The sequence below is a fragment of the Centroberyx affinis genome, unplaced genomic scaffold, assembly GCF_046629955.1.
Source record: "Centroberyx affinis isolate AG114_WGS23_722 - 3 ecotype Tasmania unplaced genomic scaffold, CSIRO-AGI_Caff_v1 ptg001590l_1, whole genome shotgun sequence".
Taxonomy (NCBI): domain Eukaryota; kingdom Metazoa; phylum Chordata; class Actinopteri; order Beryciformes; family Berycidae; genus Centroberyx; species Centroberyx affinis.
In genome coordinates, this window is record NW_027280039.1 from 1 (window position 1) to 72,089 (window position 72,089).

At 43.4% G+C, this 72,089-nt stretch overlaps 3 protein-coding genes across 3 annotated transcripts; all 3 read right to left on the minus strand.

Moving 5' to 3' along the window:
• Positions 1-2,546: 2,546 nt before the first annotated feature.
• Positions 2,547-23,803, minus strand: evlb (Enah/Vasp-like b; the record flags this gene model as incomplete). Its single annotated transcript, XM_071527927.1, has 3 exons — positions 23,709-23,803; positions 4,631-4,799; positions 2,547-2,724 (listed from the first exon to the last, which is right to left on the minus strand). Coding segments are annotated over exons 1-3 (442 nt in total), but the record flags the coding sequence as incomplete, so codon positions are not given.
• Positions 23,804-41,208: 17,405 nt separating this feature from the next.
• Positions 41,209-49,942, minus strand: LOC139651093 (echinoderm microtubule-associated protein-like 1). The gene is made up of 7 exons (XM_071527939.1): positions 49,783-49,942; positions 45,475-45,672; positions 44,408-44,540; positions 42,703-42,804; positions 42,154-42,182; positions 41,899-41,925; positions 41,209-41,490 (listed from the first exon to the last, which is right to left on the minus strand). The coding sequence occupies exons 1-7, from the start codon at positions 49,940-49,942 to the stop codon at positions 41,216-41,218; spliced, it is 924 nt and encodes a 307-aa protein (XP_071384040.1). The 3' UTR covers positions 41,209-41,215.
• Positions 49,943-57,095: 7,153 nt separating this feature from the next.
• Positions 57,096-68,516, minus strand: LOC139651090 (bromo adjacent homology domain-containing 1 protein). Its single transcript, XM_071527936.1, has 7 exons — positions 68,422-68,516; positions 60,793-62,568; positions 59,629-59,987; positions 59,118-59,277; positions 58,453-58,532; positions 57,717-57,808; positions 57,096-57,351 (listed from the first exon to the last, which is right to left on the minus strand). The coding sequence occupies exons 2-7, from the start codon at positions 62,546-62,548 to the stop codon at positions 57,162-57,164; spliced, it is 2,637 nt and encodes an 878-aa protein (XP_071384037.1). The 5' UTR covers positions 62,549-62,568; positions 68,422-68,516; the 3' UTR covers positions 57,096-57,161.
• Positions 68,517-72,089: the final 3,573 nt, after the last annotated feature.

A 72,089-nucleotide genomic window follows, 5' to 3' on the forward strand; every position in this document is an offset into this window, starting at 1 on the left:
AACCATTTAGATTTAAATGGCTAATCAGTGTAAAATTGCTCAGTGGGAGAGATCTTCCTTCGCCCACCGTGCTCATTGATAAATGTGGTGTCTGGCTTTTGGCCTCCGTACCACTAGAGGGGGTAGGCACACCTGCTTAGAGTGGAAGGAAAATCAGATGAGACTGTCTTCACTTTACAGGGCGTGAACATGCCTTATGTAATCATCTGGAGCACCAGGACGTGCTAAAGTCAGATCCTTTGCTTCTGTATGAGAGTCAAAAAGCGAGAGAGACAAGATACGTGCATTCGTTCCCTCTCTCTCTCTCTCTCTCTCTCACACACACACACACACACACACACACATACACTCAGGCACAAAAGCTGCTATTCATGTGTTTACTGCAGTGTGTGTGTATCTGTGCGCATGTGTATGTGATAGAATGCAGATTGCATCTATGTGTGAGGTTGGTGGGTGACACTGCTGTATTCTAGATAGGTGGGACCATTGTAGTGACAGGCTATCTATCTATCTGTATAGTGTATATTATCTCTCTCTCTTGTGTATTTGTGTGCTTGTGTTTGGCTGCTGTCACTCGAGCCTCTTTGTTCGCCGTCTTGTGTTATTAAGCAGATGAAAAGATCTGCTCTCAAGCACGGGGCCCATGGGAGCTCTTCTCAATGACTCATTCTAATTAAGAGACTGGAAGGGGCTGCAGGGGGGAACACACTGCTGCTGCTGCTGCTGCTGCTGGAGTAATGACTGGCAAGCTGAGAGGCTCTCTCTCTCTCTCTCTCTCTCTCTCTCTCTTTCAGTCTCTTATTCTCATCGCCGTCCACACATCCACCCCTCCATTTTTGTGTGTGCCTGTCCTAACGTGATAAAGCTGCACACAGGCTCAGCTCTAGAGACTATTTTGTTGCCCGTTTTGCTCGCGCACATTCACCTCTGAAGCAAGTCTTTAAATAGTAGGTTGGAAGATAATTCCTATTCTTTATTTAATTGCCAATTTAATTGGTTGTAGTAGAACCTCATCAATCTGTATTGTACTTTGCCACGCTTGAAAGACTTGCTGTCATAGATCAGCATTTGAAGAGTTTCATTCCAAAATTAAATAACCACCATTTGAGAACATTAACATCTCCTCTAACAACATGATGGCTGGTATTAAGTTAAATACCAGTAGGGCAACTATTACAGTGAGCAGTAAGACCTTTACTTACAAAACAGTTATGTTTTTGAGGATAGAATCATCTGTGAGGAAGTAAAATTTTCCCCAAATGGTTATATAGCATTTGGAATGAAACACTTCATTTGCACTCAGCAATCTTTGATTAATGCTGTGTCATTACTTCACTTGGGTAATTTTACAAAGTGCCCAGTAGAGGGGACTAGGTCTTACAATGAGGCTGCTCTAGCGCTAAGACAGATCCAAGGGATTTGTAGGTCTATAAGTGTTTCCATGGAGTGGAGAGTGGGGATTTTTCCAGATTTTGAAACCACATTTTACAAGGGAATCAGCAGCTCTGCCACTGATCAATTTGACTGTTTCAATGCCGCTCCTGCCTATCAATCTCAATCTGCAAGTTCAGTTTCTCCACAGCTTGGCAAAACACCTCACCAAGATGATGAAAAATCAATATTTACTTGAAGATGACTTTGATACGTGATGATGTGAACTTAAACCCGGTGCCCCACATCAAGGAGGGAATTAGGGAACTGGGTTTCTGCTGTCGGCTGACAATGTAAGAAAGAGGTGTGGCAGAGTGTCAAGCAGTCTAAATGAGGTTCAACAGAAAAATCCTGCTGCACTCTGAATCTGCAGTGCATTATTAATATGAAAACCCGCCGACGACAGTGTTTTTTTTCACTATCGTGGTACAGGCCAGCACACCTGCCCACAAAATCACCCTCATCAGGATGATGAAAAGGATTTTGCTGCTGTAAAACAGGGCTTTCCCAATCCGTGTTTGCCCTGTCCGGTCACGCGAGTTCAATCTGCTTTCTGAATTGGCCCTTCTGTCTCTCTGGGCCATATGTGAGCGCTGAGGGCCTATAAATACCCCCTCGTCCCCTGCAGGAGGGAGGCTACTGTGATGTGGTGTGAGTGAGACAGTGAGTGAGTGAGTGAGTGAGAGAGAGAGAGAGTGAGTGAGTGAGTGAGTGAGTGAGTGAGTGAGTGAGTGAGAGAGAGAGTGAGTGAGTGAGAGAGAAATACCAAGCATACATGTGTTACCTTGACCTATTTTTGTGCTTATGCATGTATGTGTATCTTATGTGTGTGTGTGTGTGTGTGTGTGTGAACCCCAGCACTTCATTAGTGGTGTTTAGTGTTGCTAATCCCTGACTGCTGTGACCTGAGATAGCCTCGCCGTCTGTCAGTGTCACAGTGGGTCACACCTCATTAGCATATTACCAAACCGCTCCCTTCAAAAATCAGAAATCATTGTCCAGATGCAAACCGTCTAATTCCTAAAATAACATTAAAAAAAACTGCTTCCTATCCATGTTCGGTTGTGTACCAAATGAGCCTGTTGTGTGCTGTTCTGCGCCGGGGGAGCACCCACCTCCGTCCTGGGTGCTGAGGACGTTGAGAGCAAACAGCATGGCGTTGGAGAAGGTGGTGGCCTCCTCCTTGCTGGCGAAGTTGAGGCCGTAGACCTGCCGGGCGTCCCGCCACTGGTGGAAGGTGGGGGTGGCCTGGTTGTACTTGAGCCCCTTCACTATGGAGTAGTTGATGACCACCTGTGAGAGAGGAGGAGCAGAGTGGGTGAGAGAAAGTTAGAGATCAGGATAGAGAGCCAGAGGGAGAGAGAGAGAGAGAGAGAGAGTGGGGAGAAACAAAACAGCAAACAGTCAATTTTTCACAGCGAAGCGCTGAATTTTAACACCCATTCTTCTTCCCCGAGTGAAAGAAGACGCACATCTATAGACGGCTGGGCGGAGAGATAAATGAAATCCAAGAGCTGCTCTCATTGTGTCTCTGGTTGTGTCCCTGCCAGAAAAAGTCCTTTAAGTGCCAACGACTTGATCACTCAATATTTGGGAGGATTTAGTGATTTGCGATTTGTCATAGGTCCCGCTGTAAAAAGGCTCTAATAATAGAGAAACATTCTGAGTCAATGTCCATGGGCAATATAGCTTGTAGCTTTGGATTCATCACCTGTCACAACTTCTATGTGGCTAACATTGCGAGCTATAATTTAGAACAAACTGCGTCATGAAAACCTAGCTGTTGGTCATCATTTTGGACAAAGATATCCTTCAACACAGTCAGAAGGTTGGCCTTTCAACAATCATACATGGGCACAATGATGCATGTGCACATGCAGCAAATACATGGGAAACTTTTAGAAGCAATGGGGCAGGACACAACTGCCTTCAGCAGGGTTGGAGACAAAACTGAATGAGGGTATTTAACACAGTGGGATGTAACATAAAGTATAGCTGCACAGAGAACATTTACTCTCTCCCTCCTCAGTTTTGAACAGTATGTTGTGCTATAAAATGATTTCAAAATGTATGGCATTTTTTGTCTGAGAACTTAATGTGAAGCTACAATGTTCAAATAACAAGTCTTTCTCCCCCTTTTTTTCTTTTTAGTTAAATTGCATCATGGGAAAGGGTGTTCAATATTTGTCATCTCATGTTAGTCCAGTTTCAGACTTGAGATTATGGTTATTTTAAGGAAGTTGGGGTTTGTTTTAACGGTATTTTCTTTTCAAAATGTTTCCAACTCTGTCTTGTTGAAAAATGGGTGAAAAATCTGCTTCCAAATATTTGAGCAGTTTGTGGAATGCAGCACTAGTTTAATTATTTTGATGATTTAATTTCCTTTGTCATTTTATGGACCTTATTGTTTTAAACGTTTGTTGTTTCCATTTAGATTCTATTTATCCAGTGCAGTTGTGTTTTAGCTTGTCATCTTTTTTACTGCTGTTTGTTTTCAGGTGAGATATTGTTAGAAGACCCTTTTTTTAATCTCACTTGCACAGATTACTGATTGCATCTCTCCTTTTCTATGTGTTTTTTTTTAAATCGTGTTTTATCACTGTGTGTGTTCTGCATCACTCTGCTTCTGTGTTTTATCACAGTGCAAATAAACAGAAACTTCGGGGAGCTGTGTGCTAATGAGATGTGGCCTACAGGGAGACTGACAGACGGGAAGGATATCTCAGGCCACAGCAGAGAGGGATTAGCACTGCTAAAGACCACTAATGAAACACTAAGGTTCACGCACGCACGCACACACACACACACACACACACACACACACACACACACTCTCTCTCTCTCTCTCACACACATACACACTCACACACAGACAATGACAGATAAAAGGTGTAAGGCCTGCTCACATTCACCAGTTTCTGTTTTAAACCACCACATTGTTTTCCACAGTAAAACTTTGATGTGATTTCCAGTGATGATAACAATAATTTCCTTTTCCCTCTGATAGAGAGTACTTTGCATAGAAAACACACAATCAAAACACAGAATAGCCTGAATGCACTGGATGTTGCAATCCCTTTGTAGCATAATGAAATCTCTCTTGAGCAACTGTATAATGAAAAGCAGATCAAATAAATTGCCCATCTGCTCTTCCTCAGACTGTCGCCTGTGTGCATCATATCTGTCTCCTGTCTGGTACCTGCTGGTCCTGCAGTTTGACGCCCACCACTCTGAAGGTGTTGTTGGCAGTGTTGTGGTAGATGTTGATGCGGCTGAAGCCCTGCTGCCCGGGCTTGATGGGCACCCACTTCTTACTGGTGTCATCGTAGACCATGACCGAGGCCCGCGCCTGGCAGATACTCTGCTCACTGCACATGAAGAGAAGGGATAGAGACAAGAGAGGGAGAGTTAATTATACTAAACACTATGTATTGTAGAATCAATCAGAATCAATCGACTAAACAATGAATCAATAGGCTGGCTGAATTGGCAGTTTGGTCATAAAAATCCACCCATTCTTACTGTTAGATAGCATCAATTTATAAAGTTCAACGCATTCCAGGAGTTGTTTACTTTTTGATGTATCCACTTTCCCTCAATCTGCCTCATCTTCCTCTCCTTGAGTTAGTGAATTCCTACAGTTCCCAGAATGCCTTTCTACATTTCCTAGAGAACGGGCCTGAACGTGTTGAATTCAGCTGTACATGTAGGTGGAGAGAGCAATTAGTGATAGTGATAGTGGACAATTGTTTTTTGAGTCAAAAAGTGAAATTTGCACCCTTTACGCTAAACACAGCATGGCTGCATTGCATTGTGGTCTATTGAGGCTTCTGTCAGTGTATGATTGATGAACATCATGGAAAAATGATGAAAGAAGCTCTTGCTCTTTGATTCCGAGGGACTGACACCAAAACCTGATGTTTAACGTTGATGTTTTATAGCTCAAAATTTTTCTTTCCTGTCAAACTCCATTATAACTGTGCTGGAAAAATCTCAATGTGACGTTATGTCGTCTACATTTGGCCAGTTATCCACAGAAATAAGAAAAATACACCACAACAAAATGTTCCCAGAAATGCAAAGTATATTGCCAATAGCTGTTTTTTAACAGTGTTAAAAGTCTCCTTTAAGAATAAAATCTAACATTATCTAACAGTATTTTTCTTAGGGCGTAAGTGAGATAAATGCAGTCAACAAGACAACAACCCAATCTTCTAATCCTGTGTTACACTAATAGTCTAATCCAAATGTAATCAAGCGCTTGTCCAGCATCTGCTGATGTTCTAAATGAGTGGCGATAGTAGTGTGTGTGTGTGTGTGTGTGTGTGTGTGTGTGTGTGTAGGCCTCCAGCGTTGGGTCTGCCTGCTCACCCATCTGACTGCATTTATCACAACCCTACTGAGGTACTCGCTCTCTCTCCACTGACCTTCACTGTGTCACACACACACGCACACACGCACGCGCACACACACACACACACACACACACACACACACACACACACACACTACAGTATACTGTAAACGGTAGTGCCCTTTATAAGAGGGATGTCGCATAGCCTTTCCAATGCATTTAACAGACGAGAATCAAATCAAAAGAGAAGGAGAAGAGAGAGAGGAGAAGGGTGGAAGTAACAGGAAAAGGAGGAAAAGGAGGAAAAGGACAGAGGAGGAATGGGGAAACTATTCTGGCTCGGAAATGAGAATAACAAGAAGAGTCCCATCTGTGTCTTTGCCTCCTTGCCAAGCTAAAATTAGTGGATCAACCCCTGAGGCCGAGTGAAAGAGCTGCGTCAGAGAAGAGAGAGTGAGAGAAAAAAAAATGTAGAGAGAGAGAGAGCGCTCAGGCCATAGAATATAGATAGTGAGAGGCATGAGGTGTAGTGAGAGAGACGGTACTAGAGCATCACATGAAAATGGGCCGTACAATGTCTGCTTTACTTTCATACATTAGCCTGCTCAAAATAGATTTCAAATAGATAGACTAACATTTTGAAGTTTGTCTGTTTCTTTCATCATCACATTGTGGGGAAAAAGATTTTATTCTGGCACAAAAAAGTGCCTTGTTAGCATTCCTCATCGAAACCTGTGAGTAATGCTAGCTTATTAGCTCATGCCTAACTTTCTTCTAAATCTTATGAGAAGCACCCAGTGCAAGGAAATAACAAACTCAAACTCTAATGCCAATGTTTCCCTTTGAACGAGGGCAAATAATATCGGCTTCCTTCCTCCTTTCCTTCCCTTACAGATCAAAGTAAAATGAAAGGAGAGCAGTGGAGGAAACTGCGGAAACTTTATACCCCAATCCATTCAAACAACACAACAAAAGAAAAAAAACTACACACACTATTCCACTGCATGCATACATACAGTGAAACATATTTCCATACAAGCACAACAACCCTCTTGTTACCTTGATAACACCCATATTAACACGAAAGAGCCTGCGGTATAAATAGCTATATCTTAGTCTGAGTGTTCGGCTGTACGCCCACGTATCGTGCATTAGCAGTTATGATGTGAACACATTTTAAATCAGCCAGAGCACCAGCAGAGCAGTGATGTGTTTAATTTATTTTCTTAAACTTGTCGACTCTGTTAATTTTTAAACGGACTTCTTGGCAACCAGCTGAAAATGGCATCAGAGGCCCAGCAGCATGAATAAATGAGATTCCTGTGCTAAAAGAGACTGGAGGTAGAAACCGGGAGACGGGGAGAGGGAGGATGGAGGATGGAGGGGAAAGGAGTTGAGAGTGGAGGAGAGGCTGGAGCTGTGAAGGAGCTGAGGCAACGAGAACACTGTTTTTCTGACTGACAGTTATGGGACACACACACACACACACACACACACACACACACACACATGCACACGCATCCGTACACAGGAACATACTGTAGCTCACTCCATGCCACACCCGTTGAAAAATTAACAATAGCTCCCCAGGACATGAATAAATCAGTTGCTTCTGAATTCACCTTGACAGCCCACGCACGCACACACACTCATACACGCACAAACACACACACACACACACACACACACACTCTAAATGCCATCCTCCTAGGTCTGCTCCCGACCAGTCCATGCTGCAGCAAATATGAGTTGACAGAGTTTCAGACGGAGACAGGCAGGGAAATCTCAGAGTGCTGTTCAGTCTCTCTGCCTGTCTGTCTCTGTCTTCCCTTGTGTCACTTCCTCTAAAACTGGCCAATCACAGCGCAGCCTTAAGGACAGACAAGTGCAAAAGGTCCTCACTCACTATTAGTATCACTTTGTAGGCCCTGCCACTCCATACTGTATACAAATTCAGCCAATTGTGATAAAGCAAAGCTGGACTCTGAAAAGGCTATTTTTCAATTCAGGAGCGACTGCTTGTACAATAACTTTAGTTTCTTCCCTCGATGACTTTCAACACCATAACAAAGGTTATGACAGTGCAGACACTGATAACTACACTCATAGGCAGCTGGATGCTACACACACAACATTGAGAGCCTCGCTAGAGAAATGCATGGTGGGCATTGTGCAAATTATGGCCATGTCCTCGCTCCCAAACAGAATATTTTCAGCTCTGCCGACTGCTGACTGTGATGAATCCGCTCTAGACTTGTTTCCAGTGAAAAACGGATCGTCAGCGCATTGCCCCAACTCAAACACATTCAGTAGAAACTCAGAGTCCAAACCCTTCAGGAATGGACATAGTTCAAAGTGGTTAGGTGTGCAGATGACTGAAACGCTGACAAATGAGCCTGCTGAAGTATAACACACACATACAGATGTATTCCAGAGCGCTCTGTATGGCCTGATTTGCAGCTGAAATGCCTCCAGCTGCAACCATCAACAGAAACACATGGAAATAATACTATACAATCAATAGAATACACTTTATTGGCTGTTCTACACTACGCCTGTTTAGTTAATCAGTCAGTTTGGTTGTTTAAGGTCAGATTAATGAGTTTCAGCTGTATATGTAATGATGAACTAATGAATTATTCATTGCCGCTGCTGAATGTTTGCTGATTCGAATAGAATAATTATTGCTCAAATGCACCCACATACCCATTTCTTCTTGTTTTTACTCTCCCTCTCTCTCTCTCTCTCTCTCTCTCTCTATATATATATATATATATATATCTCAAATGCACACACACACACACACACACAAACACACACACTGAAGAGCCATTAAGTTGTTCTCCTCAGGGATTCAGGTCATTGCAGGGTTAATGGAACGACTGCTTCACACTTAAAACTCTGTCCACCATCTTTGGCCCTCTCTACTCTTTTCTCCTCTCTCTCTCTCTCTCTCTTCTTCTTTTTCTCTCTTTCTTTCACACACAATCACACAAATTCTTGTTTTCCCCTCTCCATTCCCACCTAAAGTCTACCGCTAAGTTTGCATCAGTTTGCTGTTCCGCCCTCACATCACCCCCCCCGGCTGATGAGGAAGCAGAGTACGGGACGAGGCTGGACTCACACCTGGCTGAGCGGTCCAGTCACGCTGTTGGCTCATTCTAACCAGCAGCGTCACAGCTTTAGTTCCCCTCTCTATTTCTGGTACAACTTCCGCCTACCCGCACTAAATTTACCCCGTTTAGCTTCACTTCTCTGATGGGAGACGAGCAGCACAACCAGCAGCTGTCAAGAGGAGATGGATACACTTTTTTCGACTGGAAGCACAGGTAGAGGAAATGCAATTATTACACACACACACACACACGCATAAACTCACACACACAGACACAGACAAACCCACCCACACAGGAAATGAATGAAACCACACGCAGTCCCCGAAGCATGAAACATAATTAGCACTTTTATTATCCCTTCCGCTGATGAATTGTCAACACAGACAGAGGTAGAACTTAAATTTAGCACAATAACTCTGTCCTACAGGATGCAAAGGCATGGTAATGGCAATTTTGTATAGGATGTATACAAATTTGAGGCTGTATTGGCAGCCTCATTACAGCAGCTGTCCTGCATCGCAAGTTTATTGCTGTTGTGACAATTGAATTTCTCTCTCGGATAGATAAAGTTCCTATCTATCGAGAGTTTAAAGTGTAACTGAGAGTGGATATTTGACATCCTGGACTCCACAAGGTTTCATAAATTTTTCTATTTGTTCAAGTCAGTGAGTGAAAAACTCTGAGGCAGGGGAACCGAAAGCTAAATATCAGAAACTCTGGGTCAGTTACACATCTGCTCAAGTGCATCTAGATCAGCCATGAGCCTTGAGTAACTATATGTGTGAGTGTGTGTGTGTTTGTGTACATGTGGGCTTTTGTCAGTCTATGGGAATAGTTTTGTGTGTTGGTGCATATGTGAATGCATTCTTTCTGTGTGTGTGTGTGTGTGTGTGTGTTTGCATGTGTCAGTCCTAGCCCGGGTCTTACACTAATCTGCGTTGTCACAGGGCCTTGTGTTGAGCTCAGTCCGCCTCAGTCTGCATCCACACAGCAGGCAGGCTGCGGCACTTACACTAACCCTGCAGACACCACAACATCAAAGCTATTGTGCTGTTCCACTTTCTGGGGCTTCCGCGCTCACGGCAGTACACTACCAGCGAAGAAGAACTTGCCCGAAATAGAAACGCAGTCGCACATGTTGCCGCATGCAAATTTGGGTATGCTCACTCACTACGGCTTCGTATTGCTCTTTTATTTGCACTCCACTGCATTTGGGTGCATGTAGATTAAAGAGGTAACCATATTTTAGGGAAACCGGAAATAGCGCTGACACAAATTAAGAGAACAACAACAACAATGGCTGCAGTGAAAGAGCGACAAAGGCAGCTGGTGAGGATTTAGAAGCTGTTTGATCAGTCATTTAGGTTTAGATAAGCAGCAAGTCCAGCCTCATTTTGATAAAGTTGATCATGGGATGTTAGCACGGAGATCTAAACAAAGGCAATGAACTAGAAATGGAAATGGAGATGGTTTTCCACAAGGCAACACAACCGATCCCATAGCGGTGGCTGGGGTGCAAAGAATTTGAATAGTTCAGCCTGCAAGCCTGTGCAGACTGCAGAGCCGAATCCAATCGTTTTTCCACAAATGTGTTCTTTTGTCCGCATGAATTTGCAGAAATTTGTTTCCATAGCAAGTACATCATGGCCTTTAGCTGGTGATCAGACTTTTAAAAATGCAAAGTTCAGTGTGTTGTGCATTGAAGCCGGACTGAGTTCACGCACCACACAAGGAAACACACTCGGTGCCTGTAAAGCAGACTGTTGACACTTTGAAATCAAAGAAACCAGCGTGCACTCCTGCTTCTTATTTGGCATGTAAGAGACTGATTGATAATGTATAGGCCTTCCTCTCTTGGCAGTGCTAATTATGTGTGATGTTACATTTCTAAAAATGACACACAAACTAAACACCATGAAACTTAAATAAAAAAAAAGATGCTGTTTTGAACATTCAATTGATTTTGGGTGTGTGTGTTTTTTTTGCCTTTAGTTAGATGAAAGCTCAAAGCACGGTATCTGGCACAGAGATCAGTGAGATGCAGGCTTGCTGTAGCTTTTGTGTGTGTCTGATTTTAACAATGTGGACAAAAAACGTTGTTATAAGAGACAAAAAGTTCACTAATAGTGATGGTTAACCAGTTAGACAACCACAAGTTTCAAGCAGAGCAGCATTTTCTGCTAATGAAGTGGCTTCTGACCACATGATGGAGCATCATGGCCACACTGGTCAGTCAGTTCTGATATCAGGATCAATCTGGATGGAAAATAGGACAGAAATAATACACAGATTTTCTCTGTCATGTCTGGTAACATGCCTCTGTATAGTTTCCAAGTCATTACCAGTTTGTGCTGCCAAAGAAGGGCTTGATCAGAATCAGACTGACTAAAGACCTAAAAAATTGATATGAACAGTTCATAATACCAAAATTTCTACCCAAAGATACTGTAAGACAATATTCCACCAACCTTCTGCTCCAAACCACACTCATGCAAATTCTTAACAAATACATAATAGTTTCCTAAGTGACGCACCACTGTGTCTCCACAGTCACTGTGGGTTATAGAGGCAATACATGGCTCTTTTGTTTATGTTAACCTGAAAACAACCAAGCAAACAAACTAACAGACAATATTGTCCCAGACTGGAGTGGAGCCAGCGGGCAGCAGCGGCTGTCATTAGGAGATCAAAATGTCCTAAACTGATTTGATGGATTAGTGTGTCCAGTGATGCTGCTTTCCTGTGCTGTGCAGCCAGTACAGTAGGTTAATACACAGTAAACCTCCTGATGACTGCATCACCAGAGAGACAGACGGAGAGAAAAACTGAAAAAAAGAAAAGAAAATGAAAGCAAGATAGAGCTTTAGTTTAGCCCTTCCACCCACAATAAAGGTAATCCTAATAGTTTAGCCAACTGCAACTAATGTTCAAATGATACTGTGAGTACAGCAGAGTCATGCTTGTACATCAACAGTTACCAGATAATTTTCAACTAAATATATAGATAAAATAAAAGATATAAACAGATATAGATATAAACATACCATAATAAAGGCAGCACAACAAAGGCTAGATTTGAAATGTAGTGGAGAAAAAGTCTGAAATTCCAATGAAGTACCTATACACTGTATTTAAATACAACACCATGAATTAACTGAATGAACTTACTCTCCTCACTTGATACACTATTTGATATACACTTTAGGTAAGTGTCCATCTGATGGCACATACTGCATCGTCTCTGTTCACTCGCCAGTGAAAAGAAAGCAATTCTCAGTCTGCTATCAAATATCGTTCAGTTTGTCAGTCAGACAGTGAGAGAAATCATTGCTCTTATTCTAAAGAACAAAAATACAATTGTGTGTGTTTGTTTGTGAATGCGTGTGATCGTCAAGGGTGAGTTCTCTGATTTGATGTGGTTTCTGTCGGATGCAAGGTAGAGAGGTTGGCGTACCCACTCTTCCCCCCCCTCCCCCCCATACACACACACACACACACACACACACTCAGAATACTTGCAACCCAAAATACCGGATTCTCCTCTGAGACTTCTTGCATCTCATTTGCAAAAGCAAGTCCCGTTCACTTAGCCTCAATACAATCATTACACACTGTATAGCAGCAACCTTGAGACTAGATGAGCGGCTCCCATTGCTTCCAGACTAGCGCAGTACACTAAGATAAACCTCCAACATCTCTGGGAAACATTTCTGTGTGCTGCCCTGGAGGCTCCACAGGCTATAGCACCCTGTTATGGGTTTGAATCCAGCTCATGACCTTTGTTGCATGTAATCCCTCCCAATCTTTACAGTTGCTTTTCACTGTTTTAGATGTTAGATGTGTTTAGTTCACACAGTGCATACAGGTGAACAGCTACTGGGTCAAGACAATGACCGATCGATTATTTCTGCCCATTAATATTGCTGATTTACAACACTGTGTATTTTTTGAAGTAGTACTGATTAAAGATAAACAGATTTTTTGTGGTCGTGGTTCAATAGCGATGAAAGCGGAGGAGAGCCGATGACAAAATGTGTCTTTGTGTCCCAGAGCCAGCTGCTTAGAGGGAACAGCCAAAACCTCAGAGTTAGCTGGCAGAACAATCATCACCACAAATTGTTTTTTTTTTTCTTTCTCTTTTACAAAATGCTCTCTGTTTTCCTAGACAGGAGTCTCATGATGGAGAATCTTCTGCTTGCAAACTGGCCAAATTAGTGCACAATGAAATCGCTTGTATATGTATGTGTGTGTGTGTGTGTGTGTGTCTCTATTCCTACCATAGACTAAAAAATAGGGTTCCTACTTGAAGTGTGTGTATCTATGTGCGTGTGAGCAGCAACTGCATGAAACATCAAAGCTGCATAAAGCGGAAAGAAGAACAGCTGACAGCTTAAACATTTATAACTGTGCCAGAGCAGAGCTACATTAGCAATGAGCCTGAGCCTGAGCTAACAATCTGCTTTCATAGAAAATGGGATAAATTGTGCTAAACCGTCATTGCGATCCAACCGCTGGGGCCAGTCGGCATAATGATGAGCTACTTTAGTTAAATGACATTTATTTCTGCTCCCGCTGGAGTGTCTAAATACTCATCTACTGTCAGTCAGTAGATACCCAACTACTGACAGAAAGAGTTCGGCCCGGTTCGACACCATTGCTGCTGCAGCTTCCATAAAACTGAATAGAGCTTGCTGTTCATAAACCTGCTCATAAAGCCTGGCCTCCCGAAATTTTGTGATGTCAGCACTATATGTCTTAAAATGCAAATGCATGCACAAAAAGTGAGAGAAATACGCTTCCCCACCTCGAAAAGATTACATGGAGGAGACGCGACCAGAAGCAGACAGTAGTTTGACATGGAAATAGTGCAGTGGAAAGTACAGATGCAAAAAAGTTTTCTACTGAGTGAAGTTTTCATTTTTAGTTTACCAAAGTTTTAGTTAGTAGTGACCTAACCCTATTAAACCCAACCTTAACCAAAGTTGTTTTACTTGCCTAAACTTAACTGTTAACTAACCTTTTGACGTGCTGAACAGGTGAAAACTGCGTGTCCAATTCATGCTATTATCACATAACCTTGTTGTGGTGGAGGACTGTAATCTTCACATTATTCATATCCACAACATATAATCTTTGTTTCAAAGTTCATGCTAATTTCACGAAATTAGCCTACATGACAATGTGTTGACTGATGCGTGTTGCTAGGTAACTGGTGATACCATGCCAGGTAAGAAGGGGCAGCAAGATGGCGGTTATAGTAAACCTGCTCATCCTCACTATCAGTGGTCTTTGTTAGTGAACAGTGGCTTTGGAACTAAGAAGTGTTGGTTGCAAATATTTTCTAAAAAGCTCTAGATAACTTCACCATGGTGAGATGTCAGAATAATCTAATATCATCTGGTAGGTCTGGTGGTCAAACTTAACTAGCAGGGAGCAGGACTGTGGAGTTAACATGACTGCCGTTGACAATGTCAGTGTTTCAACTTTTTCCACCAGCAGTCTGGGTTCATGCCAGTATACAGAGTACACTCAACTCTTTACTGGGCAGAATAGAGAATACCAGGGTCATAAATCATCAGGGGCTTGGGAGCAAAAACACTGTAAGTGTATGTATTAAAATGCCAGTGAAATGAAATGAGGGGGCAAAAAATGCCCGTGATAATTAGGACTTCCTTTTTTTGCATTTCGTCCTGGTCACTTTTTTTTTTTTCGATGAGTCAAATATTCACAAGTAAATAAAATATATATATATGAAAAAAATAAGATATGACAACCAAGGACCAGAGGATTCTTTCCAGGGTGTTTTGGGTGAGAAAAATACATGTGTTGTTTGATCAGAAAACCAAGCATGCAGCCTGAGGCAATAGAAAATGTCACTGATTGTTACTCTGTTTATGTCATGGTATGATATGATTTAGAATAAAACAAATCTTAGTGGTACAATTTGAGTGTTTATCTGCCAATATGCAATGAAAATGTATATCATTGTTCAAGAAAATTCCCTTGAAAAGGACCAAAATACCACTAAAAATCAGATCAAGGGGCAAAAGATGGCCTCTGAAAAAATGTAATTAGGGTAATTTCTTACCCTGGAGTATACTGACCAATAACTGACACCAACACATTGAAAATAGTTCGGACACACACAGGATACAGGTCCCTCCCTCCTCAACAGCATCAGTAAGCTAAATGACAGCAGCTAAGTCTACAGTGTTCTGCAGTGAGACGCCACACCACTGATTCCAATAAAGGGAGCAAAATGAATGATGGCATTTAGAGTCTGTGTGTGTGTGTGTGTCTGTGTGAGTATGTGTATGCACATACGTGTGTGTATATGTGTGTGTGTGTGTGTGTGTGTGTGTGTGTGGCAAGCATATTTTTGCACACCAGTGAAATCACCACACTACATTATATCTGCGAAACATGGTCCAGCAAAAACAAAACTGTCAGGCTGGTTTTGCAGGCCAGTTACATAAGCAGCTTGCTTGCTTGCGTATTTGAGGTTTGGTGGTGAAGGGGGGAGGAGGTGGAAAAAAGTGAGGCAGAGAGTGAAAAGAAAAGGAGAGAGGGTAGAAAAATGGGTCTATTCTGACAGGAGACTTTCAAACACCCTGCCAGCCGTAATACAAACAGTTATAAAACAAGCCCAATTGCCCGACTTAAAAAGGCGAAGTCTAAAAATAACTGGCTTTGGCTGAATTAGGTTACCAGTTTTTTTCTTGTTTGGAAATCGTGCTTACTCACTCACTCACTCACTCGCTGTGTGTGGTTGGGGTAATGTTAGAAAAACACAACGGCCAATCACTGAAGTGTAAGGACAGGCTGTCTTCTAACATTACAAAGACGGTGGTCATCTCTCTTCAACTGAATATACTGCATATTAAGCAGGAGTTTATGGTAAATCTGCAGTGTGACTCAGTAAATGTGATTATTGTTATAGCCTACATGGACTGGCACTGCATACTGGAACCAAAATGTGTTTGTAGAACAGTGGGTTTTCTCTGGGGATGCAGACTTTTAAAAGATTTCTCTCTCTGACCCAAATTTTTGCCTGCTATTATTGCAAGGTAATCTAGCAAAATGTAGCCTGTTTTAGGACTAACAGGACTACAGGGACACAGAGAGGCTTTGTCGACATCATCTAGCCAGTAAATAGAAATTTAATACCAATTTGATACCAATATTTTGTGTCATATAACGTTTTTTTTTTAACCCACCATTGGGGCTCCAAGACTTTTGAGTTGTTGAATCTGAGGGAGTGTTTTTTTTTTTTTTGGTGTGACACTGTGCACCTTTATGCAATGTGAAGTCTGCTATGTGGGCTATTCAAAAGTATGCTAATCAAAGAGTGTGTGCCTGAGTGTGCGTGTGCATGCATTTGTGTGAGTTTATGTGTGTGTGTTTGCGTGTGCACGGGAGCCTGGAGACCCTGCAGAGTGGACAGAGCATGAGGAATACACACACACACGCACGCACACACACTCCTAGACTTGACTACAGACTGCTGAGACCACGCAAGAGCACGCTAATCTGTTGGCATGACAACTGGAGTGGAATATTCGCTTGGCCTAGAAAATATGGCTGTGAAGAAAAGATGAATGAGCAGTGGGATATAAATAAAAAAAAAAAGGAAAAAAAAAAAAAAACAGCGACATAAGCCTTCAGACAGTCTGCGCTTTAATTACAGGCCCGGCTGTAGCGCTGCCTTTGTAACAATACTACATGCATCCTGTCGCATCCTTTGCTCATCACCTCACCAGGCTGCACATGTGTGCGTGTGTGTGTGTGTGTGTGTGTGTATGCATGTGAACGTGTGGGTGTATGTGGAAGCGTATATGCTGCTGTGAAATATTGCATGAGTTCTAACCACTGCCCCATCGCCTGGAAGGCAGACGCTACAGACTCCACAGACCGTAAAGCACATTTATCCCTATTTGCTGTGTCTACTGTACATGTTTCTCCTTGCTTTGGGGCTTTTGTTGTTCTGCTTCAAACCGCTAATAAAGGCTTAAGAGTCTCTGACAGTCCATGGAGGTCAGCTGGGACGGCCAAAAGGAATAAAGCCACGTCCCGGTGTCATAAAACGGGTCTGAATTTATGGTTTAATTCAAGCTGAAAGCCTGTGAAGAGAGTGGAGGGATGAGGTCTCTTTTACTGCCGCCCCAGATGATCATATAAAGCATTTAAGAGTTACCGCTCTAATGCTGAGACTCCGAAAAGCAGTGGAGCAGAGGGGTTTCAGGGGAAATCCTGTTGGCGGGACGATCAAGAGGTTTAATGTACCGGCGATGTGGGATCAGGTACTCTCAACTTTTTAGCTTGGCCAACAACCACATACATTATTAAGTGTCTAGGCTGAGAAAAACCTCGCCTTGAGATTAAACGCAGCATTTAAGTGGCGTGTTGGTGGTTCGAAGGGAGGGCACTTTCATTTCTGACTGAGGTTTTGAGCGATTCCACATGCAGAAAATAAAAACAAGTTGTAAAAGGACATTGTCGCGTCAGCAGAACGGCTGCTACATGAGAACTAATGGAGCGCTGGCCAGGGTCCCAACAAAGAGCTCAACTCATCTGGATGGTCTTAAGTCCTCATACTCCCCCATACTCCGCCATCGCCCTTAACTCCTGTTAACTCCCACGCAACTCATCCTTGCACCGCTGAGAGAAAACGCAAAGCAGAACAACGGAAATTAAAGTACGGGACTGTCTGCGCTAACTCCGCTGGGCTTAATGTCAGAGAGTGAACAGAGGAGAGAGCGGAAAATAACTGAGAGAGAGAGAGAGAGAGAGAGAGAGAGAGACTCTGCAGTGGAGGATTTAGACTTCAGATGGTCCTTTGTGTCTCTTTAAAGACGGACAAATCCTCTGACATAAGAGAAGGGCTGGCAGACACAACACATGGTCAATATATTCCTGATGAATTGTCTGCAGCCCTAAACAAACAAGTTAATCTGCTGTGAACTCAGTGCAACCCAGCTGAGACCTGATGAAGTGCATGCGGATCGGACTTGAACCCTACAGTAAAACATAGCAGTTCATCTGCAGGTGCCTGACATGTAGGCAGGCCCGCTCCATGTGTGGCATTAAAGGCTCGAGGTCCAGTAAGAGCCAGACATTCCTGTCTTGTTTTTCGTGGGAATCCTGATCTCTGCCTAACGAGTGTTGGCTGGAATGTTTAATACTGAGTCTAGCGCCTCAGGCTCTCCATGTCCACCTCAGCCTGAAGTTGAGCACTAAACATATTAGGGAAACTTTTTGCGCTTCCAGTGGTGTGTGTGTGTGTGTGTGTGTGTGTGTGTGTGCTGCCTGTACGAGCGTGCGTGGATGCGTGCCGGGGGTCAATCATTCGACCAATCAAGCCCAGCATGGGCCGGCAAATCAAATGGTTGGGCAGAGGTAAGCGGACCCCATGCTGAGAGGGAGATAAAGAGAAAACGAGAGGAAGAATACGAAACGGAAAAATGGGGACAGAGAGAGAAAATGTAGAGGGAAGGAGAGAGAAAGAACAGGAATGAGGGGGGAGAAGAAGAAAAACTGAAGACAGAGAAAGACAGAAACAGAGAGAAATAGAAAGAGAGGGAGAATATAGTGAGAAGGAGAGTACAGCGAAAGCGGGGGCGGGTTTAAAAAATGCATGGGTCTCCATTTGGCGGAGGTAAAATTTCCCCGCAGAGAGAAAACTGAAGGTGAGAGCTTAGCTGGACCATTAACACTCGTATCGTCTCAGAGAAACACTTGCTCATCTCTGGAAGAGGAGAGGGAAAGGGGGAGAGAACGGTGAGAATGAGAAAAGAGGGCGGCTAAGAGGATGGCCTGAGGCTGCGCTCTCTGCCCCCATGATGCCATTTAACTGCTGCTAGTTACCGCGAAACCTCACACACACACACACACACACACACACACACACAGAGCAGACATATTTACATGTGATCCATTTTACAGCGGAACGTTTGTCTGAGGCCATTAGGTTAAGTGCTCTCCATAGCAGACTACAACAGGATCTGAAAGTCTGCATAACACACACACACACACACACACACAAATAGGCATCTGTTTGCCTGCCTGTCCAAGTCATGCATTTAACTGTCAAACTCTTTCTCCTTTGAAATATTTACGATGACATGGTGGACATTTTGGAGTGTGCAGTTTATATTTTTGCCACAAATCATCAGTCAGTGGATTAAATCACCCAAAATATTTCATGAATTTCTAACAACGGTTTCTCTGGCAGTCCTATGTTTGATATGGGTGCGTGCGGTGGACTCGGCCTTTATAATCTGTCAAACCACAGTACATTGAATAATAGAGACATTTGGCCTCCTCTGGGAATCCCGAAAAATGGAAAGCTTTTCTATCATTCCAAGATATAATCCTGAAGCAATAATTCACATTACAGTAGCTCTTGGATTTAAGTCAAAGGCTTTCGAGGTGAATGAGGAGTGAATGAGCTGTGTACGAATCGGCCAGCGCTACAATATGATGACCTAAATCCCATTTTGAGGGGGGTCAGAAAATCCAAGGACATCTTGATTTAAGCAGGGATTTAAAACTTGGACAGGGTCTGAGAAAAGAGCAACCATCCCCTGCCCTCTTCTTCCCTCTCTTTCCTCAGCTTTTGGAAGTAATGTGTGGTAAAGGTCCAGTGCAATGAGAATCGTATCTCCCAGTGTCATGGTATTGTTTAACAAAGGGCATGTTGATGTAAAGTTACCCGCAACATTATATCTGTCAGTGTTGTGGAAATTTGATGCCATTTGAGAAACTATATCCCTCTGGTTGTCAACAGAAACAAACTGTTTTAGATATCCAATCAACTTCACAGAAAGTCACACACAGCCTACCTAGCTAGCTGCTTGCCAAGGAGTCATTCCTATGTTCCCAGGGTCCTATGTTCCCCAGATTTATATGGCACATAATGGGAACATGACATGTTCCCAGGGTCCTATGTTCCCAAGGTCCTATGTTCCCAGGGTCCTATGTTCCCAGGGTCCTATGTTCCCAAGGTCCTATGTTACCAGGGTCCTATGTCCCCTAGCTCTATATAGCACATAATGGGAACCTGAAAAAGATGTTCCCCAGCTCTGTATTCACTTAATATGGTTAGTTAGGGTTAGGGTTAGGGTTAAACATAGGACTCTGGGAACATAGGACCCTGGGAGAGCACATATGTAGAACTGGGGAACATAGGTCCCTGGGAACATAGGACCCTGGGAACATAGATACGCTCCCCTTGCCGAACTAGCCATCATGGTTCGATGCATGCTGAATTTCCAGCACATGGTATTTGTTCATTAAAGATATACAGTATATATTTGTGGATGGCACAAGTCGAATGAAGGATCAGGATCTCACTCTTAGCTAAATGCTAGCAGTTAACACAACAGCATTATCCTGGCATTTGTTACTGTTGAAGGCCAATTTTCTCAGGAAACTTGTCTGCGTGTTTTGATAATTAGACCTATTCAGGGAGTAGAGTGTGTATAAGTGTTGAGAGTGTGAAAGAATGAAAGGGACAAAGGCAACTGAGAGACTGTCTTGGTAGTTGGTGGTGATAATTGACAATTCCTTACTCATTTTCCAATTTTGAACATGCATGTTATTTTCACACTACTTTACATGGATGTGCAGATGAAGATGGGCAAAAAGCCATGGAGCAGGTCTGTATGTGTGCAGGTGTGGAAAGAGACCTTGATGATGATAATCCTTGGCTTTTACTTTGTATTTGGCGTGGAATTTGACATTTGCTTTAAAAATGTCATGATTTTCACTGTTTTTTCCAATAAAAAATTTACTTTAGGCCAACAAAAAATGGGTAGCACTGAGCATGTGGACAGGGCCGCGCTCCATCAACCCACTGAGAATTGGCTGAGTGTAGAGAGAGAGGCAGTTATAACGAATTAGATGAACCATCAAAAACTGAACCATGACCTGCTTTTAAAATCCACAGAAAGGTTTTTCTGACTAAATTAATATCATTGCACTGGATCTTTAAGTTATGCAAAATGTTTGCTCTCTTAGCTTGAAGAGGTATTAGGGCATGATCTGTGTATGTGTGTGCATGTGTGTGTGCTCCCATGGCATTGGCCAGTGCTTGTTGTCATGGTTATCTGGCAATATTGTGGGGTAGACTACCTTGGTCACCATGGAGCCCAGGCAGGCGCCGATATCCCAGCATCCCTCACAAAGGTTTTTCCAAGGCGCGTGCCACACCAAAACCAGGTTCAAACCTATTTCTCTTTTTCTACATCACACCAGCTCCGCCTTTCTCCTCTAATTCCATTTTCATCCCTCCGTCTCTGTTTCCCCTTTCCCATTTGCAATCCTCTCTCGCTCTCTCTCTCTCTCTTTTGCTTAGCTTTGCTTTTCTCACCATCCCCCTCTCTCTCTCCTGGCCTCTTATGTTCACTCCCTCTCATCTCATTTCCCTCCTCTCCCTCTCTCTCTCTCTCTCTCTCTCTCTCTCCCCTTTTCCCTCTTGGTCTCTGTTTTCCCTCTGCCTCTCTCATTTTCCTATCTCTAATCTCTCGCTTTCTCTTCTTCCCTCTCTCTAATAACCTCACCTTCCCAATAACATCGTTATTGATCCTGCTGTGTGAAGCCGTGTCCATTTCCTGTTCAAAAAGAATCTGCTGAAGCTCAGATTTACTCAGATCTTTATGTACACTCTCTCTACTGTATACACACACACACACACACACACACACACACACAAACACACACACAGATAAGGAAAGCCCAATGAGTAATGAATCTACAGAGATAGAAATACAGCAGTCTGTTTATGTGTGTGCGTGTGTGTGTGTGTGTGTGTGTGTGTGTGTGTGTGCAGCCTGTTATTGTAAGTGAGTATTCATTGCATAAACCAGATTTATGAAACATTAATATTGCTTAAGGGCCTGAATTGGTTTTATGAAAACACATCGCACTTTAAACCTCTTTAATCTCCCCAAAAGCATGCAGGGTTTGTGTGTGTGTGTGTGTGTGTGTGTGTGTGTTTGCTTCCCTCATGTAGCTCTCTTGTAGCAGGGAAGAGTAGAGGTGTGAGGCACAGCCGGAAATGTGTGAGACCGTGTTTTCTTCAGACCATGGAAGAGTCTACTTGAACAAGACACATCAAACACTGATATTTGCTGAATTTTCCTGATGGAATTTGCCTGATGTTTGCTGAAGCTGACGTTCCACAGAAGGTCACTAAGGTGCGATCACAGTGGATCAAACCTGTTTTATAGTATATTAGTTCAGGATGTAACATTATGCATTTCTTCTGTGGCCACAAAGTGACATGCCAACCTCATTTACAGGGTTAAAATAAAAGCAAGTATGATGGATACAGTATCAAATACATTACAATACAGTAAATACATGCTGTCATTACACTTACCCAGTGTAATGACAACATAGTAGTAGTCTTTTCAGTTGGGAACCAGAAACAGGCCCACAACACAAATGCTTTCATGCTGGCATCACAGTATAATGGAACAGTGTCATACTTATCAGTGATAACACTCCATATTGCATGAAATTACTATTAAAACTCAAACGAATGGGGTGAAGGCGTAGCTCTATTCCTTATTCCAACCTTCCATTGCAACACAGACACTTAGGGAATTTGTCACACAGGTTATTGCTGGTGTGACACTGATTCATCTTTTGGTTGAAATACTTATATGCAATACTTAAACAATATGCTGCAGTGACTCTCTATGATGTCGCCTCCATCCCTCCCTTCCTTGTGTTTCTCCCGGTGGTGCAGCTCTCTGCTCTGAAACCCCTCGAACTCCCCAGCAGCCGGAGGGGAGCGCGGCCAGCGGCCAGGCCGTGATAGTGACACGCTGTAGCCCTGCAAAGCTGCTCCGGCCTGGAGTCCTGGCCAAGCTAAAAGCTGCTTAGCGGGGCAAAACTCTGGCTGAGTCCCTTAAAGCTGCACTAATCAGAGCTGTTAGGGGAGGAATCGTCAAACATATCGCACACCAGATTACCAGGACATCTGAAACCATGGACAGAAGGGTGGAGGATGGAGCCAAAATGATAGGTGAGTGTGTGCTTCATTTAAGTGAAAAGACAAATGATTTTCTTCTGTGGATGTGATGTAGCATCAGGTGTGAATTCTTGGGTGGGTGAATGCAACAGCTACACGCTATCATCTCCCAACAAGACAAAGAGCGGGGAAGCTGTTGCATATCTGAGCATGCGTCTTTGAGCGCTCTGCAACCATGATGGCAGGCGTCGGCTGTGGATGTTACGAGGCACCCTGGGCGCTCAGTGTCTATAGGAAGAGGGGGAGAGAGAGAGAGAGAGAGAGAGAGCAGAGAGAGAGAGAGAGCAGAGAGCACAGACACAGAGAACAAAAGAGCCACAGAGGCAGCCACAAGAGGGCTACAGCGGCCACGGGCCCTGGACGGCAAATATAACACAACTGCGGCACTGTCACCCCCTCTGTCCAAACTTGGCAAGCTCCTTCACAAGCCATCAATGCCCTCTCCTTCTCCCAGGAGCCTAACACTTTCTGCACAGCTAGCTAACACATTAGCATGCAGCCCCATCCCCCTGCAAGGGCAGCCGCTCACAGCAGCACTCATCATACACAGAAACGCTCCGTGTGCAGCGGCAGCAGCTGGTGATCTGTTACACTGTGAAAGACAATCATAATGTTCCAGTTATTTAATTTTTGGGTGTGGGCAAAGGCATCTGCTACTGACAAAAGAAGGGCAGCAGTCTTGTACGGTGAAACCAAACACGAGTGACTGTACCATTCAGCACTGATGGATCTCTCTATTGATCCATCCATCCCACACCGGGTAGCCTACCTGACTTTGAACTCAGTGAGCTGTGGCTGAGCCCCAGGTTCAGCACAGTAGATCTGGGGGAAGTAGAATCGGTGAGACTGGAGGTTGATGTCCATGGTGTCCACACACAGCAAGACACACAGGTCAGCGCTGCTCTGTGATTATGAAAGATGGAAAAAATGTCCTCCGTATTCACTGTCTCAATCGCTTTTTTTTTTTTTTTTTGGCTCCCCACTGGTCCGATGTCCCTTGTCTGTCCTGAAATTTGCCGCTGACAGTTTAGTTAAAGGTCGGAGTTCAGCGACGGCATCCCAATCACCCTCTCCGAACGGTCACAGGGCTACAGAGCGCTACCACCAGGAAGGCATCCCCCTCCTCTTCCTCTCCTCCGTGCACAGAGCATTCAATCACCTCTGCTGCCCGGCTCCGAACAGACACACTAACCTATTTCCCCACTAGCAGCCACTGTACATTCAGCAGCTGTAAGCACAGAACAAAGATGACTCCAGTAAAAATGATGCTGCCTCCTGGAAGAAACAGGCAAACAAAAATAATGCTATTTTTCTTTTTGCCACCAATGCATCCTTTAGCGGGCAGAGAGGAGAAGAGGCAAAATGAAGAAAAAATGGAGCAGAATGGGATTGGAGGGGAAAGAGAGACAATTAAAAATAGAGGAGCAGCCCTCAGCCACGTACAGAGGAGACTGAATGGGAGATGAGAGTCCTTTGGTTTTTTTTACGCTCCAGAGAGAGAGGAGGGGGGGAGAAAGAGAGATAGAGAGAGGGAGAGAGAGTGAGATAGAGAGGGAGAGAGAGAGAGAGAGAGATTCCCGGTGCTGTGAGGCGTTGCCCTCACACTGCCTCTCCTCTCTGTGTGTCTCATTGGATTACCTCCTCCCCCTCCATCCCCCTCTCCCCTCCCTTCCTCCTCCCCTCCCCTCCCCTCCTCTCCTCCCTCCCCTCCCAGCTGTGACAAGAGCGATGGGCCGCCAGCCCTGGAGGCTGCTGGTCCTGCCCCTCCTCCCCCTCCTCCTCTCATCCCCCTCTGCTCTCCTCTCTCAGCCACCGGATTGGCCGAGGCGAGGATGCGTAAGCCCGTGCGGAGAGAGGGAAGAGAGGCGAGGAGGGAGGAGGAGGAGCAACAGACGTTAATTCATCTGATGGCTCCCGTCTTTCTCGCATCTGATTTGAGGTGGTATGCCAGGCTAGGGTGGAGCTAAGGGTACAACACTCATACACACACACAAACACAAGCACATACACACACTGATTTGACAGTTTATAATGGCTGTTCATTAACTGTAAGGGATACAAGTGGCTAGGGAGCTCAAGCAGTAGATCTCTCATTTAAAACTTGGTCATATCAGCCTGAATTGGTAGCGAACATGATGAAAATGAACCACACTATTTGTAAAAGCTTCAATTGCAGTTACAGTTATAGCCTTTATTTCTAATTCATACCTTTTCTACACATAAAATATTTTTTTGAAGATGCAACATGCTATACATTTACATTTTAGGCATTTAGCTGGCAGTCGTATCCAGAGTGACAAAAAAAGAGTGCAACAGTAGAATAAGCATCAATTCCTAGATCCACAAAAATTACACGCACCAAATATAAGGAGTGCAACATCTAGGCCTTAGTGCTCTTTTAATATTCCTGTGACCATAGAGTGGTCATGCAGCAGTGTGTGCTAGAAAAATAAACACAGTAAGAGCTAGAAAGGTTTTTTTTGGAGAGGAGGTGGAGTGAGTAGAGGCAGAGACTGCTGTTCTGGCTGGAGCCATAAGAGTCATGTGGCATAGTAATCTATGAAAAAAACATTGAGACAATTTTCTATAGCTCCATCTATCCAGATGCATGTAGATTATATGTGATATTAGTGGATACTAATCTGCTGGGTGGGCCCACATCACATCACAGCAGAGTGCCAGTAACCAATAAATCCCTCCCATATTTACATCCTCTGACCTCCCAGCCACAGTCTCTTTCTAGTACAAACCACTCTGCTCCAAACATCGGCCCGCAACTGTCTGCCAACAGACAATTTCATTGATTGGGCTATACAATTACTGGATAACATGCTTCACTATATAATTGGTGTACACTGGCTGTGGAGATGTGTATCCAAATGGGAATACAATTGAATTTAATTGATGAGACTTTACACTGTTGCAATTTGATTTAGAAAGTTTACTCTCCCTGGCATCTGGCCATAAATCATTGTCCTTGCCTATTTATATCCATGTAATTTCACTTCACACTGATTTTATCATATTGACTGACCTGGGCAAAAACATATTTGAACATAGTTTCAAAGATTGCAGCTATAAGAAAACAGAGAGGGAAACTAATTGAGGTGCAAAAGGGAAAAAAAAATGTTTATCCAACCTTAAAGTTAGATGTAAATGTGTGCTTACCTTAAAGTGCATCATATAGCCATCTCTACTGAGCCACAGCTATTTAAACACAGATTTACATATGTGACTTAAACATTTGCCTTTAGCATTTTAACTGTTTTCTCTCTCCTTGTTTCCCTTAGTGTTTTCGCCAATTTGGGAACCCTTTAAACTTTTCCACACCTTTCATGTTCAACAGCACTATGCACGGCTAATTTATCTGCACAGACAAGACAAGATAAGTCCAACACTCTTTTTCTCAAGTACTCAAATGTATTCACCTGCTATTTTGACCTTTTCTCTTGTCTCTGTCTCAAGCAATAAGCAATAAACATATGCACTAAGCATCTTACTATATTTTACGTCACTCTGTACAGCAGCTGCTAAATACCTATAATGTAAATGTATTATGGAGATTCAGCTGGATTCACACTGTATATGAACCTCCATAGTAGCCTGTCTATAGAGAGCTGTATCACGTCTGTATAATAGGCTACATGACAGTTCGGTCAATAAACCTAGTACTCTCCAGATCAAACTGCGGCACTGACAGCATCCTTTTCTCTCAGATTCATCACTATGACTCACCCACTGACTACATTGACTTTGAAATGGACTGAAGCAGGACACTGGACTAGATTTATGGTACAACAACTGCATGAATCTTTTCTCTCTTTGAAGGGACAGCGAAAGTCTGCTCACTGGCTGGAGATTGACTCCCGTCCAAGTCATTCATCCTTTCTCTCTCTCTCTCTCTCTCTCTCTCTCTGTGTGTGTGTGTGATAGAGAAGAAGAGAAGGACTTGTTTACTATCACATCCAAATAAACACAATGACCGCTACTCTATCCTTTACCCTGGTGTGTGTGTGTGTGTTTCTGTGAGTGTGTGAGTCTTTGGAGATGGAGAGACTGTCTCTGTGAGCAGAAAACACGGGAGAATACAAGAAAGAAAAACAAAACGAAAGAAAAAAAAAACCCAAGCGGACTGACAGATAGGCCCACGGGGTCACAGATGGGAAACGGAGGAATGATTTAAGAACAAAAAGACAAGGGGGGGGTGGGGGGGGTGGAGGGCTGTTGAGATAAAGAGAGTGAAAAAAACAGGTGGAGCGAGGGAAGGGGATAGAGGAGGGGACAGATGGACAGACAGGTAGAGAGGGGCGAATGCTGGGGGGGTGGAGAGATAAGCTGGATGGAGAGAGATAGAGAGGGAGAGAGAGAGAGAGAGAGAGTCAGGCAAGAATGTGGGGGAGGGAAATGGGAGAGAGAGAGAGAGAGAGAGAAAGATGGCGAGAGGAAAGAGGAGACAGAACAGGAAGGACACCCTGCCTCCAGTTCCAGTATACCGCCCTTCCCCCATCTCTCCCTCTCCCTCTCCCTCTCTCAGGTTAGACCCTGACTGCAGATTGTATTCTAATCCTTAAAGCTACACACCTCTATTTCCACAGTGTGTGTGTGTGTGTGTGTGTGTGAGAGAGAGAGAGAGAGAGAGAGAGAGAGAGAACGAGAGTGTGTGTGTGTGAGAGAGAGAGAGAGAGAGAGAGAGAGAGAGAGAGAGAGAGAGAGAGAGAGATAGAGAGAGAGAGAGAGAGAGAGAGAAAGAGACCCAGAGAAAGAGTCCAGCCAAGTGCTACTGTAACAACCTGGCTATTAGCATACAGCAGGAGGGATGGCCTTCTGTCTGACACACAGCATGAGGGAGTGTGTGTGTGTGAGAGAGAGAGAGAGAGAGAGAGAGAGAGAGAGAGAGAGTGTGTGTGTGTGTGTGTGTGTGTGTGTGAAAGAGAGAGAGGCGTAGAGGACAGGAGGGGATGGGAGGAGTGGAGAGAGCATTAGGGTGAAAAGCGAGTGAATCACAGAGACACATGAAGGGAAAGGAGAAGGAAGATGGAGAGGAAAAGTGATTGTGCTGAGGAGAGACTGTGGGGAAGAGTGACATCGAAATTGAGGAAACGTGCATGTGCGTGTGTGTGTGCATGTGCGCGTGTGTGTGTGTGTGTGTGTGTGTGTGTGTGAAAGAGAGGCCGTGCTGTCAGACATCTCCAGGCTGAACTCTGGTAAGGTTCAACAGTTCTCTCCAAGGGCAGAAACCGGCAAGCCAAGGGATTGGCTGAGAGTAACAGCTGCTGCAGCCAATCAAATCCATCCCAGTTACCTTCGATCCACCAATAACCCCCCCCCCCGCTGTAATGACCAATTCATCAGTAGGTTCCACAAGGCTGAGTAACTTATAGAGCATTTATGAGGAACTTTGTCTGGGTGCATGCATGCTATTCATATTTCACTTTTACGCAGACTTCACGCAAAATGTAACACAAAAGTTTCCACAAACCACTGAATGAACAAATGCATGAACAGAAATGGAGGTGAGTAGCTTGGTTCAACTTTGGTTCTGTTTGGTTGGGTTCAGTCGTGTGAAAGAGATATATTCCTGTTCTTTATCCAGACAGAGACACATCTCTGACACCGAGATACAAGCTCTAACAGTCTGCAAGCAGTGACAGTGTTTTGCAGGGAACGGCATGTCAAGATAGCAATGTGTCTCTTAACTATGATTCACACACTGACTCACACTAACACACACCGCAGGAAGGCACCGTCACCGAGCAGACGAGTCACACACACGCATGGATGATGATACAGACACGTGCAAGCCGTGTCTGTGTACACGGTACGCATGCACACACAGACACACGCACGCTGAATCCTCACACACTTACAAATGCATACACACGGGATGCAAAATTAAAACCTGCCAAAATCTGGTAAAAAAGTAAATGAAGAACAAATAGTCACTGGCCAGTATGATAACATGCTTCAAACTGCTCGCTTGCTTCATGATGAAGCAGAAAGTTGATCTGTTGAATCTGAGCAAATACAGTACATGAAATAGCATTGAAAATAGGTAGAGTGAGATATTTCTATGAAAAATGTACATAAATGATTTTGGCTGGTAAAAAATATTCTTGGCAGGTCATTTTTTAGTTCACCAGCCCTTGGCAGGTGAGCCACACTGCACACACACACACACACACACACACACACACACACCCCTGCACACCACAGCAATCAACCAAAACTGACATCCAACCACCATAAATTCTAAAACCCGTCATTTTAAAGGTAAACAACAGGGAAATTCCACACCATCTATTCCTAACATGGCCCTATCTGTTTTCCCATCTTAGACCGCTACAGTCCCGTTTTACCTTCAGGTCCAATCAAACGCTTGCACCATAACCTATACAGAACAGAAAGGAGCAGAGCGTAGAAAAGGAGGAGAAATGTCAGCCTCACCCATAATCATCCAACCAGTACATGGCCCTGCAGGCTCCACCAGAGAGAACGAGGAAGGAGGAGAGGAGGAGGAGGAGGAGGAGAGGAAAGGAGATTCTTAATGATGAGGGGGGATGGAGGAGGATGGAGGAGGGGAGGTGAAGTGAACCTGAGGCAGGAGAGAAAAGGCAAAAGCTCTATTTCTCAGTCTCTCTCGCATCCCTATCTTTATCTTTCTATCTTCACTCAAACATACAGTCCAACTTGACCCCGCCTCCCCCCCCACCAACACACACACACGCTCAAACTATATATAGTCCCACTGCTTAAAGGTAAAACGAGGTGGGAGAGGGGGATTGAATGAGAGTGAGAGGTGCAACAGAGACAGGGTTAAAGATCTGTGACGTTCCCTGTCTTCTTGGCGAACTCACACTAGCTCATCCTCTCAAGGGGATTGAATTTCAGCTGTGAGCGAATGCACGCACACACACACACACACACACACACACAAACACACTCACACACACAAACGCACACACACACACACACACACACGCTGTCTGACTCACATGAGCTGATCTTTTTAATTACGCCGCACACCATAGGGAGCTGGCAGAGGGGCTATGGGGGGAACGGAGAGAGGGGGGGGGGGGGGGGGGGGGGAGCAGGGAGTGATTTCCCTCTCATTCACAAAGATTTGATTACCTTTCTCTCTCCCTCTCTGTCTCTCTCCCTCTCTCTCTCTCTCTCTCTCTCTCTCTCTCTATGTGTCTTTCTCAGTCCCTGTGGATCAGCTTCACAACATTGCTTTATGACGCCTGACTGTGCTTAATTATGACTCATAAACCACACCGTTGTCACCCGGAATGCACTGTGTTATAATACAGACACATTATGACCTCACACCTGACACTGGACATGTCATAGTTCACTACATCCTTCTCCATCCTGTGTCATGTACTGTATGTCAGACTGCATTGTGACAAGCCTGCTTGTTGTGACAACAACAAAGGGAGTTACAGCACAGTGCACAGGTGTCACAATAACCTCTTGTTTGTGAGCAACACAATCAAGTCACAGAAGTCCATTTGTTTCCTATAGAGCTGAGCGATCAGGGAAATGTGTGAACGGTCAACAGGCTTGTAGGCTGAGAAAAGTTGGCCACAGCTGAACTTTTTTTGCGGACATTACCGGTCATTGGTCTACCGACGTAATTTCGTTACATGAACAAAATATTGTTAATGAATACTGGTTTACAGAGTAGCTGTCAAGTGAAAAATAGACTGACAATCAATATGAATTCATTATGAATGATAGTTTATAAAATTCAACTTTCCATCGGGTCAGTCTCATCCATCGGGTCAGTAATACAAGGTAATACAAAATAAATAAAGTAACAGCATGGAATAGATGGAATATAATTTTTGCAGTCATTGGCCTACCAATGTAATTTCGTTCCATGAACAAAATATTGTTCTGAATACTGGTTTACTGAGTAGCTGTCAAGTGAAAATGGGCGACAAGTTGTTTACAGCCATTCAAAGCTTCCCAGTTCTCTACAACTCTTAAATGTCTCAAAAACGATTGGAGAACAGTTGCATCCATTGTTACAGTCTATAAGCTCTGAAGTAATGTTGAGGTTGTTTTTCTGTTTACTTTCAATTAATGCTAGCCTAGCTTATTAGGCTTGGTAATTAATTAATAATTGCTAACTCATCAAAACGATGTAACATTGTAAACGGCGATTCCAACATGTGAAATACTGTTTCCCATGCAACAGCTAATGTTATGTCAAATGATAATTGGCAAACTTAGCTAGCTGCTTAGCATACTGAAAGTCAAAATTAAGTGTATTTTGAGAATTATAAACATGTTAAAAGTAATGCTGTGCAGCGTTTACAGTGTATGCCTAACTGCATCTCAGATAACTCTTGTCCGAGTTTCCAACTTGAAGCGCCGTTCCATTGCATTTTTCCTGTCTGAATTCTCAACTTTCCAACATTTCTGGAACACAGCATGAAAACGCCTAAACTTTGGGATTGTAACTTTACAACAGTGGTGTAATTAAGACCACATACCTGTGCGACTTCAAAGCACACAGCTGTGCAATAAGAACAAAGCACTGAAGTGGGGGGGGTGGGGGGGGGGGTCTTTGAGAGAAAGCTGACCTCCGCTGGTAGTCATGACTCTCAGGTTACCGGTGCACCAGGGCATTACAGGCGTACAATAAACCATGACATTCACATGATTTATTTTAGGTCAGGCAGCACCATATGTACTGAATATTGGTTTACAGTGTAGGTGTATCAAGGCAATGTACAAGTCATCCCCACGCATCCACAGCCTCTCTGAAGCCTCTTTTCCTCTTGGAGAGCACCCACAATACACCATCATACATTCACATTCACACAGTTGTTCACCTAGTATGCCTTCCATTGTATAGCCTCTTGATGTGAATGAGTATGCAGGGTTAAAGTGAGTTTGTCTGCATTGTGTTCGCCCTTGTCCTGCATTAATTCAGCACACAGTTACTATGAATGCCGCTATTCATATGGGTCACACGCATACCACCAACCGATCAAGTCAATACGCATCAGGCAACATCGATGGCGCCGGATCGATAGAGGCCACGCTCTCAGAGCTTAATGAAACTCTCCGGTTCACGCAAATGGAGGTGGAGTTGGTGGGAGGCACTAAAGTGTCCGCTGTGTCATCACCAGAGGCAGGCCCAGGCCCCGAGGCAGGACCGCACATCAATCCACATGTCAGATTTCATGACCAGGGCGGGTCATTCACGACTAAATGTGCATAGCAGCAGTTTAGATATATGCCACTGGTTAACAGGAACACAAGACCTCAACAAAGTAAAATGATTTAGTCAAAGTAGCAGTTGTTTGAATAGTTATTTGCAGGATATGATGTCTCCAGTCCGGTCATCTGCATAGACTGACAATCAATATGAATTCATTATGAATTATAGTTGAAATCCATCGGGTCAGTCTTATGAGGGAGAAGGTAATACAAAGTAAATAAAGTAACAACATGGAATAGATACCCACCGGTATTGGATATTGGGCCAATAGCAAGGTAAAATGGGGTATCATTCAGTGCTGGACAACTTCCCCAGTACTAAAATTACAGGATAATTCAGTAACAAGAGGAGAAACTGAAGAAACTGAAGCAAAGAAAAACAGACAAGATGTCAAGCATTTTTGTCCAGTGACCTCATGCTAAGCCTATATCATTCTGTAAATGGTCTGTAAAAGAAAAATATACTCACTGTCAGCTCAGTATAGTTAAAGTTTAGTGCTTAAGTACTCAGATTCAGTATCAGCAGTCAAGAAGTCGCAGTGGTTTATCCCCTAGCACAAAAAGTAACAAACAAGCGTGTAACATGAGCAGGAGTTAGTCACTGGCTCAGTAGCTCTTCATTAAGGCCTTTTTTTTTTTCCTCCATGTCACAACAGGAGATTAGCATGGGGAAAGAAGCTGCTGGCTTTGCAATACACAGTCTATAAATCATTAGGTGGGAGAGAGGGAGGGAGGGAAGGAGGAAGGGATGGTAGAGAGGGAGAAGGAGGGAGATGGAGAGAGAACATGTGTGGAAGAGAGAGAGAGAGAGAGAGAGAGAGAGAGGTATGTTATGTTATAGGTACAGTATGTTTTTGTTGATATTAAATTGAAACCCTAGTTTCTGACTTGACTTTTGACCTTTACAAAAAAAAAATCAGTCTGCATATTATACATCAGCATACTTTTCTTCTGTTTGATATATTTTACTGTATTTTCTATTATACTATACTCTCTATGGTATACTTTTCTATATTTCATGATGATAAACTATTCTCTATTTCACATATATTGTTATTGATACAATTATTATTATTAATATTATTATACCATTATTCTAATTGTATCTTTTTATTTTATTGGACGTTTTTATCATCATTATTAATATTGTCATTATTTGGCTTTGGCAATATATACTGCACTGTACTTCATGCCAATAAAGCTCATTGAATTGAAAAATTGAATTGAAAAAGGGAGAGAGAGAGAGAGAGACAGAGGGAGAGAGAGAGAGAGAGAGAGAGAATCAGACAGGCAGGCTCCATCAGACCCAGGATCAATCCTCTAACCCCAATCCCCGATTAGAATCACCCACCTGGGGTTAACTGTCCCAGGATTCTCCCCAAGAGACCCACCTTCCACCTCTCCACCGCTGGAGAGAACAGAAACTAACAACATAATCGTGACAAATGAGAAACAGACAGCATCGCCGTTCCCGAGCCTTTGACACCCTCAACAGTTTGACTCGCTCAACAGGGAAAACCCAGAGGGCAGACATTCGAACAGCTGTGTTATCAAACAGGATTAGTTATCACAGTGTATTAGGCATGAACCCTTGTTTATTTTTTGACCTAATTCAAATGTGAGTGTGTGATGGAATATGGAACAAAAACGATGTGTGTCTCTTTGGTATGGCTGTGAATCCGCCGTTTAAACAACAGATTAGACTGTTTATTTCCCGTCCTGACAAAAGTAAAGCTGGCACAGAAGTGGACTGTGTATAATTTAATAGCATTTATAGGTAGATTTTTTTTCTTGATATTAAATCTAAACCCTGGTCATGACCATTGATCTTTACAAAGATTTAAAAAACACGTAGTTACTGCTGTCTCCCTTTGTAGTGCAGTATATCTGACCTTGACTAATGTATGTTTGACTTGCAGCTCACATCCTCTCACTGAGATCAATGCTCATTAGATCACAGTAAAGAAAATCAGCTGCTTTTTGTCGTATAACAACACACATACAATAGCAAGGACACACACACACACACACACACACACACACACACACAGACGCACCCAGTCGAACAAATTGTGTGGCAGCACTGGCTCGTTGTGGTGAGTCACAGTCTATGTTGCCACCTACAGTGCACCTCTATAAAACACATGTTAAATCTCCAGCTGTGTATCTGACTGGCTGCCAGACAAAATAAAATAATACAGTAAGTATCATGGCATAGGCAGACAGGTTGTCAGAGTAGGTTAGATCAAAGCATAGTTCATCTATAGTTGCGTTTCTTAAACTTAAAATGGGTCATGGGTCTTTTTGTATTGGGTCGCTGTGTGAAACAACTGTGTTTTAAGTATGTTTTAGTATGTTTTAACCACCCTGTTTTGGCGCTGGGCTGAAAAAGTCAATGAACGCCTGATCTGCCAAATCTTCATGATGGGTTTAACTGACTATTTTGAGAAGAGAGACTGATCAGAAACAAAGTGATGGCAGATACTGGGAGTTTGTCAGTTTCCATAGGATACAGTATATACATACACAGAATATACGTACATATACTGTATATATGAGAGGACTGAGAGCCTTGCTCAAGGGCACATCAAGCAATATAAGAGAGAGTGTTTAGTAATGACCATGGCAGACAGAGCGGGGATGACAATAGGGGTGATCGAGGCAGAGAGAAAATGGGAGACAGAGGGAGAGAGAGAGAGAGAGAGAGAGAGAGAGGGGGGGAGGATGGGGGGAAGAGAAGGGAAGACAAGGGGCGAGTGGGGGGGTTTTGACTTGTGAAAACAGAGACTGACCATGGGCACTATCTTGGCAAAATCTCACTCTGACCTTGGGATACACTCACACACACACACACACACACACACACACACACACACACACTGATTGGCTGCCCACAGCCTTCCATGCCGACAGCAATTAGGCTCAATGTGGGGTTCCTCCTGCTCATGGTGAACCTGTGCCAACGGCTGCTGCCACACCCACACTGAGCACAAGCAACCTTTCAGCTGATTGGCTACACGGCTGAATCCGGCCAGTAACTCTTCTTCTGATAGGCCATCACAGTCAGCCAATAGAATCAGTGCTTGCAGTCCTGCACAGCTGTGACTGGATGTCCTAATGAATACTCTCATCTGATTGGATCGGTTTCTTCTCAACCAGGAAGAGGTGTGTGTGTGTGTGTGTGTGTGTGTGTGTGTGTATGTGTGTGTGCGCGCGCGAGTGTGCGCGTGTATGCGTGACGGCCTGTCAAACAATGCAAATGAATTTGTTTGTATTGCAAATCCAGCGACAGACCTTATTGCACGCATACGACCCAATCTTTGGCGTAATTAAGAATTATAATGCTTATAACCATTCTGCACGTGTAGTCTGGTTTCCATGACAACAGCTCCTTTTCTCTGCAGACCACCTCCACGTGACACATCACAGACCGAGCTGGAGTCAGAGATGCAAGCGTGTTTCATCAAAGCCTTCTCCCTCTCTATTCGCGGGCTGTGGAACCTTGTCATGCCCTTCCTCTGCCTTCATTTTATTTTTTACACACCTTCACTACTCTCAGGGCAAACCCCCAGCCCCCCTTAAAGGCCCACACTGTGTCGGCCCACAGGTGACACGCCGGTCAATGAAAGCGCATGTTCCTATAATACACCTTTTGTGCTGCGGTGGCATACACAGCACAGCACATCACAGCACAGGCCTCTGAATTAAACTGCGCCCCAGCAGCACAAATCACACCAACAGGATACGCATTAATTGTATATTTTGGCTTATCTGGCTGTCTCCTTTAATATCCAACACTAATGCGCACTACAATCACACTCCAGCCTGAGCGGTGCCGTTCATTGTGCAGCAACACTGTGTCAAAGAGCAAACGCATGCTTTTGCTTACCTCATCTTCCTCTGCTCTCCGTTTGAATGAGATGAATAGTGTTTTCTGTCTGTTCAGTGCTTTGTCCGTTTGAACAATTCTGACAGAATAAATAGGAATAAGCGATCCAATAAATTCTGGGTGTTTTAATAACAACGATGCTGCCAGCGAAGCCTGCAGCCGGGTTGATGTGCAGATGTTGGCAAAAAGGCGACAGGGTGGGGAAAATGCTACAGCGGCTGCCACAGTTTTCAGATCTGTCTTTTAAAGCAGATTGCTCTCCGGTGTCTGTCGGGCGGCTGGCGGTTCGGTCGGAGCCATTTGATTTCAGAGCGCTGCACGCCGCTGTCCGGAGGACGGGAGGCCGGGCGGAGTGGCTGACAGCGGCTTCTGAGGTGCCATCTTTTCCTTCCTTCAACCACTGGGAGGCTGCTGGGTGGATGAGAGAGAGAGAGAGAGAGAGAGAGAGAGAGAGAGAGCGAGAGAGAGAGCGGCAGGGAGGGAGGGGGACGAGCAGTCTGCTGAAATATTCAAGTCTCGGTGGTTTTGCTGCCCGGTAGCGCCCTCGGTCTGGTGCTGCGACTACCGTGCATGCAGGTATGCAAAACGAGCGAACACCGACCTAACCCCGTCTGCAAAACAAAGTTGCTGTTTTGACCTGTCTAAATAAAAAAAATGTCTCAACAATAAGGATTTAGTTTCTAGCAAAAATGTAATAGCTCCCCTTACGAAAAAGAGCGACAGTGGGCCTAACCCTATTCGCAATTTGATGAGGATACCTTAAAAATATCACAGCAAAACAATAAACAAGGCTATAATATCCCTAGCCTACTATAGAAAATAAAAACAATGCCATAAAGTAGGATAAATAAACACAATGTAAGTCCCTATAGGAATATTGTTGTATAGATTATTACAATATTGTGCCTGACAAAGTTCCTGTTTCCATCTGTTCAAACAACACTTTGTCTCTCAGGAATAAAATTTCAATTTCACTCGAGGGCAAAAACGAAAAACCACTTTAATAACGTTTCCAAAATATTCTTATAGGGACTTGGACTTGTAGTGTGTCTACCGTGATATATGGTATCTCCCCCCACCCCCGACACATGCTGGTATCTTTATAGTATTTTTTAGTATTAGTATAGTATTAGTAAATTTACAGTAGACTGATGGAGTAAATTCTGTCCTTTTGTAAAGTAATATTAATGTGAAAAGAGACACTGACTCCTTTAAGATAAAAGGACTGAGTAGAGTGACACACACACACACACACACTCACACACTCACCCACACACACACACACACACACACACACTTGTCAGCAGGCAGGAAGACCAACTAACATGTCTATCTTTCTCTCTCAGGTGCATTAGCCAGCTGTTGTTTCCTCACATGGAGGACAGATGGGCTTATTCAAATCTCCATAGGCTACCTGAATTTAGACTATCCCCTTTCCTCTCAATAGGCCTCCAGCTTTGGCATTTGTGTTGGATTATATAGGCGGGCAGGGCAACGGGTTTGTCAGCCCTACAAAGTCCATCCGAGATTGTTTGGAAATAACACTTCATAGCATTTGATGTAACATTAGAGTTGAATCTTGAAATGTCTCTGAGTGATTGTGAAGAAGATTTGTATACTTTTTTATTTACTATTTGTTATACTCAATAGGCCATTCAAATGTACTTTAGGCTATTCAAATATTTGCAAATAAATACAAACAAGCTTTTAGAGCTTCAAGATTACAGCCAATCATGTAGCATTTGAAAAGGGCAGTCCAATGTTTTGACATTCAGAGATAGAATTACCCTTTTGTCCATGACTGGGCCTTAAAAAGCATTTGGCCTGGGAAAGGGATTGACACTGTTTGATGCATAAATGGATAAATGGAAAAAATATTTATACTGGCAAAACAACTATCAAAACTGTCACTGACTCCTCAAAGTTGGTCAGTGGAGCAGAGCCAACATCTGCATCTTCAAGAGAGTGTATTTGCTTTCTTGTACCCGCTTGTTTCAAGTACAAAAAGGAAGGCTGAGCTGACCAAGATTACAGGACTAACACATGTGAATTCTGTTTTAGGGTGGACTTTCCCTTTAAAGTGATATTTCTCATTTGCTCAACATTTACTTTTTTATCCTGCATGCCTCCATATGAACTTAAACATCTATCTTAAACAGTTAACCATCAACTCCAGCTGCAGTGATGTTTAGCATTTAGGCTTTCTGAGTGTTGTTTATCATTAGAAAAGTCTTTTAATGAAGTTTTGTCTCACTGTATGTTTGTTTTCAAGGTGAAATTGAAATATGTACAGTGAGTGATGGTGAATACAGATCTCCATAGGGATGATGAAGTTGTTGAAGTTGGTCTTACAGAGGTATTGGTTATGCAAGGTGTGTTTAAATGAGAAAATACTCCTCTCCAAAGTGAAATATCGCTTTTGAAACAACCTTAAAAGTTCAGCCTGAGATCCTGTATGTCACAACATATAGACTACACTGACAAATCAGAGTAGAAATGCAGACTGCATTCTATTTCACAGGAAAATGCCGAGGAGTTTTTCTTGCACATTAGAAACAAGTTGGTCTCATTCCTGCCAACGAAGGACAATGTTAATGGTTTTTATGCCATATTTAATGACCTGTTTGAATTTGTTGCAATTTCAGGAGCAGTCAGATGTAGGTTAGTCCACATAATAGAGTATATTCATAGCATCAAATTAGAGTCACTCTGTTTGCCTTGATAAAAGCAGGTACAATACAGCACCAAAGCCAAATATATAGATGATACATTTTCATTTATTTTCTTGGCCGGTTCCATTTATTTGAACCTGGGAATACAGGCGTTAAATATCCCACTGCACCATTTCATAACAATATAGGCTTTTTGCTTTATCCAAACCATATGTCAAACCAAACCTTTAGCAGTGTCATGTTCTGTCCAGCAGAGGTCCTCCTAATTTCCAAAGAGGACAATACTTTCCCCGGTGCTCCACCTGGTGGGTGATGATCCACTTTCAGGTCATACCAGACCCCCCCATCTGCTGGTTTGTTTGTTAGGATCAAAAGAAGAAGCTAAGCCACCTGCTGTAGTGGCACAGTTTTTATGTTTCGGTTGATCTGGTTGTGTGGAGTTTTAGGGAATCTTTAAAACTCACACGTGACCCATCTTTGATGATTAAGCCCCGCTTGGGTCTGTGCCATTCAGTCTCCACAGGAGGGAGCTGAGGCTGCATGTTCACTGCCACATATGGAGCTTTCTTGCCCCACATAAGTTTATGGGAAATGACAAGAGAAGACACTATCAAATTCACTATATTTCAGAATAAGACTAAAACAGTCAGTCATGTTTCTATATAGTCAGGATTTACAGATATTTATTTACTGTGATGGATCCAATCAGTCTAGTCTGAAAGTGTAGATGAATTATCACAATACAGGCAATTGATACAATGAAGGAAACGCCAGTATTGTCTTAATAATGTTGTGTGTGACCATAAGCCACCAGAGCAGCACTGATGCATCTTGGGATAGAGTCTGCAGTTGACTAGAGCTTTATTGGAGAGATTCAGACACTTCCACAAGAAATGTAATGATTTGGCATTTTGTTCTTAGTTACGGTGCAAAACACTGCCTCAGGTGCAGCTCCAAAATGTTCCACAAGTCTTCAATTGAATTGATATCTAACTGAAATGTTCATGTTTTGGTTTATAGTGACTTTTATGCTCACCAAACTATTCAGTGACCACATGGACCCTGCAGTTTGGGCACTGTTGTTCTGGAAAACACCAGTCCCTTCAGGAGAGAAATGCTTCACCACAGGATTGAGGTGATTGTTTAGAAAGGTTTGGTATTGGCACTCACCTTTCCCTCCAAGGGGTTGATTGGACAAAAACCATGGCAGGAAAACACAGCACACAACACAACAGTGCTGAGGGGAACGCTGCCCGAATATAAAGTACTTTGTATCCCTCGTTTACTCAGGTATTTTCTTTAGTTTGACAGTTACCTGTCAAAATAAGTAACCCCCCTCCTTCCTCTAACACACACACACGCATGCACGCACACACACACACACACACACACACACACACACACACACACACACACACTCTGAGTGATAAAGCTTTTCCCAGTAGAGAGAGGAATGCCATTCCACTGGTTGGAGTGATCAGCACATAGTTGTTTATTGTTTGCCTGCAGCTGAGTCCTGCAGTTTTAACTACCCAGTCTGAAGTAGAAATGAAAATTAGTCTTATTGGCTAATTCTAGTACATTAATTATCTATGCATGAGGTGCACCTTCAACTAACTGAATTGAAAACAGAGTTTAGCAAACAGGCAGTCGTGGAGACAGACAGAAACACACTCACAGATGAAAAACAGAATAACCTCATACATCGCACAGTCAACGCACAAACACAACCATATCTACTGACACATGCTCTAAACTGCCAAACAAATTAAAGACATCACAAAATAAAGAGAAGAAAACTTAAATAGAGGCATCCCATGAAAAAAATCAGCATACAGGTATAGAGAAACGGAACTAGGACTATGTTGTGTTCACTGAAGATGAAGGTGCTAAAGAATGCATTAAAACATTCAAACTATCAAAATAGATAGAAATATGAAATGAAAACCCAGTATTGACAGTCTCGCACTACAAAGGAAAACTTGCCATTGAAAATGTTTCACAAACCCAACAAAATCCCCAAATTACTGATCATTTGAACAATTACTAACAGCAATTAATAGTGTTTTTTCAGCAATATTTCTGAAGCTGAGGCTGACCAAAACCCAAGTAATTAAGTAAGAAGTCTGAGTCCAGTAATCGGGTTTGGGCTCAAGTTTGGTGTAGTAACTGGCCTGTACTCAGAGATTTAAGAACATAAATGAACATAAAAATGACATCCTTGCAACATTAAAGGGACAGTTCACCTGCAAAATCAATTTCAAAATCAATTTCTTGCTTTGTAACACTGGAAGAAGGTCTGTATATGTAGTATGGATGAGAGGTTGATGGCAGGAAGGTAAAATATTCTCCTTCATTCTTCCCTTAAAATCTATAGTCAATTAAATGGTTTTTTTGCTATGAAGGGGAAGACTTAATTTTGAATGTTGTACAAAGATTAAACAAAATTACCCCCCACCCCCCACCTGCCTAACCTGCACATCAGTAGCAAATCTGAAAGTACTGGCTGGGGGATTTGATGGGGGATTTGTAGCTGGATGTGTCCAGCGGTGTGTTCTGGCTGATCGTGGTTTTCTGGAGGTTTAAGGTGAAGGCCGGGGTCCGTTTCCTCATCTCTGGTTTGGTGCCCACCTTCGCCTGAGGGGTGCTAGGCGCGCCCATGGGCCCGCCGTTGGCAGGCACCGTGGGTGCAGATTTGGCGGTCTCAGAAGACCCAGTCCTTCTTGTGAGGGGGCTCAGATAGATCTGCATAGTCACTAAGTGAAGAGGTGAAATGAGGGGAGGAGGGCGTGGCCATGTGTGTGGGAGAGGGACAGAGAGAGGAGAGGTTGGACAGCAGTTGAGGGAGGAAGGGAGCGTCAGGACAGAGGGAGAAGGGCAGACAGTGTTGAGGTTTGGAGGAGAGACGGGGAAGAACAGACAAAATTGGGTGCAAGGGGTGAGGGAAGGCACAGAAGTCATGGTGAGATGTGGAAAAAATGAAGGATGAGCACAAAATAACAGTTCAAATGCAATGTTGTATAAACCTATAAACTTTCCATTACTGTACAGATGCAGAGGATAATTCACCAAAATGTTTCTTCCATTATTGAATCAATGAGGAGTTAATTATGGGATTTAAAAAAAAAAAGTAACATAGGTACACTGTCAGGAATGAAGCCTACCTTTGCAGTGTGTCACTCGTCTTGTCCCTGCACCAAAACCACACATACACAGACCAGATTAGTTTGTGTGTAGCAAGGCTTCGCAATACCACTGCCATGTCAGTCTTGTGCTAAATCATTTATCTTTACTTTATAGCGGCTGCAACCTGGGCAGCAGCTGTTTCACATTTCACCTCCTCCTATGAAGCTCAATGCTGCCAGTCACTGACTGGAAAAAACAAGTACAGGCGAAACATGGAAAGTGTTTTCTCTTACCTAGACTTACTGCCGGCTCCTTGGCTTTGCTGCTGTTACAGAGAGACGGAGAGAGAGAGAGAGAGAGAGAGAGAGAGAGAGAGAGAGAGAGAGAGAGAGAGAGAGCGAGAGAGACAGAGACAGAGACAGAGACAGAGACAGAGAGAGAAAGAGTGTATGAGAGACAAAGAGAGAGTCAAAGAGAGACTTGGTAAATCTGAAATGAAAATCGTCAATACAACTGTTCAGTGTTATTCTCTTAGCAAAGGCAGGGGGATGACTGACTCCAAGTCTCCAACTTTGTGTATAAAGGCTATGGAGCACAGCTGATATTAAACTACAATTACAATTTTACACTTTACAGACACGATAACACAACAACAGCGTACACATCACATTGTCACACAGGGCTTCACATTAACACTAGCTGCCAGCTTTTATCAGTTTATTGTCAATAACTTAAAAATGGCTGTTCAATTTCTGAATCCACAAGCCAGGGTGATTGGTTGACTGAAAAGTGAAGTCCTGTGTATCAAGTAAAGCTGCAGGAATGCAGGAACAGCAGCCTACCTATCAAGAGCTTTCTTACAGGTAGGGGCTGCAGCAGTGGGCCGTGTTTTGGCAGTCTTACATGGACTGTCCTTCACACTGCCTGCCGGGCTCCTCACCGCACTGCTGGGTAGAAAGGACATTTTCTGTTTTGTTTATTTCTTTGTTCTTCATGTAAATATACACCCATCTTTATCGGTCTAAAGCATGAAGCTGGGCTGCAACAGAGAAGAGCATCTCATCCCCCTTAACCAAAATGGCATTGATTCACCCTGTTTGGCCAAATGAAACTCTGGAGTGAGTTATGGTCACTAGTGGGAAATCTTTTCCTCAACAACAGTGAGCTGGACTCACGAACGAGGGTTGAGCCTACTGCAAAAATATATTTTTTTCACCATCTCCACCTTTACCAGTCACTAAACTGCACCGAAGAGTGTGCAGTTTACTGATGTCACGTTACATGATTTCTGGGTAATGAGGTCCTTCAAACTTCCAAAAAGTCAAACTGTTATCTCCTGTTGCCACTTGGGGCCGCCAAAGTTGGAAGTTGCCTAATGTTGCTTTAAAATAGATATTTTTTTTACAGATGTGCCTACTCAGGTTTGAGGCTACACAAAAAGTTTCTGAAATCTTACAAGATCAAAAAGGAAAGATAGAAAGGTGGGAGGCAACAAGTGGTGGGTGCAGTGAAGACAAGAAGCAAAGAGGCCAGATGAAAGAGGTGAGAGAGAAAACAGACAGAGGGTAAGATGAGATTAATTAGTGGAGAGAGCTGGAGAGAGATAACAGTGGAGGGAAATGAACCGGTGGTGCTAATGATGACGGCAATGATGATGTTTCTCACTTGATCATGATATTGAACGGAGAGCTTTAAGTGATAGGAGATTTAACTCTCTCTGTGCAATTATATTGGCGTACCCCAGATATAGCAATACAGCGCCAAGGTACCGCAGAGAAAACCTATCTGCTCTCCAACTAATGGCATCTAATGGTAGAGTCGTTTAAAAGGTAATTGGGAGGAAGAGATCCGCAGAAATGGTTTGCTGGTTTATTGCACTGAAGTAAAGGAGAGTGTGTTGGAATAATTATTAACTGTCCATGTGCGGTGTTTCCAGATAATGGTGTGTGTATTTTGATTGCTTTTGAGACTGAAGCTTGAGATTTGAGACTGAACCTTTAATTCTATTGTGAGCTGCATGGGCCATAAGAATATTTTCCATTAATATGCAGCTGCTCTCTCATGCACCGTGTGTTTAATGGTGAGTGCTGTAAAAGATGTGAGGAATAGCATTTGTGGATTATTTTTTTTTATGTGGGTGGATTTTCTCTTTAACCTCATTTGCTTGTGACCCCTATAAACAAAAGAATATCTACTTCCTGACAGCCTTTTACAGCTCTGCATGCTCAGAACAATAAACCACAAAACCAACGATTTTAACATTTGAATGTGTTTAACTGTACAAATGCTGGAAAAACAGCATGCATGCTTAGTCACCTTTCTCTGGATAAATAAAGCTAAGAAAACTGCCCAATTTCACATAATCACAATTCAAATAGGCTGGGAAAATATCCATTTCACAAAAAAATGATCTAGTCCAAATATTCTAACCATAAAAATGCAGTTGTATATTGCATATTCTCATAGATATCTATATGTAAAATTATTTCACAACCACCAAAATCATCTCATGACCCCTTGCCTGCAGATGGAGAGCCAGTGTTTTACCTCTTGGAGGGAGTAGGTGAGGAGCTGTAGTTCCTGGCTGTGACAGTAGAGGGCAGTGTGGTGCTCTTCTTCAGAGAGGCAGCGTTGGAGGCCATGGGCGATCTGGAGGGCAGAGCCAGAGACACTGGCCTGGCTGTGACAACACACACACAAGGCAAGGAGGTGAGTATGATGTGTGTGTGTGTGTGTGTGTGTGTGTGTTATTCTGCTGTTTTGTCTCAATTCTTTGCACTTGTGACTGTTCTGTTTGTTGTCTTCTTTTACCACTGCACAAATGAAGTTCCTTGAGGAAGATTAGGTAATTTGAATTTCAGTTTGAATTTGAATTTGAATGTGTGTGTATGTGGGGGTTGGTTGGAGGCATGGGTGCACATGTCTCTGCATGTGTACAAATGTGTGACCATGTGAAACTAACCAGATTTTCTGGAATTATGTGTGTCTACATACATAACTGTATGTGTGAGGGTGTACACATGTGTATTTGTTGATAGATAGGTAGATAGATAGATAGATAGATAGATAGATAAATAGATAGATAGATAGATAGATAGATAGATAGATAGATAGATAGATGGATGGATAGATAGATAGATAGATAGATAGATAGATAGATAGATAGATAGATAGACATACATAGGCCTACTTAATTTATACCAGAGGGAAAATCAATTGTTGCAGCAGCAAAACAAGCAAGCAATGAACCATAAAAACTAAAAAATCCTCCTCCCATACTCCCATATACAACATAAAAGCTATTGCACAAATCCGTATCCACATAGCCACAAATTGATCTGTGGAAAATGATGATAGTGTAAGTCTTGATTGTACATCATCACGTCTATTCATAGTATTCTGTTTGGTAGGAAAATAACAGGTGATTGTAATAAATTAACATGTGATCGAATGACACTCAGATACAATGTTGAGGTAAACACACACCAGATAGCAGGAGGCACTCACACACAGCCAATGAGTTGTGTTTATATCTACTATGAATCATCTATGAAACATCTATGCAAGCCTAGACCGTTCGCACTCCATGCAGGCAGGCACAGATCCTCTCTCACCTTTGGCTCCCGGTGCTCTCCTGCCGGCGGCGGTGGCGGTGGCGGCCTGGTGCTCCTCGGAGATGTTGAGCCTCTTCAGGACGTCGGCCAGAGCCATCTTCAGCAGCTGGATCTCATCCTCCTGCATCTGCATCTTCTGCTCCAGATAGGTCAGCCGGTCAGCCACATCCAGACCGCTGGCTGCTGAGCTGCGGTCATCTGGGAAGGGAGGAGAGCAATCAAAACATGTAGGTACTGATAGACAGACAGACAGACAGACAGACAGACAGATAGATAGATAGATAGATAGATGGATAGATAGATGCAGACCATATTCACTTAGTATGCTTTTCAGTGACATTAAACATAACTAACCTCATCAATGACATATTTAAATACAGTCTTATTCCATTGAGAATAAAAGCAAAAGGCTTCTGAGGCATCCTTTGTAGTTTTACGAGCCCCCAAGCCATGTCTAGATTTGCAGACTTCAATGGTGAACAGCAGAATCAAAAAACCCCACAGAGCAACAGACAGAAAGACCTTGTTAGCCAGCTGATGCTTCAGAGAGTGAGAGTGATTCAGACATACAGAACATTGATTCAACCACAAACACACACACACACACACACACACACACACACGCACACACACATACAGACACACACAAAGCAAGAAGTGAAAAATGAATATGCAATACACAGTTGACTCATATTGAAACCACAGGGCCGTTTGGAAACCTGACCCCTCTGTAAAAAACCTGTTGTAAAGCATGAGAAGCGCTGCTAAAGGAGAGAACAGAAAAAAAACAACAACCTTTTCCACATCAAAGCCAAGTGGGCCTAGGGTTAGCTCAAAACGAGAAACGAAAGCATTATTTGTTTGCTTGAAACTGCACCATATAAGGCTCTTGTAAGGCTCATCTCTTCTGGCAACAAGATGTAAAATACAATCAGAGGAATGTTTTTTTAGGGATTTAGTGAGTAATGAATAAGCCCTGTTCGTGCCTGTAGTAGAAACCAAGCTAATGAGGTCATGGCACAGCTGGCCACAGCAGATCATCCACACCCCACCATCAAACAGCAACATGTAAACAAAGGTGTCCCGAACGCTTCCAACTGCCATTAACACACTTTAAATTCCTCTTTCATTCATTTTCTGCCCTAAACTGTGACCAGATTCCTCTGCGCTGCTGGAGGTCAACACTAACCATCACCACCAGCCTGACAACACACTAAGTGGAGTACCGTGGGAGACGGCGAACGGTGCTGATGAGGGGTCTGGGTGCCTCGGCGGGGCGGGTCGCCCTTCCTCCCCCGTCCCGGACGTCTTCCTCCTCTTCCTCTCCTCTCGCGAACACAACCTCTCGCTCCTCTTCGCTCCTCTGGCTCCTCTGGCTCCTGTCAGATGGGCAGGCTCTCCCTCCATCTGAGCCACGGCGGGTGATTTTGATCCACTGGCCGGTGTCCACTAAGATCTCATCTCCCTTGCTCCAGTTGTGTCACACACACACACACACACACACACACACAGTGAAACACCACACACACACACAGACACAGAGCCTCTTCTTCTGGTGTTTTGTCACCCTCTGTTTCCAGCATCCAGCGCAGCCGGGAGGAAGGAGGGTTTCTTGTGTTTTTTCCTCTCTCGTTTCCTCTCCCCTTTGATCCTCTCACGTTTTCCTGGTGGTCGCCTGACACTATGGGACGGGGTGATGTGTATGACAGCGCTTAAAGCCTTTCGCCCAGAGTGTGTGTGTGTGGCTGTGTGTGTGGCTGTGTGTGTGTGTGTGTGTGTGTGTGTGTGTGTGCGTATAGAAGTGGGGGTGGGGTTGATAATGCTTAAAAACTCAGCAGTCGTCGAATTCAACCTAAATTGCATGTGCACGTGTGTATGTGTGTGTACTTGCTTGTGTGTGTGTGTGTGCGGAGTACAATGATAATCCCTCAGACTGAGCCTCTTTGGCACAAGCGACCCCACCCCCACACATAAGCCCCATGTCAGGGAGAGCGAGAGAGAGAGAGAGAGAGAGAGAGAGAGAGATGTAAAACAGAGAGAAAACAGGAGACAGGAACCTGAAATGTGGACTGTCCTTGCATTGTCCTCCAGTAAACAGCTTGTACATTCATAGATAATAGCTACCTCCTAGTTTACAGTATAAGCCACTCTAACTAATAGGAAGGACTTGTGAGTGACAGACAGAAAACCATTGCATGCTGTACTGTAGCTATACTGTAGCAGCTGTAACACCAAAGCCTCTCATTCACCTTAATGCTAAGAGTTTCAATGCTGGGTCAATTATTACCTAAACTGTACTATACTGTAACCAACATGTGAGACCAGCCTCAAACCTATTTCAGGTTAAGCAACTGAAACATAAATGAAATGCACTGTCTGGTGGGAGAGAGAGTGATGTGGAGATGAAGTATTATTTCCCAGCAGTTTTCAGCTAAAATCGATTATGAGCAAAGGGGGGTGGGGGGGGGGGGGTGGGGGGGGGTGAATTGCGTAATCCGTGTGTCAATAAGACACACAGATCGCTCCATTGTTGTTCTATTTTTTTTAAAGTTTCCATGTTCCAGGTTCCATGTTCCTTTGTGTTTCTTTTGAGATCTTTGTATTTCCTTTGTGATCCTTAGTTTTCTTAATTTAGTGCCTATAAAACCTGCTGCATTGTTTCTAAAATGCTAAAATGTCTTGAGTTACAAGGTTTTCAGCCTGACAGCAGTGATCTGCTGTGGGTGAAGACTCCCAGCATAATCATCCATACAGCCGTAATCTCTTTCACGGGGCGTTGTGACTCTGTGTAGTCCCTGTTGATTTTCTGTTCCTCTTCTTGTCCTGGCTGTGACATCATCCCCGTGCCACCTCCACACACCCCATATGGGATTGGGATTAGAATAGCCCGTAATCCCAGTGCTGTAAAAGGGAATTAGCAGCCCAAAGCTCAATCGCTGCACTAACTCAACTGTACAAAGAACAGGCTCCCTGGATGCCTTTCATACAAATGTAAACACACATACAAAACACATACATACTGTCTCTCTCTCTGATTCTCCGACACACACACACTCATACACACAGCCAGAACAGCGCTTACATTTTGAATATTCAGATGCCTATTATACATAGTATGTGCAAACTGAAAACACATTAAGGCATAACTACAGAGAAGCAGCGGAGAGTGTTTTAATCTCTGCTCGCAGATGGTGTTTCTGTTTCCTGAATGGAGGAGCAGCATCTGTCTGCTCATATCAGCACCCTGCATGCTGACACACACACACAGGCCACGTGTACACAGGCAATCTTTCACATATTAGTCCACTGATACCAATATCCCTGAGGGGACAGGGCTTTTCCCTAAATCTCCTCTGCCCAGGCACATTCCATAACAGCCCCAAACACTGCGTGGGAGGTGAGAAGTTCAGCAGATATGCAGAAAGAGAGATTGAAATTTAACTTTGCCCGTTCAGGACCAGCATTGCTAGGGTTAAACTGTGATATTAAATAAAATATAGCATATCGTTGCTGCCAGATGAAAACCTTGTATCTCCAACATGTAAACTTTTCAGTAACAAAGAAAAATAGCCTTGTTTTAGCTTGGTGTCTATGCATTTCTGGGTTGTAAATGGGTTTCATAAGTCCAAAAGTCATAGTATTTTCTCAACCCATAGACTGTATAATCCTTCAATTGATGTTAAAACATGAATATCACCAAAATTGGAGTTACAAGGTTTCTGCATGACAGCAGTGATATGTCTATGTATTTCAGAAGAGCAGAAAGTCTCTCCAGAGAGCAACCTGTTATAATTTCTCTCATGTGTGACAGCATGAGGTCCAGTGACACACACCTATTAGACCATTAGACTCTCAAAAGTTCTCAGAAGTTCAGCCACACTCAAATTGAACACAGACCATCTCATTAGTCATTCGGATTCCAGTTATTCACATTAACATAACTAAGGAAATGAGTAAATGTTAGTTTGTGAGTCGTACATGCTGAGGGTTTGCGTTTATTTTTTTTAGTTCTTTTACAGCTTTCAACTTCCTGCATCTGTTCTTTTTCTCGTCATGCCGACTCTGAAGTGATAACAAATCTGTAGACTTGCACTTCTATGCAAACCACACATACACACTCAGCATGGGGTAAGTTCCAATTTAAAAAAGGAGGCTGCACACATCACTTTCCCCTCTTTTCCTCTCTAAAGTCAATGACAAAGAAGAAAAACGTGGATACAATCCCTCTCCTGCATGCACTGCACCACACAAACACACAAACTCTCCCCACCTCGGCTCTCCAGTCCCCAGTAACTCCCTCGTACTGACCTGTCATGAAGTCGGTGTCGGGGGCCAGCAGGGTGTCGCTGTGGTAAATCTCCCTGAGCGAGGGCCTCCTCAGCAGGTCGTGGGCCGTCTCCTCCATGCCCAGACCCTGGTCCACCAGCTCCTCCATGTGTGTGTCCCTCTCCGCTGCGCCCGCTGCCATGGCCCCGACTGTGTGTGTTTGTGTACGCTCGATCCTACCCACTCCCTACTAAGTCCGCTTTGCTGACACTCCAGCTAAGTCACCTTCCCTAAACCACCAGTGGCTACCTCTCCCTCTCCCTTTTCCTTCCTCCCTCCCTCCCTCTCCCTCTCCCTCTCTCATCCCTTGTCCCACAGAGGAAAGGAGTGCATGCACGGAGAGGGGGTGATGTCACTCGAAGGACAGATTAAGGCCCTGGTAAGCCATCTGAAGCCCTCAGCCAGGGGAGGACAAGACTCTGAGGGAGGAGGAGAGGATTCTTGGTGTGTGTGTGTGTGTGTGTGTGTGTGTGTGGTGTGTGTGTGTGTACCTAGACAGAGGTCAGGATGCCTCCCATAGGGGAAAAACTACAGCTTTCACCTTAAAGGCCCAAAATATCTTCCTGAAAGGTACTGCCTCCAAGCATACCACTACTGCCTGAAGGAGGAAACCTATGAGGAACAATTACTGACCTGTGCACTGAGAAAACACACTCCTCTAACTCCTGACCAAAAAAAACAGCAGGGTGGGACTATTCAATTTGCTGTTGCATGCAAAGTTGCAGACACGCACACACAATTACACTCCCCAAAAGAGCTTACATCAGGCTACCATCCGGTGTGGCCAGCCCTGGTGTACTGTAAGGATGATGAGATTCAGAGATTAGGGGGCAGAACTTGATTAATTACAGTCATCAAGGGGACAGTAAGCCGGACGTGGTAATTAGACCAACAGAGAAAGACAACAGGAGCAGATGAAAAGCCAGTTAGTCTGTTGTGTCAGGGTCTCCCCAGTGTAAGCTGCCTTTCTGTCTATTTCGCATTCGCTGGATTGCTTCTTTCTCTGCCAGATGCTTCCATTTGCTGACCTGTCAAAGCTTTCTGGCCACGTATGCGGAAGTCATCTTCCCAAATTGCTGTCCACAACCTTTTTCCCGAAATCATAAATTCAAATCAGTCGAAGACGGTAGTTTAATCTTTCTGCCTCTCTCCCAATTTCATTTCCCATGTTTTTTCCCTACTACCCTTTCTTCACGTTGTTCTTCTCTCACCCAATCGTACTCCCTTCTCTGTCTTTGTATGTATGTGTATGTGTGTGTGTGTGTGTGAGAGAGAGAGTGTCAGAGAAACATGTCTGTTTATGTGTTGTTTACATGGTCACGTCAATTTGAAATCATACTAGCCAAAAACTACATATCCTTCTCTTGAATTGCAACTCAAGTGCAATTACAACCCACTTACTGTCTTCTAACTGTTCCTTAATGTTTTCCTGTGTGTAGTTATAATGTATGAGACACTGAGTCTACTCTGGCTACTGTTATCCCTGTGTAATGGACACTGGGAGCTGAGTTAGTGTCTGGTGTGTGTGTGTGTGTGTGTATGTGCTGGACAGTCCTAATGCCCCGAGGCCTGAGCAGGGATAAAGTGCAAAGACAGAGAGAAGGACGATGACTCCGCTGAGAGAGAGGACAGGACAGAGAAGAGAGAACGAGTGAGGGTGAGAAACAGAATGTGAAGAGAGGGAAGCTGGGAAAAAAACACCACCGAAAATGAGATTAAGGGGCAGAGGGATGAAACCTAACTTGCCCTCTGTTGTATTAAGATGAACATATGGCCATGCATGCCCTGTTTACACCAGTGTAGAGGTCAGAGAGGGTCTGACCCCGACCTGCACCTGCTGTCTCACTACTGACCTCCTGTGGAGACTGAGTGGCATAACTGGATAGACTCAAGTTCATCTTGCTGGGGGAAACTTCCTTCCTGTCGATCACATGCAGTGAGAGCAGCTGCCCTTTGCACACTATAACAGACTTAAGGTAATGTTGGCTAGATAAGAATACACATTGTTGCAGCAGGTTGGTACATACACTGGAGTAAGATGCCCTTGTGCAGGGATGTTTAATCAGTACTGGGCCGTAATGTTGGTAGGAATCCAACCAGCAACTGTTTGACTATTAGGCCAGTGGTTCTCAAATTCCCTTTAAAATGAAAAAGAAAAGCCTACTGGTGACCCCCATCGCAGGGTGTATATGCAGAGTGGTGAACAAGTTCAGGTAATTTCATTTGATCATCAGAGGAGGCCGAGAGGCTGAAATCTATTCAGTATTAAACGAAAAGAAAAAAGCAAAAAATTTGAGAAAAATCAGACAAATTACACATGATAGTAAACCTGTAGAAAAATGTAATAAATCTGTAGTAGAATTTTTTTTCCCTATCCCATAAATCATCTCGCGACCCCCTGGGGGGACCTGACCCACAGTTTGAGAACCACTGTATTAGGAAACCTCTGTAACCAACCTGCTGCCCAAAATATGTCAGGCAAGTTTCATTAATGCCAGAGCTTTATCTGACTCTATCTCTCTCTCTCCATCACAAAACATTTTCATTTTTTGTACTTCACATTAAAATACACTCCAGTAATTGTATAGGGAAAAGGTTTCAAAATAAAAACCCACACACAGGATTTTCACAAAGGACTTAAAATTTATAAATATTCTTTCAATGGAACATTAAATCAGTAGGGATGTTATATAATTCTTCCAAAAAATCCAAGAGATTTTCAGAGAGCATGACAAAGTGACGATAATCTGATACACACATTGTTTCTCTACTCCAAAAATATCTAGACTTTTTATATCCCCCGTTTTTCCAAATATATCAAAATATATGTCGACAATAAGCATCAATACAGAGCACAGAAAGCAGAATCTCATGGGTTGGTTGGGTGCTTTGTTTTGATTCATGGAGTGAACACACTTCCTGGGTAGCATCAGTTAAGGTCAGAGTTCGCGAAGCGTTTGACCCCCGCCACAGTGGAAACCCTACATACACAGAAACCGTCTTCTCCCGAGCGCCGGTCTGTCCCCGTCTCATGGCAACGAAGAATGCAACTGTGTCCATGCAAAGCCGCTAGGAAATTAAGTAATGTAAATAAGAACATACAATCTATCCCATGCTTGTTTCAGGCCGGGCCGGCGCTCGGGAGGAAGACTCATGGCAACGTCCCGACTGCGCTCTGGAGCAGCACACCTTCATCTCCAGAAGGCCTTCTTTCCAAGGAAGGTAGGGTACATCTCTGTCCTACACCTCTCTCAGTAGCCATAAGGTAAGGAGTCAAGGAAAGAAGACAAGGAGAGGAAGCTGTGAAGAGCACTGGGACGTGGCCATGGGACCTTTCTGCAGACACAGGATTCCTGCCCTCTAGGGGCCAAATACTGTCAATGCACATCTGGGAGAAAGGCAGTGGTGGCCAACTGATTTGGATGGCGGGAGAGGCAATTCAGCAAATTTAATTAACAAATTAATGATTTTACAATCATGTCATTTTTTCCCAGCCCACTGAAAAACAACAGGCAAACGTTGCAATGTTAATGACTTGGATAATTCCTGACACTTTATGGACATCCCAGGCCCCTACAAGTAGAAATAGCCAACAAGTCCTGATCTAAGGTCAGTTTTGAGCACTGCCTCTATGATGATGAGTCTGAATTTGGGCAAGGGAAAACTGGTCCTAGATCAGTGCCTGAGGGCGTCTTCTACCTGGAGCCAAGAGGACGTCCTGTCCTGTCTCAGGTGTAGAGTGTCTCTCCCCTAATAGGACAAATCAATGAAGGCTCAGGTGACCATGTCGCCATGGCAATCTCCCAAACGTCATACTTAAGGTCAGTCAGGATGGCAGGAGAGCTAGAAGTCGTCTCTTCCCACAGATCTCGGGTCAGATTGGTCTTTTATGCATTTCTAAGTTAAATCTGTTAGGGGAAACTGATCAAATCTGGCACCAATTCTGTGATTAGCGGCCACTTCTGCTCTCCTGTCTGCCAGGGTGTGCTTTGGTCTGGTCTCCACCCCTGATACCAAGTCTCTTAATTATACAAACTAGTAACATTTACATCTCTGTCAACCGCCACTCAATCATTTAATCTCTAAACTCATAAGTTACAAATAAACAGAAATTGTTTCTATCCTGGACCACAAAGAAACAGGATTTTTTTAATCAATTAAACACAATATTTCCAAATAAGTTAAATTGAAATCTTAATATATCGTATTGTTTACTCCATTTAAATATTTTTTTTTAACTTTTAAATATAATTATTACAGATCTTGCAAAAATACTACACTGTGCATTGGCTGTCTGCTTGTTTAAAGAGTGCCCGGTGCTTCCTGGGTTAGGGTTCAGATATGTACACTTCATTAGAAATCGCCTGGAAGGGAGTTTCCCACCGCCTACATCGCAACCTCTGTAGGTCACAAAGTGGTTTCAACTACCCATTCTCCTTCTCTAAATCGTTCTTTTATTTGGTCAAATCTCAATTCATATTGTGATGATTTAAATCCAAAACTAATTAAAAATAAAATAAAAAATAATTCATATTATTTTTTTCTTGATTTGTTTACGTTCACTTTCAAAAATAGTAACTCTAAAAATATATTGCATATGCCATCTTAGGAAATTGACATAATAAAATATTCTTAATAAGGAGAAATTGTAAAGTAGGAGAATATATATTACTTCTCTGAAGAATCTGGGCATTAATAGAAATAAATAACCCAATGGTCAGGTTTTGATTTTAACCCTAAGATTTCTAGAGCTTGTTTTTAGCTGCTGTTTTGGGTTGTGAATCACGCTGTTCAAATGGAGAAAAAGGGAAAGATGGCTTTAGAAGATTCAAAACTTTTACGGCTTATCCAATGTCGAAGAACAGGACGTTTGCTGTATAGGAAAGCAATCGGGTACTCTTTTTGTTTTTAAAGGTACACACACTCCAACACTACTTGTTTTTCTGACTGAACGTGACAGTAAAACACTTGCAGGTTAAAAGGCAATGCTGAATGACTGTGGTCGGAAACCAACCACATCTCAATAATGTATCAAAAGACCCCTCCCCCCCCCCCCCCCAAACCCCCCCGAATCCCCCCAACCCCCCTCCCCCCCCCAATCCAAACACACTCTAACATGGTGCTACGTTTGTCCGCGCAGCAAGTCAGGCCTACATCCAGATGCCTTTTGCAGTCTGGATCACATTAACAGTGTGGGTACATACATATATATACTGTATATTTATATGGGTATGTCAGAGCTGATCCAAAATCAAACAGGAATGACTCTAATAACATATATATTCCATGGGATATAACAGGTTGTGCATCAGGTAATGGGACTAAAACACCGGCCTTCTCCTCTACTGGTGAAAGAAATCATATATAAAACGTACGCACTGACAAAGCAGCCATGACAGCCTTACTGCTTCCATTCTCTACCAAACACACAGACATGAATGATACACAGTATTCCCCACCCCTAGTATAATATTAGTAGCAGGGAAAAAAAAAAAAAGTTGAACACAATCATCAATGTTGTAATTAAGGAATGGATTAGTGCAATATAACAAGGGAGAAGTGCTGAGGAGGAGAAGGGCAAAGGGAGGAGACAGGAACTCTGCTTTGTGTGACATCCTTTGGTTTATCTTGGGGTGGGGTGGGGTGTGTGTGTGTGTGTGTGTGTGTAGGAGGGGGGAGGGGCGGAGCTTCAAAGGAGGAGGAGGAGGAGACGGGACAGGACGGTGTGGGTGTAGAAATAGAACTGGTAGAGCAGACATTCCCCAGCAGTACAACGTTTTCAGGGTTTTGCAAGGCGAGCAGCTAGAGCCAAACATGAAGGTGCACCGTCCGTGAGGCAATGCGTACATACAGAGCATAGAAGAAGAAATGGTTTTGGTGAGATCGGTTCTCTGACTGGCGCAATGTGTGTCTCCAGTGATCACATGTCATAGCTGTCAATCAGTCAGTCAGTCAGTCGGTCGGTCGATCAGCAACGACAACTTAACGTGTGTGTGTTTCTTTAAAATCCTGCTTTGAGGACTACAGTATGCCCGTTCTACCACTTACTCGTTCTATGTGGTGGGACTAGCTGCCTAAAGCTCTACCTGCAAGTCATAAGGCAAGTCACAGGGAACAGCGGAGGTGACAAAAAAAAACAAAAAAAAAACAAAAAATGAACAACAGCCCTCCGTTTGATAGGCCAACGCAGGATGCAGGAGCATCTCAACTCCTCAGTAAGGTTTCTCTCCACTGGACCGCTGGGAGAAACTCTCTAGAGCAAGGCTTCTTCAACTTCTTCGCTAGCTGAGATGAAATTTAATTTTGTCAAGAAACCTGGGTTCATTAAAACACACCAGAGCTTTTTGTTATGTGTGTGTTCATCCCCAAATAAAACAGGCTTGCAGCCCCTTTTGGAGTCCCAACCAGAAGTTTAGGAAACGCTGCTCTAGAGCTTTAGTAAAAAAAAAAAAAAAAGATGTGTCTCACAAGCCCCGTCAGGTTACAGTATTTCAGGTTGCAAAGAGCATCGTTCGAGATGAAAGTATTTCTGTCAGTGTCAGTGTGTTGTGGCACACAGGAGAGAGGACGGAGGGAGCTCCACTTCCTCTAAAGCTGCTTGTGTGGTTTGATTGCCTGAAAGCCTCCTGAATAACCATCACACATACCCATATTTATCCATTTATCCACATTGACAACACTCACTCTCTCTCTCTCACACACGCACACACACGCACACACATCTGAGACAAATTCAAATCAGGAGAAATAATATGACACTCTCCATTAGCTGCTCCTTCACCCTGGCTGGTTCAACACCATTAACTTTGAGCTGACAGTACAGCGTTGTTCCACAAAAGCACCTTAGCACCAGACTGAGCCACTGGCTTACAAATGGAACAAACAAGATTGCTGTGCTAAGATGCTTTAGGGGAAACCGGGTCCTGACGTTAGCCCGGTTCAGCCTGGCGCTCTGGCATTTCTGGCTGGCAGGGATGGACGCACACGCTGGGTAATGCATCCGTGTAACCTCCGAGAGTTGTGGAAGCTGACAAATCCGATCTGTGAAGATGAATGATTTCAAAACTTCTCCCTTCCTCACTCCTCCGAACCAGGAATAAATTGGTGCTCTGACTGAGATGGGTTCACACGTCACATTGTAATCTCTCTTTAGTCGACTAAAGGGATCTGTGCTTCATAATGTGTCACGAACACTTTTTGCTTCATGGGTCCCTTGCCAAAACCTCTGCCTGCCCCACCCCACCCCCCTTCCCTCTGCTCATGAGGTCCCCAGCAGAAAAGACACCGGTTTTTTCGGTCCTTCGACCCCCCTACGCAGAGGGGGGAGCTACGTGTTGATTAATTAGTCGGTGTGGCGCCCCCTACTGCAGGTTCTTCAGGATGCGTCCGTAGCGGAAGTCGTAGACGTGTCGGCAGAGATACACCAGCTCGGGGTCGACGTCTGTGGGCACACAGCGGTGGGAGGGGGGGGCGAAGTCCGGGCGGCAGGGCACCATGCTGGCACTGCCAGGTGGGGCGCCTTCGGCACGCCGCTTCACCAAGGCACAAAATCTACCACAAGACACACAGACACACACAGGATAAATCAAAGGAGGCACTCTCAGTCTCTGCTATCTGCAGTGAAGTCAAGCACACTACAAATGTATCTCGCAGCTACCTCTCTTCAAATACAGCAGTTGAACTCGAAACTGAGATTCTCACAAATCACTTCTAACCAAGCGTTCACAGCCCCTCACAGTTGCAGTGTCACCGATGTGTGATATGATATCCAGAAAGAGCAGGCTTCCACATGTCTCAAGGAAATGAGGTGTTAATTGAAAGGAAAGACTGCAAATCGTTTGAGAAGAAAGCCTGCTAACTAGTGGTGAGGTCTGTGTTTGTGGTTTTGTGGTGTGTGTGTGTGTGTGTGTCCTTACCTACAGTACTGGGCTAGTGGGAGAACATAGCATCTGTCTTCTATGCAGGCCACACTGTTTTCATCCTGATGCCGAGAGGCGAAAATCTCATTCTGAAACCAACAGTGGGTGTAGAATGTCACATCAACACAATAGGAAACACTGAGGAAACGACAACACCGTTCGACCGCAAGCACAGAGTGAATTTTAATTGTTCGTGTGCAATAGGATTGTGCCTATGTGCTTCTAACCCTATGCGGCAACAAAGGGAAAAAAAAAAGAGTGTTGCTCTGCTAAACACATCCGTCGTCACTGGAAACATGAGTGGTGTTCGATTGTGTTGACTTTCCAACAGTGAAATTGCATTCCTCGCATGTTCCTTGTTTGTGCAAGACAGAGGTAGCAGAGATTGTGGCATTCTGGCATTGTGATTCTCCTGGAGAGCTTACCAACTGGATTATTTTTCTAGAATCAACAGCTCCAGTGCTGCTGAAAGAATGCTAATGATGTCTCCAGCAGTGATGACTGCATTTGTTTGCAATATTTGTTTATTGATCCTTCATTTGTTTACTCAGTTGTTTACAATATTTGCTTTTGGGAAGGTGACACACGCGCACACGACATGCAGTTTTGTAGCATGTTGTTTTACCTCTCTACTGTTTTGCAGGCCGGTGTGTGCGGATGAAAGACTGGATTACAGGCAATTAAGAAACACTGGAAAATATTCAATCACAGCTCCAATCAATTCCAGCCTCACCTCACAGTGTGTGCTGGGATCTCTGCCTCCCTGGGTGTGCTCAGGTCGGTAGTACCAGAAAAGACTCATCATCAGCTCTCCTGAGGCGGCAGATTGACGCACAAGCACACACAAGCACACAAGCACACACACACACACACACACACACACACACAAATACAAACACACACACAGCAATGAACATGTAGGTATAGGTTAACAATTTGTGCCTTATGTCCCTTCGCTCATCCATCTGTCTGTACACTACCAGTCAAAAGTTTGGACACACCTGATTGAATGTACTGCTTAAATGTAATGCTTAAATGCTTGAAATTTGTTTTTTTAGACAAATATAAATAGTGAAGTTGATGCCTATGTATGCCTTTGCCTTTCCATCAAGGCAAAGGGCGGCTACTGTAAAGAATCTAAAATGTAAGATAGTTTGGATTTGGTAACCACTTTTTTGGTCACTGCATAATTCCCTTTGTGTTATTTCATAGTTTTGATGTCTTTACTATTCTAAAACATACTAAAAAAATGTGAAAAATAATAAAAATATAGAAAAATGAGTGTGTCCAAACTTTTGACTGGCAGTGTATATCTATCCCTTTGTCCAACCCACCCATATCCATCTACCCTTCTACCCATCCATCCATCCATCCATCCATCCATCCATCCATCCATACCTGTTTTGGGGTCCTCCCACAGCGCTGATATCTTGGCGACATACGGGAGGGACTTCTTCCTGGGGCCAGATCGTAGCAGCACAGTGTCTCTGACACGTATCACTTCGCCATCCCTCTCCACTCCTTCATAGCACTGCCGCAGGGCCGTCTCATCCTCCCCCTGAGTCAGCATGCAACGCATACATGCACATGTGTGCGCACACACATACACACACCCACAGAGTCAGACGTAGTTCTCATTATAAAGACAAAAAGGAATCTGTCAAACGGAGCTATGTGGTCAAAACACAATTATCTTTTCCCCCAAGAGCTAAATTTCCTTTTTTTTCTTCCTACCAAGCTGCTGAGTGGATGCTAAGGTGTATTATCAGGTGGCTGTGGCAATGGTATAAAAGGGAATAGTTCTCAGTAGAGACACACATAGACAAAAGCTCTGTAATCCCTTGCTCATCTTCACTCTACACCCACAGACACACACGTATATAAACACACTCTCTCACGCATAACCTACCGCAATGAAGACCTCCTTCTCCGTGGGCACTCCGACAGGCCGCCAACCATTGGTGGCGCGCCGGCGGCTGACCCTCTTTTGTTTGGTGCTGCTGAGGCTTGGCATGGGCGATGGCTGTTTCTGGGTCAGCTGGGTGCGGCCCATGGACAGGGAGCCGTTGGAGGGCTCGGTGCTCTGTGGGCACTCCCTGGCCAGCTTCAACCTGGCCTGGGGCTGGTCTCGCCCAGACAGGGGGGTCAGCAGGTGGGGCTTAGCCTGGGTGGAGGAGGGCACGCTGGGGAGAGGGCAGCTGGAGATGGGCAGGGTGGGGGGAACCAGAAGGGAGGGGTTGTGCTCACCCTGAGGGGAGGAGTAACCCTCTGGAAAAGAAAAGGGAGAAAAACACACTTGAGTAAGAAAAAGCAACAAAGAAAGCAACAAAGATGCAATTTGGGGGCCGATCTGTGAAAAACAGCTAAAATCTCTAAATGAACAAATTGCACAGTTCCCAAGCAGATCTGCTTAAATACAAATTTACTCAAAGTGCCTGTTTTATCAAAAGTTCTTGTTATTCATCAATCCAATGATACAGAACACAATGGAAAATTTAACATACAGGTGAGAAGCTCCTTATCAAACCACATCAAAGTCATATCCTTGGGGGATGGGCTCTTTTAGAGCTCATGCCAAAAAACAGAATGTGTGTACTTTTGGACCACAAAACAAGCTAGAGGCAGACAGCAAATAACAAAAGTCTGTGAAGTTCTGTAAGCAATCACTATCCAAGCATAATTTTGGGGTGAGTGTGTTTTTTTTTCCCATAATTACAGATATGGAAAACTGACAATTTCATGCTTCATCATTTTGGCTAGAAATGATGAAGTATCAAATGTATCAAAGAAGTGTCAGACTAATGGAGGCAAATGCTCAACCACCACCAATCTAATAAAAGATGCTGATGTGGGTGGTTAGTCTAAACAGTATTGGGTAAACTTCATGATGTTGACAATTTATTGAAGCAATAAAAACAACTTACGGATATTTCTATAGGTCACACAAGCTCCTTCTGCCTCCAGTAAGTGTTTGGATTTGAATTATGTTTACAAACATTAAAAGGGTTTATAGGCATATGCACTTTTTTTGTATCAAGCATTTCGCCAATCTTCATCTCCATTTTCCACTCACCTGTTTTGATGTTGTGTGTGCAACCAGTGCATCCTGTGCTGAAAGAACACCCCCTGCTGGTGACGGGAGGCATGGCTCTGTAGGCATAGCCGCTGATTCGGCAGGCTTCGCTGTAGCAGGGCGAACCCACCGAGCCGCAGTAGGCAGGGTGGGCCAGTCCCGAGGCGTGGTTCACCCGAGGACCCAGCAGCTTGGAGCCAGACATCCGATTAGGGCACAAAGTGGAAGGGGCAAAGTTCAGAGGTCGCGAGGCCAGAGTCGCTGACGTTGTTCCAGTGTGTGTGGGGTGGGCGATGTGGACGTAGTAGCTAGAGAAGCAGTGGTCAGCGGTGCACAGGCAGGGGTGGGGGCTGAGGGTCAGAGCTGTGTGAGGGTGCGAATGGGTCAGGGACGGTGAGGTTACTAGGCACTCACGCTTCACAGGGGTCATGGCTGAGTTAAGAGGCTGATCGTCCGAGTCTCCGTAGGCCTGCTGGCCCAGGAAGAAGGCCAGGCGATGGCAGTACTCCACCGAACCCTCGGGGGGACAGCAGTAGTATGGGCTCAGTTCGGTCTCCACCTGCTCCTCCTTCACTGGCTTTAGTGGGTACGCTAGCATGCTGCGTGACTGGTAGCCAGGTTTGGTGAGCCGGTGGGTGCAGCTGCCTGGCTCCCACTCCACTTTGGGCTCAAAGTCAGCCTTCTTCTTGCAGGCTGTGCAGCCACCATGCTGGGGAGGCGCCTTCTTCCCCTTCTGTTTTTGTGTGCGCCCTTTAGGTGCTTTGACTCTGGAGTACTGCTTTGGGGTCGAGGCCGCAGCAGGAGCCTTGCAGTCTGTTGTGATAGTTGCCGTAGGTGCAGCCTTGACTCTCTGTTTACTGGTAGCGGAGGAGCTGGTTAGCTTCAGCAGGGCTGCAGCGTTGAGGCCAGCCAGTCGTCTGGGGGCGGGGGCGTCCAGACTCTCCTGACTCATCCCCCCTCCCGCATCTCCTCGGTTGGCTTTGGTCTTCTTGACCTGCTTAGAGCTTTGGCACGTTTCGTGAGAAGTGGAGGTTTTACTGACGCTGCCTCGTGAGGCCTTAGAACCTCCAGGAACCCCACTCTTGGCTGGATCTGCATCCAGGGAAATCCCCCCACTGGTGGGCTCTTCCTGCTGCCTCCTGGCCTGTTTGGTTGCCGGCTGTGGGTCAGTGGCTCTTTCAAGCAGCAGACTGTTCACTGCCTCGGCATTGAGAGAGGCTAGTCTGCGCTTGCGCGGTTCTGGGACAAGCATGCACTCGCCATGACTTGGGCTAATTGATTTTGATTTGGTTTTTGGTTTTATCTTCGTCTCTCTTCGCCCACTTTTGCCTTTGCTGGATTTGGGTTTGAAAGACGACTTTCTGCGACCATCAGTTCTCTCCCTTTCTTCAGAACTCTCCTGTTCACGGACGCTTTCCTCCAATCGGGTGAGGAGGACATGGCAGCTAAGCCCCTCCCCGTCTGAACTCCCAGCCCTTCCTCGCAAAGGATACAACTTTCTGTCCCGTTTCTTGTCACGCCTCCGGTCCAGCTTTCTGTTCTGATGTGAGCTTCTCCCTCTCCTGTCAGTTATCTTCTTGGCCACGCCTTTTCCTTGTTTGACGACCTCACTTATCTGCTTTGTCCTGCCAAATCGTAGTGTGCGCTCAGGCCAGGCCCCGCCCATATTGCCACCATGTGGCCAACGAGGGCAGCTGTCCCACCACTCAGTGCTGCGGCTCTGCCTGAGGGAACCCTTCTGCCTTGCGTGAGTCATCACATGCTTCCCCACGGGGCCTGGAGAAAAAAAGACAGCCAAGTGGTTAAAGTGTTAGTTCCTAGTTTTCCTTGTTTCACCATGTCTTCCAAATGCTCTAAGTCAATAGGAGAACACTATCTAATGCTTTATTTTTTTTTTTAAAAAGAAAAGAGAACCCAAACATGGTGAATGACCAAAACTTGAGGCACATGCCCTTGTAGGCCTAGAACTGAAATCTGCCATAAACTTTTCTCTTGTGTCTCCCCAACCTCACAAGCGTTCTCAGTCAGATTGTTTAAACCAAGAACTTTTAAAATTGACCCATGCTCAACTAGTCCAGCCCTAAACATGTTGAACATCAGATATGTAATTTTTGATGTAATCACACAGTAGACATTAAGATCAGCAGCCACCAAAGTTTTTGCCATCCCAACTGGATTTCAACATCAGGCTGTCGATGCTGACTGGTGAGTTTTTGGGAAGTCAAGACTGATGGTCAGCACAGCTAGTCAGGAAGTGGTGTGAGAAGTGTTAAAAGGACGCTTGCCTCCCAATCCATTTGGGACCATCAATATTATTTCGAACATTTTGGATTTTCATGACTTAAATCCAGATAGATCTGTTAAGACTCCTGTAGTGTGGAATAGGTAAAGATACAAAACAGACAATGAAGACAAGCAAGCCAATGAGACTCAAGCATGAGAAAAAAAGGATGACAAATTGATGAGTAGTTTTAAGTGGTGCGCATAGTTTTAGGTGCCATTCAAAATATATCTACTATCTTATATACACTGTTAGACTGTTAGGCATAGACAGTCAAACACAAGAATAAATTCAAATTTAGTGGATAAACAATCTTAATGGGAAGTAATTCCGCTTCAGCAGAAAGGTTTTGTGGTCATTTAATTTATGTGATCATATGGCAAGCTCCAGCTATTTTATGCCTGTTTTTGATTGTCTCATGATAATGGTATTGTGTGTATTGTGTGTGTGAGGCTGCATGGGGGAAACCGATGGAGCCAGTCATTCATTCGCTGCACTCCTTGCCTTATCACCTATTCTGCACACCTTTCTAACAGCATGACAATGAATTCTGTTAAGACTCATTGTTTAGTCTGAAATGGTAAAGAAAAATGTTGGCCTTGCTACAGTATTAAGATCAATTGAGTACCTTAAGATATAAAAGAAACAAGCCGGCTGAATGCCTATTTCAATGACATTTTTATTACTTGAACTTCAATTAAATGTCTAAAATCAATCGATGTCCAAATATCCTTTTTATTTGGACAGAATTGAGTATTATGCATGCATCTATGATACAAAATAAATACTCAGAAACAAATTTAGAAATCATATTGCAACATAAACAACCAAAGGATGAGTTAAAGACATATTGAACCGTTTAATGATGCTCAGCAATTTATGCCCACACACAGAATCATCACTTTTGTGTTAAAGGAGAACAGTCACATGTAAATCAAATTTATTTTCAAACAAGGGATTAGGCCATAAAGATTTATGTCAGCCTAAAAAGTTGGGTAAACTGTTAAGAAAATTAAAAAGGTAGCTAAAGCTAGAAAGATTGGGCCTCATTTATAAAACTAGAAAAGAGGAAAGGTGTGTACAGCAAAAAAATAGTCTGATTTCTAAACCGTGCACACCCTTATAAATCCCAATCAATTTATAATTTTGTGCATGTGAAAGAGCCTCACATCCCACCCTGTTAACTCCCACAATTACCTTTAAATGGTTAATGAAACGCCCTTCATAAATATTGATATGCATATAAATGTGATTGCCATTACATTCTCTTTATGTGAGAAAAGGGAAGCACAAAAGTTGGAGCACAAGACTAAAAAGAGAAATTTTAGTTTTTTAAGTGCCGTTTAAGTGACATCCTCTGCAGCCACCTCTTCACCACCAGTCGCACCTATTGTCTGATACCCCGAGTCTGAATATGAGAATAAAAAACTTTTCTTAAGTCTGGTAAGTGTTTTTTTTTTATTTTAGTATTTTTACCAGATGATAAGTGTGAAATGTTAAGTACGTGGTTCACTCTATCCAAAAGAGATGCTTTTTGGACAAACAAGACAGCTTTTACACTAAAGCAAAAAAAAAAAAAAAAAAAAAGATTAAGGCCTGCATGTTCCTCTGGGATATTATTATTAGAAGTCTGTGTAATTTGATATGCACCATAAGGAATTGATTTAAAGGTCATTAGAACATTTACTTTATTTCACCGCTTTGCCATGGGAGTCACTATTTCTCAGTGTGTCCAAAATGTGCGTACACATGGGTCAAAGTTTCCATAGAGGTACGAACATTCTGTCAAATTTGTTTTTATAAATCCCAAATTTTGTGTGGAAAGTGGCAAACGCATCTTTCAAGACACAAGAGACCCCAGCAACTCTTATCTGTGATGTCCAGCCTGAGCTGCTCCACTCACAATGAATAAGAGACTGACTTTGTAAACTCAAACGGTTTCACCCAAGTGAGCTTTATATTATAGTAATGCTATCAGTCCTTTGTGATAAAAGGCTATATAAATAAATGAACTTGAACTTGATCAATTCACAATCAGAAAATGTATCTTTTGCCCCAGAAAAATCATCCTAGGTCCTGTCACAGTAACCTCTTTCAAGTTTTCCAATTCATTCAGTATGGAGCTGTATATCACAGATTAAGGGGCAGGGCAACCATTCAAACTCGGCTGGCTGTGGGAGGCACTCCGGCCCGACGGTCGGAGAAGATTATCCTGTAGTGTGAACAGGTTCAAGACAGGAGACCTCGGCCCTACTGACGGATTCAGACCAGTCGGAGCCCGACAGGAGTTTTTCAAACGTGTTTGATTTCGTTACGCCCAATCTGGCCGATCTCATGTAGTGTGAAATCAGTCCAAGACTCGCAAAGACTGAAATCTGAGAGTGATCCTGCCAACAGCCAATGGGAGTTTAGCTCCAGGGGAAAGAAAAAATGAAGGATCCAGAAGAGAAATCGCTTTCAACAACAACAACTCACATAGACAGCTAAGATCAGAAGAGTTTGCTCCACTCTCAATAAGTTACTCAACAATTTTATGTGGAGGAATAAATATTGTGGTATAAATGGCAATGTGCCCAGATCAATCCACATAAGCATGCAATTACAAATTAAGAAGTCTCATACAAATTACTTAATCAGTATTATCCTTCCCATAATTTAACATCAAAATACATTTGTAATGTAAATGTAAACCACAGCTTCTCTACCATGAGGCAAGAAACAACAGAACACCTGTTTTGTAATTGTATTTACAGAGAACTGTTCTGGACGAAGGGGAAAATGTTTCTGAATGACAAAATCAGGTAGTGTGTGTGACGCCCCGTCTCTGCCCCATTGGGGGACGGTAAGCATTTAACCAAGACCAGCCGTTTAGTCCGTACTTCCCTCAGCGGGCAAGATTTAAACAGTGTGACCCGGGCTTAAACTGTCCTTGAATATAGGACCAACATACTTCAAACCTGAAATGCAGAGGTGTTTCCCTTTATATATAATTTTGGATATAAAGAAAAGCAATTCACATTCTGTCACAGAATCTGAAAGATGAATGATCTTAATGCCTTTAGTAATGGAAATCCACACTCACAGGTTCACTAGCAGCCACTCTCTTAAATCGAACCAATATATTCTACTCAAAAGCAGCCTGGTTCAAAAATCAAAGTAAAAAAGTGAAGGGCAGAGAATCTCTTACAATCTTTTTTGAGGATGGGAATCATTCTGGTTTTGTCACCCTGGTTCTCATATGGGCCCAATCCTAATATCAGTTCAAATATTTTTTATGTTTTAAAAACATAACTCTAATTTTGATACTGAGCTTATATCATGATGCATAGACAACTGTATTGAAATATATGTTTGTTTTGCTGGAAAATGAGGACAAATGATGAATGTGATGTTCAAAAACCATGAAGGCAATTTTCTAGCAATCGTGGGTTAGTGCTGATCAGTGCAGGTGGGAATAACCTGTAAGATACTATCTCATATGACACTGATCTGGCCATATGGCAATTTGGTTCTATAAACACAGTTAGGCCTGCTGATTCTCAGAAATTAATTTCACGTTTACAGGGAGAAGATCAATGACCCTGCACTCCATCTCTAATGGGTTAGAAAATAGATCATCAGCTCCTCTCTCAGCCCCACAGACTCTGCACATCAGGCTCTTTTGATGATCACAAGGTTCCCATGATCTGATAAGACTTTCCCAAAACTCCTGGACAGTGTAAGCCAAATATGAGAAGATAACGCAAAGGGCCGCAACATAACCAGGACACACAAACCACAAATGAAGGTCTATAATTATCTATAGAAAATCTAATTTCTTTGTCCCTTCTGATAAAGCAGGTACATTTGAAGCACCTTCCATCAACACAAACCCTGAAGGTTTTAGTCAATAATAAGTTCATTCAAGCCTTCCAATCCATATAACCAAACTATTTACACATCAATGGTATTGAAAATTATACACCTTATAGGATAAATCTCCAATTCTGTGGCTCATCAAGCCATTACAAAAAAGAACCATTATAATCATATTAAACATTTTAGAAGCATGTAATACAAATATCACAGCAAAACTTTAAAGTGTAACAAAGCTGCTTTAGGCAAAAAATTACAACCATAGAAAATTTAATAGTAACACCATAAAGAGATACAAAAACACCATCATAACAGGCTCACTGTAATCTCACTAGTGATTACCAAATACACACTAGGTTCCTATAGGGATATTATAGTAATATCATAGAGATACCATAGGGCAGAAACATTGTCATAGCATATGATAAGGTCCCTTTAAACTCACAATTGAATTTCACAGACACATTGTCAGTCGCTATAAGAATATTATAGGAATATTACTGTTATTTGTTGTATGGGACAGTTAATAATACAAGTGTCATGCATTAGCCTATCAGTACATATGCGCAAACTATTTCTATTGCCTGGTAATCTATACTGAACATGATACACCTTGTAGAATAAAACTCCCAATTCAGCACGGATCCAACATCAATTGATTACATTGTCGATACACAATCATACGTGTCTCACCAGCCTATTGCAAAGCACCTGCAATTAATCCCTCATACACTCGGTTTGCAAGCGTTTCCCCCTTTCAACTTTCAGCTACACCCAGAGGTGATGCCGGCAGAAAAATAAATAAATAAATAAATAAATAAATAAAAAATAAATAACCAGCAGGGTAAGGTAGCCCATTTGGAGCAGATTGAGGTGTATTATTTTACATTTTCCATGTCACAGCTGGTTGGCAGGCTGCTAAAGCACGAGGCGTTGGCTTGTTGGGGTTTATCAAGAGAGATAAAAGACTACAAGAATCTGAAACATTCTTAGGGCAGTGTTTTTTTTTTTTGTTTGTTTCAAGACTTGCACCACGGGCTACGCTTGATCTACACAACTATCCGCTAAGATCATGAGGAGGACATACATAAATATACATATCTATATACAGTGGCCGAGGAATACAGTGGGATGGGATACAGTAGGCATAGAGCTTGACGTAGCCTGCCCATCTGAAGTAGCCAGCCAGGCTCTAAATATGGGCTGGAGGAGAGGGGGGGGCTACCCGAATATACACCAAGCAAAATAAAGGGCATTCACCCCCGATCACATTTTCTAACCGTATTTCTGCTTCCCAAACGGCGGCTATTGCCCTGCTATCCAGTTCTAGTTAGATCAACGAGGATATGGCACGTAGCGAGGCTGTGTATCGTTTCTAGTGCACGAAGCGAAAAATGGGTTCTGCGCTCCTCTCTCTCTGGACGGCTGGCTGTCGGGAGCAACTTCAAACATCGAGGCGAAATAAAAAACAAAATTTCGAGGTTGTAACTTACGCTCTCCGACGCGCTCCTGCTACTCGGGAATCGTCGAAATCGGTGGGGAGCGGTGGGGTGAGCCGGACTGGTGCGATGGCAGAGCTCCGTACTGGGAGAGCTGGGGAGTGGAGGACGGTGGCGCTGCGAGATGTGCTCTTCCTGGTTGGGCTTCCACCGATTTGCAGAAAACTTAATCTTAACCAATTGCCATACGGACCAGCCTCGCTGACACCCCCGTCCTCCAATGACGGACAAACAGCTGTTTATTCTGAAGGTTGGGGAAAAAACTAAATATTTGCAGGATCTGAAGTCGCACCTTATTAACTTGGTTCCACTAGATTGATATGAGGCTACATCATGGGCGATGGATGTTGTTGCCCCCCCTACCTCCCCAGCTCCCCCACGACGGCAGCCTCACCCTGTCATTTGTCGTGACCAAACCACATCCAGTCAACCACCAGACTGTTAAAACACGTCTGGAGAAATATACATGCATGAGGAAAAGGGAGGAAAGAAGAAAAAACAACGATATCAACAGTGTCCCATGTGGTGAAATTGACATGAGGTTTAAATGCTTCCCATAAAACAAAGTTCTGATGAGGTGTGGGATGTAGAGGAGGGTAAACCCACCTATAACTTAGTTTAACCACCTTTGTAGGCTGATATAAGTCTTTATGACCTAAATTCAGTGTATATATAGTAACTAGTATCAAACTGGTGTAACTAATATGCAGATAGGGTCTTTAAGGGTTAAAAAAGCAGAAATGAAAGCTCTTCTGTAAAAATAACATATTTATTTATATTGGTGGTAGTTATAATCATCACTGACTGGAGGTCATAGTTCACCCACCTTTTCATTCACCTCTACATCACTAGCTGGAATGCTAAACAAGATAAACCGATTGTAGATGAAGTCCAACCTCCTGAAAGGTTGAAATGATAGGGGGCCATGTGTTCTCTAAACATGACCAAATGGTCTACCGGGAAATTCAAGCAGAAAAGTGCCTTGGCAGGGTGAGTTTCCTCACTTATATAGAGCTTGACAACAGCCTCGAAGAATGAGCAGGCTAGAAAAGTACTCAAAGGTTACTAAAACTGTAATCCATTGCAGGTTATAGATTGCCTGCTAACAGTGTTTAGGCAGGTTGCTCTGAAAAATAATTCTGGGCTGATACATAGATGGCCCAACCTGTACCTAAAAAAGGATCAGTTACTGACATTTGACAGAAATCAGTTGCTGATTTTCTTTTTTACATCTGGACTATATGTCAGTTTGCCCACAAAATATTCCAACTGTTTAAGTTTGGCTGAGTGTAGCTAAGCCACCATAAATATTTCTTGCACACAGTCTTCCACTGGAGTTGCACTGTGCTTTAGAGAAATTCTTGGAATGCAATATGACAAAAACAAAAACCTGCAGGTTTTCCAGGCCTATTAAAACACTAACCTAAGTGTTTTTCTGACCACTCAGATGTAATAAATATGAACTCTATGTTATCATACAGGATATTGCGTTCACCTTTTATTTGCATATGTCCTGTAAAAGATATCCACTAGCATTTTTTCTCGTATTAGGGCTCCAGAATGGATTCCAAATGCATTATTTTTCCCATAAATGTTATGTAACCTGCCATAAATGACCATACCAACTTTGCTACAATCCAATACAGAACTCAGGCAAACCCCAGTCTTTGTTTTGGTTACTGTTACTAATGGCAAGAAAAGGCGATTAAGGTCAGAGAAGCTAAAAGATGGAAATTAAATAACAATTTCAATTAAAGAGTTGATTACATGATTATTACACCTATTCAAACCCTGCAAATGGGGCCCATTACAGGCCTAGGCTCTTTGTGCTGTAGGAGAGAAACACAAGTGGTCGTCACATGTGCAATGTAAAATAATCAATACCTCCACTTCTTAGGGAAGCTGATCCAATCAGTTCTATTGTTCTCAATTGTTACATTTAAAAACTCATAATGTATAATCTGTTCTAGAACACGATTCACATTTTACACCTATGATTGTGGACAGCTCAGTCTGGATTTGTGGATACATCCCTGCCAGAGCAATAAACAAGACGGAAAACTGGCTACTGATGAGTCCACAAGGGAGAAAAGTGGGGGTTCATCAGCTGACAGTGAATATAAGACCAACTGAACTGAACTGAAAATCATAGAAATAACACTTGTGAATTCTGTTTTAGGGTGGAGATTTGGTCAGATAATACGATTCACTGTACAAATTGTAATGTAAAGTCAAAGAACCTAACAGGAGTAAACAGAGCTTCACTATCTGCTGCTCAGAAATTAGACTTTACAAATACATTTTATTAAGAGGTTTTACACCTTGTGATTTAAAAACATTAAAAACGTTTCATTGTCATATAAGGTCAGTCTTTGTATCAAGAAAGTTGAAAGTTGAGAACAAAAGTGTATTCCAACAGCTTGTTTTAACTTGTTTTGCTTGGCACTGACTATGAATTGCTATCCATTCCTCTTATGTGATATTCCTTGATATTTAGTGATGGCCCCATGCTGCAAATATGGAAGAGGAATCCACTTATAAAGCTAACCCAATAAGCATCCTTTCAGAGAGAACAGACTGGACTATGCAAACCAAAATAATAATATTAGACAATATAAGAAGAGTGGGCAGTACATAATTGTGTTTTTCTCATTTCTTCATACCTCAAACAGGGAAAAGCAGAGAAGGCCACAGACATGGAGGGATCACAGAAAGTGTCACAACCAGGGAATCAAACCTCTGTCAACACATTTATACATGGTTTTGAGAGCTGGCTGCCCCAGTGGACTGAGCCACACGGTCTTACCCGCTTCAACTTGTCCAACAACTAACGGTCTTCATTTGGTTGTGGAGGATTCAATTACTGATGAATTCTTTTTGGACGGTGTTCGTTTGTCATTTCGGCTAATTCAAACTGATTTCAGAGATGGAAGTTTCAGAGTTACTGTAGAGAAAATTATAGGGCATTGAAAATAAATTCAGTAATCAGGGCAGAGCTTATAGCAGAGCCCATCGTTTACTTAGGAGATTAAATATTACACCTCAAAACAGGATCACTACACAGATTAAGAATTTACATTATTCCCAAAGTCTTGGACAGTTCTGTCTAGATTCTGTCAACGTGAGAAACACAAAGCTTATGTTCTTTCCAACATTGTCTTCCTTATATGGTGTACAGTATATTTCATGACTCTGGGACCATGCCAAGTCATTAGTAAGGCATTGTAAAATGTCAACAATGCATGTGCATTACGGGGGTAGGAAGAAAAGATTTCCTCATTTCTGAAAAAACTGTCTGTAGGTACAAGGTTTCTGTGGGACACTGACAGTTGGTGAACATGAACAAGCTTCTTCTAAAGGGAGAAAGCAAGACACCGATCTCGGCGCTCATCAGGATGCCCAGCATGGAGCTGCTCCAACGACAACCAGTGGGAAACACACATGGGTGCACAAAATGTTTGTTCAAGGTTTTACACCCAAATGAACTTTATTTCATTGTAATGCTACCAGGTCTGTACCAGAAAATTGTATTCATGCCCTTTTCTGACTTTCTCGAAGACTCTAAATGGAGTTGTACATCTTCGTGACACCACAGGTTAGGGACCGAGCCAAGTCTGCTCTCTAGTTACAGCCACTGGACACAAGAGTAAATGGTTACCTGC

Excerpts from the sequence above, each read along its gene's own strand:
- LOC139651093 (XM_071527939.1), bottom strand. The coding sequence starts at position 49,942 with ATGGCAGCGGGCGCAGCGGAGAGGGACACACACATGGAGGAGCTGGTG. Across the intron at positions 42,805-44,407 it reads TCACCTACTCCCTCCAAGAG|TGCGGTGAGGAGCCCGGCAG; the intron begins GTAAAACACTGG and ends TCTACCCAGCAG. Across the intron at positions 42,183-42,702 it reads TGTAAGAAAGCTCTTGATAG|CAAAGCCAAGGAGCCGGCAG; the intron begins GTAGGCTGCTGT and ends CTGTAACAGCAG.
- LOC139651090 (XM_071527936.1), bottom strand. The coding sequence starts at position 62,548 with ATGACTCACGCAAGGCAGAAGGGTTCCCTCAGGCAGAGCCGCAGCACT. Across the intron at positions 59,988-60,792 it reads CACACACAACATCAAAACAG|AGGGTTACTCCTCCCCTCAG; the intron begins GTGAGTGGAAAA and ends TTTCTTTTCCAG. Across the intron at positions 59,278-59,628 it reads AGAAGGAGGTCTTCATTGCG|GGGGAGGATGAGACGGCCCT; the intron begins GTAGGTTATGCG and ends ATGCTGACTCAG.